The 72,089-nt window shown below is 44.0% G+C and overlaps 1 protein-coding gene and 1 pseudogene across 2 annotated transcripts; both read left to right on the forward strand.

The window, feature by feature from the left end:
• The first annotated feature begins 2,877 nt into the window (after positions 1-2,877).
• Positions 2,878-26,253, forward strand: CUNH20orf96 (chromosome unknown C20orf96 homolog). Of its 2 annotated transcripts, XM_023754498.1 has the most exons (11): positions 2,878-3,013; positions 3,293-3,341; positions 4,152-4,269; positions 14,849-14,952; positions 20,159-20,317; positions 22,775-22,874; positions 23,790-23,947; positions 24,028-24,129; positions 24,249-24,335; positions 24,993-25,111; positions 25,983-26,253. In XM_023754498.1, exons 1-11 carry the CDS (start codon positions 2,994-2,996, stop codon positions 26,041-26,043), a joined length of 1,077 nt encoding a protein of 358 aa, XP_023610266.1. In that variant the 5' UTR covers positions 2,878-2,993; the 3' UTR covers positions 26,044-26,253. The 2 variants fall into 2 exon arrangements, with proteins under 2 accessions (XP_023610266.1, XP_023610267.1); XM_023754499.1 differs by lacking the exons at positions 14,849-14,952; positions 22,775-22,874.
• A 32,517-nt stretch (positions 26,254-58,770) lies between these two features.
• On the forward strand, positions 58,771-61,389 carry LOC102440805 (annotated as a pseudogene).
• The last annotated feature ends 10,700 nt before the right edge of the window (positions 61,390-72,089 follow it).

Genomic DNA, 72,089 nt, shown 5'->3' on the forward strand with positions numbered 1-72,089 from the left:
ACGATTTTTAAAAAAATTTATTTTTATTGATTTCAGAGTGGAAGGGAGAGGGAGAGGGAGATAGAAACATCAATGATGAGAGAGAATCATTGATCGGCTGCCTCCTGCACGCCCCCCACTGGGGATCGAGCCCGCAACCCCGGGCATGTGTCCTTGACCGGAATCGAACCTGGGGCCTTTTAGTCCGGCCGATGCTCTATCCACTGAGCCAAACTGGCTAGGGCTTCCTATGACTTTTTAAAAAATATATTTTATTGATTTTTTACAGAGAGGAAGGGAGAGGGATAGAGAGTTAGAAACATCGATGAGAGAGAAACATGGATCAGCTGCCTCCTGCACACTCCCTACTGGGGATATGCCTGCAACCAAGGTACCTGCCCTTGACCGGAATCGAACCTGGGACCCATGAATCTGCAGGCCAACGCTCTATCCACTGAGCCAAACCGGCTAGGGCTTCCTATGATTTTTAAGAGGAGGAGAAAGTGTTGAGCTCTGGCCTAGTATTCTTTAGTAACATTCCCCTATTCAACTTTAGGTGATTTTAAATTATTTGCTCCCTCCAAATTATTTTTTAAACTGGAATGCACTTTTATTTTATTTTATTTATTTATTTAAAAATATTTTATGGACTGATTTGAGAGAGTGAGAGAGATTGATTTGTTGTTCCACTCATCCATGCATTCATTGGTTGATTCTTATATGTGCCCTAACCAGGGATCAAACTCACAACCTTGGCCCTAGCCCCGTGGTCGGCAAACTGCGGCTCGCAAGCCACATGTGGCTCTTTGGCCCCTTGAGTGTGGCTCTTCCTAAGCCTTAGGACCCTAATTAAGTTAATAACAATGTACCTATCTATATAGTTTAAGTTTAAAAATTTTGGCTCTCAAAAGAAATTTCAATGATTGTACTGTTGATATTTGGCTCTGTTGACTAATGAGTTTGCTGACCACTGCCCTAGCCGGTTTGCCTCAGTGGATAGAGCATCGGCCCATGGACCGAAGACTGAAGGGTCCTGGGTTCAATCCCTGTCAAGGGCACATACCTGGGTTGTGGGCTCTATCCCTGGCCCTGGTCAGGGTGCCAGGGTGCGTGCAGGAAGCACCCAGTTGATGTGTTTCTCTCACATGGATGTTTCTCTGTTTCTCCCCCTCCCTTCCACTGTCTCTAAAAATCAATGGAAAAATACCCTCAGGTGAAGATTAACAAACAAACAAACAAGGAAGACACACTTACAACCCTGGCTTATGGGGATGATGTTCTAACCAACCGAGCTACCTGGCCAGGGCCGGAATGCATTTTTTGTTTATGCTGTATAAGGCAAATCTGGAGTGTGGAGAGAGAACTGGAGTGGGGCTAGAGTGGGAGCTGATACTGGAGTCCAGGCATGAGAGGAAAGCAGGGTATGTGTGTGGGTGATGGTAGTAAGTGGCCTGATTCCAGATATATTTTAAAGGTACTGCTGACAGACTTGGATGTGGGATGAAAGATGAGTCAAGGACGACTTCAGGAAGAGCTGTCATTTTGAGAAGGGTGAAAATGTTTCTGGGGAAAGAATGCATGCTAGTTGCCTATTAGGTGTCCAAATGGAGATATTGAGTAGACAATTGGCTGTATGTGACAGGAATTCAGCGAAGAGGCTGAAGAGGTGAGGCTGGGAAGCATCTGGGTAGATATGGCATCTGCAGTCATAAGACTGGAAGGGCGCACATGGAGTGAAAGCAGATATTACTGGGGCAATCCAGTAATAAAGGGAGAAGGGGAGGGGCCAGCAAAAGAGAAGAAAAGGAGGTAGGAAGGAACCCCTGAGCGTGGTTTCCTGGATGCCAAGTTTAGAAAGTGTGTCAAGGAAGGAGTGACCCATTGTGCCAAGTGCTGCACATAGGCCAGGTAAGAGGAGGTTTAGCGAAGTGGAGGTCACTTGTGGTGTTGATTGACAAGGGGCGTTTCCCTCCAGAGGGGCAAAGTGAAAGCCTGGCCGAAGAGGCAGAAAGGAATGGCAAACAGTAGGCAAACCTCTGTAGGAGTTTTGCTGTGAAGTGATGAAGAAATGGGAGGGGAGCTGGATGGAAGTGGTCACTTTAAAAAAATATTTTTAAAAAATATATTTTTATTGATTTCAGAGAGGAAGGGAGAGGGAGAGATGGAAACATCAATGATGTAAGAGTATCATTGATCGGCTGCCTCCTGCATGTCCCACACTGAGGACTGAGCCCGAAACCGGGGCATATGCCCTGACTGGGAATTGAACCATGACCTCCTGCTATAAGTTGACACTCAACCACTGGGCCATGCTGGCGGGGCATATTCACTTTTTTTTTTCAATAGAAGAAATTAATATATGTTGGTGTGACAATGAGAATAATAAAGAGAAAAGAGTGATGGGAGAAAACGGGGTGAATTGCTGGGGAAATAGAAAAAGAATAGGATTCAGTGCATAATTGTAGGAGTTGGTCTCAGTAGGCGATTTATACATCGTCACAGGAGAGAGGCAAGTAGGTGGGTAAATAAGGTGATGTGAGCTTCTGAGTTTACTGATCCCAAGATTTTCTTAGTGAAATAGGAAGCAAATTCAAGAGTAAGATTTGTTCCTTCCTCCCTTTCTTCCCTTCCCTTCTCTTCCCTTCCGTTCCCTTAAAAAAAAAAAGTAAGGATGGGGAAGGAAGAAATGGAGGTTTGATGAGAGTAAAAATATGACATAATTCTTCAGGCTGTTGGGCGAAGCCAGCTGAGGGATATTTGAAACCAAGTTGAAAAGAATGTGTCCAGAGCTACATTTTGCCCTGAGATTGGTCCCTCTAGGCACTCCGTAGTCTGCGTCCGTTTCCTTGGAGACGCAGACCCAGCTGAAGCGTCTGGTCTCCAAGGGAAGTCTGAGTGGCCTGAGTTACCACGCGATCCGCGCTGAGACTAGGAAGTTGGAGAAGACGAATAAGTAGGCACCCCAAGAGATCGGTGCCCCACGGACTCCCCCGACTCTTCTTCCATTTCCCCCAATGGCGCATGTCTTTCCAAAGTAGGTAAAAGGAGTACCGCGAGGTGGTGAAGTGCGCATGCATCCGCCTCCCGCCCACGCGCGGGGGGTTCTCCGCGGGCTTTTGGCCCCCCTCCCCCCGCCCTTCGCCCACAGCTCCCGAGCCCCGCCTCTCCCTGGCGCTCTCTGGGTTCTGGCTTGGCTGCGTCCCTAGGAAACTGCGGTTTTGGATTGGAGACCCCACGCCTGTTTCATGTTTGCTGCTTGCACCCCCATGGGCTGGGAATGATGGAAGGTCTTTCCCGCCCTAACTCTTTTCAGACCTACCGACTCTAGGAGTCGCCCTACAGTCCCCAAGTCCCAGACTCCGGTGAGTGCGGGAGGGGATGGGGGCGGAGGGGAGAGGTTCGCTGATCCTGAGCCCGCAGTCCTCTGCTCTCCCTTCCCGCGGAAGCCACAGGCTTAGGTGGTAGAGTCCTGAGATGAATTCCAGGCCCTGCTGTGTCACACATTTGTTCTGGGACCGCGGCATGCCTTTGAACCTCAGTTTTCTTACCACCTTATCAGAATGTAAGGGTGTAGGTATATTGTGCTGCTCTCTTATTTACCTATGATTCTATTCTGGTTCTCTTTGGGTCTTTTTCATGCCTTCTGTTTCTCCCAGTTCTCAGCACCTCACAGCCTGGATGTGCTTAGGAAATTCAGGCTGGCTGATAAGAGTGATAGCTGACATTATGGAGCACTTACCACATGCTTTACAAATCTCTCTCAGAATTCTCACACCAACCTATGGAGGTAGGTTTATAATGAGATCCAGTTTGCAGATGAGAAAATTGAGGCTCAGAGAGGTAAAGTCACTTGCTCAAGGTCACTGATACCTATAAAGGGGGAAGCTGGAATTTTTATAAAAAGATATATATTTTTATTGATTTCAGAGAGGAAGGTAGAGGGAGAGAGAGAGAAACATCAATGTTAAGAGAGAATTACTGATCGGTCGCCTCCTGCATGCTCCCTACTGGGGATCGAGCCCACAACCCGGGCATGTACCCTTGACCAGAATCGAACCTGTTAACCCTTAAGTCTGCAGGCTGACTCTGTATCCACTGAGCCAAACCGGTTAGGGCTGAAGCTGGAATTTGAACCCACAAGGCTGTGTGACTGATTTTGTTTTGTCTGGTAGGATTATGTTTTAGGGCAGCGGTCCAAACATAAAATCAAGCCCTCCACTGCGCTTCCAGTCCTGCAAACCAGTGGCCATAAGAAAACCAAAATGAAGCCTTGGATTAGTGACCAGCCAGGTGAGCAGAGGCACTTTGGGCTGGTATGGGAGTTGGGGATCAGGTAGAGTGAATGCCCTTGGCCCTTGGTGACTCCATTTATTTTAGGGGAGGCTCACTGCTTTAATCAACAATCCCCAGATATCAAGTATTAATTCAGAAGCGTATATCTCATATATGTCAAAGGACATTTGTGCATCTGGGCAGGAGGAGGTAATCTTTTCTGCATGATTATTTAGGGACCTGGGCTCCTTTGCCTTGTGGCTATGACATTTTGTAAGGCCTTGACATTCTAAGCAAGGATATGAATGATTTTGTGGGCAGTTGTTTTTTTCCCCAGGGCCCAGATTTGAAGTGACACAATATCACTTCCAGTCAGTAGCCATAACTCAGTCATCTGACCACTCCTAACTACAAAGGAAGATGGGAAATGTAGCCCAGCTGTGTCCAGGAGGGAAAGAAAATAGGGTTTGGTGAATTCAGGATCATCTCTGCTACATCATTGTCATGCCTTTCCAGGGGAGTTCTGAGGCCTTGCCAGGCAGACACGGCTTCAGATCTTGGCTCTTCCTTTTACTCTCTTGGGAAAATCATTTATTCCTCTGTGCTTACCTGATAGATTGTTGTGAGAATTAAATGAGATTCTCTCTTTAAAGCATTGTTGCTCAACCTTGCCAGACCCAACACTCCTTTTAATAACAAATATTTTGTAATATTCCTATAGTATCCTGAAATAAACTTCATAGATAATATAACCTACCTACAGATATAACAAAGAAATAATATAATACCCTAACTGTAAAGAAAAAGTAAAAGTTTTTTATAGTTTAATAACGTATTTCAATATGTAAATGCTCAGGTTGGACTCCACTAGAAGATATGATAAAGTCATCAGAAGCTTACTCATAGATGTAGAGCAAGCATGTCAAACTCAAAGGCTAACACGGGCCAAATAAACAAGGTTTAAGTTTATGTGGGCTGCAAAAAAACAGAAGCTTCAGTTTTCATAGAAACGTAGGATTATTTCGATAGAGACATGCTGAATACAAAGGGCTGAAATAAATGAGTCATTGTTAACATAAAATAATAGAACATTTTAATAAAAATTAATATTTTTTCTTGAACATTAACCTACCAGACACTGAATAACTGCACAAATTAATAAGCGTAACGCAAATAAACCTATTCTTCTTGTTCTCCGAAAGCAAAATATTTCCTGTTGTGCACACCAAACAAGTTAGTCCAAGACTAATGACGTGGCAATCGGCTGCTAAAATATCCGCTGCTAGTATTAGTGGAGAGAAATGGCGCGCCTGCACGTAAGGCTTGTAAGAGAAATGAATGCAACACGATTATAGTAATCAGTCATTAGCGAACGTTGTAGTTCGTTATTAATAATTATGTATAACAGGGTATTATAAAAATTAAGTTACGAAACTTTTACTAAAACGTTTCTTACATACCGTTATATTGTCTGGGCTGCAAAAATATTCATTGTGGGCTGCATGTGGCCTGTGGGCCGCGAGTTTGACATGCTTGATGTAGAGAGTCCTGGTGGATGTAACAGTTGCAAAGGCAGACTGACATGTGGTAGGATCCTGGGACTCTAATACCAGGGGGATTTTTCATTGCTGCCATGATTTACAAAGTGGTACCCATCTTTTGGTAAATTCCAAACAAAACAAAGCATGATCTTTCTCTTGATTATAGCTGCTTCCTTGGAAAATTCAGCATTAGAGTAAACCTCTGCAAAATATCCTTTCTCTCTTTCTCTCTCTCTCTCTCTCTCTCTCTCTCTCTCTCTCTCTCTCTCTCTTTGTCAGTCCTCACCCAAAGATATTTTTCATTGATTTTTAGAGAAAGTGGAAGGGAAGGGGAGAGACAGAGAAACATCGATGTGAAAGAGACACATTGATTGGTTGCCTCCGGCATGTGCCCAGATCGGGGTTGGGGATCGAGCCTGCAACTGAGGTACGTGCCCTATACTGGAATTGAACCAGGGACCCTTCAGTCTGCAGGCCACTACTCTATCCACTGAGCCAAACCGGCCTGGGTGCAAAATATTCTTTGTGTTTATATGTGGCCCACAGTCAGGTTCTGGGATCAGACCATTATAAATAGCGTTTTCACCTACATCAGTATCTGAGAGGACTTTGGAAAGTCAGGTAGAACCTAGGAGAATTCTGTGTTCTGTGGGGCTGTCCTGTTCTGGGGGATGTCTAGCATCCCTGGCTCCCACCCACAGATGCCAGTTGGGCCCCCCAGTATTTGTGAAAACTCTGCCAAGGAACTTAAAACACGCCTTTTGAGAGTCATTGATGTAAAGTGATGATCTTAAGGCCTGGTGGTGGTGATAGGATTTTTGTCTAGAGCCCTAGACTCTATTCAGACAGCATCTATAATGAAACTCTTGCCCTTTTCTTTCACTGAGAAGCCAGAGAGATACATAACAGGCACAACCACAACAAGAACAAGAGTAGTTAACATATGCCAAGCACTTATTACAGGCCAGATACTGTTCTCAGCACTTTACAAGCATCACTTCATTTAATCTTCCAAACAAGCCTGTGCGGAGGGTGCTGTTATTACCACCTCCTCTACAGGTGAGGCACAGACAGGTGTCACTCCCAAGGTCATTCAGTTAGGAGGGGCATAGCCAGGCTGTGACATTTGACAATTTGGCTTTAGGACCCAGTCTTTTTTTCTTTTCTTTTTTTGTTGATCCTCACCCGAGGATATTTTTCCATTGATTTGTAGGGAGAGTGGAAAGGAGAGGGAAAGACAGAGAGAAACATCGATGTGAGAGAGACACATTGATTGGTTGCCTCCTGCATGTGCCCCGACCAGGGCTGGGGTTGGGGAGGAACCTGCAACCAAGGAACTTGCCCTTGACCAGAATCGAACCCGGGACCCTTCGATCTGCAATCTGACGCACTATCCACTGAGCCAAACCGGCCAGGGCAGGACCCACAGTCTTTTTTTTTTTTTAATAATATATTTTATTGATTTTTTACAGAGAGGAAGGGAGAGGAATAGAGAGTTAGAAACATCGATGAGAGAGAAACATCGACCAGCTGCTTCCTGCACACTCCCTACTGGGGATGTGCCCGCAACCCAGGTACATGCCCTTGACTGGAATCGAACCCGGGACCCTTCGGTCCGTAGGCCAACGCTCTATCCACTGCGCCAAACCGGTTAGGGCAGGACCCACAGTCTTAAACATACATATGTAGCTGGAGAGAGTGTGAGCGCTGGAGAAATATAGACCTGAGTTGGTGTTCCAGTTTCCCTTCTTGCTGGCAGTTCCATCTAAGTAACCTGTCACAACCTCAGTTTTCTTTCCTGTGGAAATGGGCACAAAGATTCCTGTCCTATGCAACTGTATAAATAATGCTAAAAATAGGTACCATTTGCTGAGGACTTACTTTGTGTCAGGCTCTGTAGTAGAGGCCTCATTCATTCATTCATTCATTCATATATTCATTCAGCAGCAGCTTTTCAGAGCCCCCATGTGCCTGGCATCGTTCTGAGTGTTGTTGACTCATAGTGAAGGAGACAGATTGGGTTTCTAGTCACAAAGAACTCACGGTTCCAGTCTCAAACGTGTAACTACACAACACTTTCCACTTGAGATAGAAGGAGATCATCATCTAGTTCACTCCTTACAATGACAGGAGATGATGTTATCACCATTTTACAGATGAGGAAACTGAAGCTTAGGTTGGTAACACGTTCTGAGCAAAGTCCTGTCCTTGAGGACAGTTTTGTGTATTCAAGAGAAATCGATCATCTCTACCAAGATGGAGTAGCCCTGTTCCTTTCTATTCCTCCCTTTTACAACTCAAACATGTTGGGTATAACACATAAACAGAAAGACTCTGAAAACTGGAAAGAAGAAGGTGGGCTGTTAGGGTGGTGAGTGAACACAATCATCTGGCGTCACAATGAATATGTGGAAACCAAATTTAAAACAATACATTTACAATCACTTTAAAGAAATGATTGGCCTGGCTGGCATAGGCATAGCTCAGTGGTTGAGCATTGACCTGTGAGCCAGGAGGTCACATTTTGATTCCCGGTCAGGCCATATGTCCGGGGTCACGAGCTCAATTCTTAGTGTGGGGCATGCGGAAGGCAGCTGAACAATGATCCTCTCTCATCATTGATGTTTCTATCTCTCCCTGTCTAAAATAAAAAAAAAAAAGAAAAAAAAGAAAATGATATTTAGGTATAAAATTAACAAAACATACAGGATCTGTATGCTGAAAATTACATAATGCTGGTGAAAGAAATCAAAGACCTAAGTGAATATAGAGACATACCATGTTCATGGATTGGAAGACTCAACATAGCAAAGATATAAATTTTCCCCAAATTGATATATATGTTTAATACAGTTCCTATCAAAATTCTAGCAATGTTTTGTTAGACAAAGACAGGTTTATTTTAAAATTTATATAGGAAAGCAAGACCCTAGAATAGATAAGACAATTTTGAAAAAAGAAGAATAGCATGGGAAGAAATCAGTTTACATGATTTTAAGGCCAACTATATAGCTATAATAATAAAGACAGCATATTATTGGCAGAGAGACACATAGGTCAATGGAACAGAATAGAGAAACCAGAAATAGAGGCATACAAATATGCCCAACTGATTTTTTTTTAAAAAAAATATATTTTATTGACTTTGTACAGAGAGGAGGGGAGAGGGATAGAGAGTTAGAAACATCGATGAGAAAGAAACATTGATCAGCTGCCTCCTGCACACCCCCTACTGGGGATGTGCCTGCAACCAAGGTACATGCCCTTGACTGGAATCGAACCCGGGACTCTTCAGTCCCCAGGCCGATGCTCTATCCAGTGAGCCAAACCGACTAGGGCCCAACTGATTTTTTTGTTTGTTTTGTTAATCCTCACCCGAGGATATTTTTTCCATTGATTATTAGAGAGAGTGGAAGGGAGGGAGCAAGTGGGAGAGATAGGGAGAGAGGGAGAGAGAGAAAGAGAAAAACATTGATGTGAGAGAGACACTTCAATTGTTGTTTCCACATGAGCCCTGACCGGCATCAGGGGTTGAACCTGCAACGCAGGTACTGCCCTTGACCAGGAACCCTTGACCTTTCAGTGCGTGGAGAGACACTCCAACCATTGAGCCACATTGGCCAGGACCCAACTGATTTTCGGCAAAGGTGCAAAAGCAATTCAGTGGAGGAAAGAAAGCTTTTTCCACAAATGGTGCTGGAGCAATTGGACATCCATAGACAAAAAAGGAACCTCAATTTAAGTCTCACAACTTACACAAAAATTAACTCGAAATGTGGAGAAATAAAAATTAAATGCAAAAGTGTAAATCTTTTAGAAAAAATCATAGTGGAGAAAAATCTTTGAGCCAAGGAAAGAGTCCTTAAACTGTACACAAACAGCTTGATCTATAAAAGAAAAATGAAATAATAAGTTCGGCTTCATAAAAAACACACCCTTTTGTTCTGTGAGAGACTTTGTTAAGAGGATGAAAAGACAAGCTTTAGACTTGGAGAAAATATTTGCAAACCACATATCTGACAAAGAACTGCTATGTAGACTATATCAAGAATTCTCAAATTCAACAGAAAAACAACTCAGAAAATGGGCCGAAACCGGTTTGGCTCAGTGGATAGGGCATCGGCCTGCGGACTGAAAGGTCCTAGGTTCGAGTCCGGTCAAGGGCATGTACCTTGGTTGTGGGCACATCCCCAGTGGGAGGTGTGCAGGAGGCAGCTGATTGATGTTTCTCTCTCATCGATGTTTCTAACTATCTCTCTCCCTTCCTCTCTGTAAAAAATCAATAAAATATATTAAAAAGAAAAAGAAAAAGAAAATGGGCAAAAGATATAAAGAGACATTTTACTGAAGAGGATATACAGATGATAAAACACATGAAAAGCTGCTCAATATCATTATCCATTAGGAATATGCAAATTAAACTACAAAGGGATGTCACTGCATACCTGTCAGAAGGGCTACAATGAAAAATGGTGATAACACTAAATGCTGGGAAAGGGGAGAAACTCTATCATGCATTCATTGCTGGCGGGACGGTAAAATGGTGCAGCCATTCTGGAAAAGAATATAGCAGTTTCTAATGAAACTAAACATGCAATTCCCATAATAATCCAGCAATTGCACTCTTGCACATTTATTCCAGAAATGAAAACTTACGGTGCATGAGTGTTTCATAGCGGCCTCATTTATAATACTCCCAAACTAGAAACAACCCAGATATCCTTCAGTGGGTGAATGGTTAAACAGTCTATGGTCCATCCATACCATAGAACAACAGTCAGCAATGAAAAGGAAAGAACTATTGATAACATTCAATGATTTGGCTGAATATCCAGAGAATTTTGCTGAGAAAAAATAAAAAAGAAGCTAATCCCAGATACATACCATGATTGCATTTATATGATGTTCTGGGAATGACAAAATTATGGAAATGCAGAAACGATTAGTGATTGCTAGCAGTTAGGGACAGAGGTGGGAAGAGGATGGTAAGGCGAGGGAAGTGGGCGTAGCTGTAAAAGGCAGCATGAGTGAACCTGTGGTTAGGGAACTATCTTGCCCTTTAAACAAAAAGTTTTCATTGATTTCAGAAAGGAAGGGAGAGGGAGATAGAAACATCAATGATGAGAGGGAATCACTGATTGGCTGCCTCCTACGCACCCCACACTGGGGATCAAGTCCACAACCTGGGCATGTGCCCTGACTGGGAATTGAACTGTGACCTCTTGGTTCATAGGTTGACACTCAACCACGGTGCCACGCTGGCTAGGCTATCTTGCCCTTCTTTTTTTTTTTCTTTTCTGTTTATTCTTGCCCTTCTTGATGTTAATATCCTGGTTGTGATATTGTACTTAGTTTTGCAAGATGCTACTATTGTGAGAAACTGAGTTAAGGGTACATAGGATTTATCTGTATTCTTAAAACTGCATGTAACCTGAACTTATCTCAAAATAAAAAGTTTAACTAAGCTCTAGTTGGTTATGCTCAGTGGATAGAACGTCAGACTGCGGACCAAAGGGTCCCAGGTTCGATTCTGGTCAAGGGCACATACCTCGGTTGCAGGTTCCTCCCCTGCCCGGGCCCTGGTCAGGGTGTGTGCAGGAGGCAACCAATCAATGTGTTTCTCTCACTTGGATATGTCTCTCTGTCTTTCCCTCTCTCTTCCACTCTCTCTAAAAATCAATGGAAAAATATCCTTGGGTGAGGATTAAAAAAAAAGTTTAATTAAAAAGAAAAGATAAATCAGGGCTGCTACCATTAATGAAAAGAAATACCTATTATTAAGGCTACAGATCTTTCTAAGTACTTAAGTTCAATTTACAAATCTTATTATTTTTATAAATACTATAAGAGGGATTTTGGAACTTGGTTAATTAAATTCCCCTATGTCCTTTAAGCCCCATTTAAAAATTTAGTATATTTATTTTCATTTCTAAATAGTTCACTTATCTGATTAACAAAAACCATTGGGTATTTAAACAGTTTTTGTACATCTAATAAAATAAACTTCTAAATATGGGTAATCTTATATTTTATATATATATATATATATTTTTATTGATTTTAGAGAGGAAGGGAGAGAGAGAGATAGAAACATCAATGATGAGAGAGAATTATTGATTGGCTGCCTGCGGCATGTCCCCTACTGGGGAGGATTGAGCCTGCAACCCAGGCATGTGCCCTTGGTCGGAATCGAACCTGGGACCCTTCAGTCTGCGGGCTGACGCTCTATCCACTGAGCCACATGAGCTAGGGCATCATCATTGATGTTTCTATCTCTCTTTTCCTCTCCTTTCCTCTCTGAAATCAATAAAAATATATTTAAAACAAAACAGTAATTACTACTAATAAAGTAGAAAAATCAGTGACCAGCAGCTACTATGGTGAGAGGCAGCTACCTGGCTGGGTATTATCATGACAAGCAACTACAAGTGCCAGAGTATGTAGCAAGCTAGACTGTGTCGCAACACAGCTACGCACATGGCCATTTCCATGATAGTTAATAATGAAGGACAAAACACAATATGGTCTTGAATGGAAAGAGCCTAATTATTATTTTTTAAATATATATTTGTATTTATTTTTATTTTATTTTCAGAGAGGAAGGGAGAGGGAGAGAGAGATGGAAATATCAATGATGAGAGAGAATCATGATCCGCTGCCTCTTGCACGCCGCACACTGGGGATCGAGCCCACAACCCGGGCATGTGCCCTGACCGGCAATCGAACCGTGACCTCTTGGTTCATAGGTTGATGCCCAATCACTGAGCCATGCTGGCTGGGCGAGCCTAATTGTTTTTTAACCCCATATTTATTTACTTATGTTATATTTACTATGTCAATGCATAGCAAAAAGTTTGTAGGAAAATGCAAAAAAAAAAGAACCCCTAAAATCTGGAGGAGTTGGAAGCAGAGTCAGAGGCCAAGGTGACCCCTGTCCACCCCGTCCCTGACAGGTGGACACTAGACCTGCATGGGAACTGCTGCAGGGATGGGAGCCTGCCACCCACCAGTGCCTGCCCTCCCGTGCGCAGCCCATTCTGGGAATAGACAGCCCTGTGGTTAGAAGGATCTTTGTTTTATTGAGACCAAAATATCATTCCCTGTAATTATGACCTTTGGGTCATGATTTGCCTTAAGAGTAGATACATATGTCTAATCCTAAGTGTATACATTCAGCTGGTCCTTACTTAGCCAAGGATTAGCCCCTGAGGGACCTGGACACTGGATTGGGTGATTTTCCTGAGAAACGCAGAGAATGACTGCTATGAAAAAAGAAAAACAAAGGAGAACAATCAAGCAATATACTGTATTAAAAGTTATGTGACTGTGGTCTCTCTCCAATTACTGACCCTTCTTCTTGTGATAATGTGAGATGATACAATGCTACGTGATGAGGTGTAGTGAGGTGAGTGAAGTAGGCTTTTTGAGGTAGCATTTGGCTACTACCGACCTGAGGATATGTCAGAGGGAGGATCATTGAGCCACGATGATGTCATGTCTTCCACCCCCAATTTAATGCCTTTTCCATCTTGACTAAGCGGTGACCATGCACGGTGGCTGTACCTTGTGCAGCCTGAGGTGCGACAGCAAAACCAGCACAGATTTATTTTTTCTTCTTCACAATTTCATGGGTAGAAGATTCGTCGTTATAGACCTTAGCGGCCTCAGCGTACGATTTTTTTTCTTTCCTTGATGAGAATTTTCATCTTTTCACCTAAAGGAAGCACTACATGGCTTCTCTTTGGCACATCTGCATCGGCAGCATCACTTCTAGTGCTTTGGGGCCATTGTGAAGTGAGGTGAGGATGACATGAACACCCACTGTGACACCCACAGTGGCCCTGGTCGCCCAGGTGGCTGCTCAGCGACTAACGGGCAGGGGGCATGTGCCGTGTGGAGATGCTGGACAGAAGGACGCTTCACGCCCTGGGCGGGATGGTCTGGATGGAGTGAGATTTCATCACGCCTCTCAGAACAGTGGGCACTGTATCACTTATCAGTTGTTTATTTCTGGAATTTTCCATTATATATTTTTGGACCCTTGTTGACTGTGGGTAACTAAAACTACAGAAAGTTAAACCGTGGATGGCGGTGGAGGGTAGGGGACCGGGTACTGTACAGATAATTCCTAACGTTCACACAAAATTATTTTAATTTTATCACTTTAATACTTAATATTAAACTTTCCCAGGGCTCAGGTATTGATTCATTAAAGAAGGAGTGTTTTTCTGAAGTGAACTGTGTCGCACGGAGGCAGGGGCTGTGGTAGGGGCTGCAGCGTTCCGGTGACCTGTCTCATGCCCTGCGTGCAGGACTTGCCGAGAGGACCCAGCGCCTCTCAGGACATGCCCTCCACATGTCCTATTTTGATCAGAATTATTCTCCTATCTTCCTTTTCTGGCAGGACCACACCGCTTTTATAGGTATTTCAGAGACAGCCAGTTGGAGTTCTGTGTAGCTTCTGTGCTGATGGCGTGGTCCTGATCCCAGTGCTCAGGTCATTATAACAGTGACAGCTGATACTGTGTATTCAGTACTCGATGCGTGTTAGGTGCTCTTCCAAACACTTTAAAATGTAGTAACTTCTTATTTAATTTCCATGACAACCTATCAGGTAGGCATGATGATGATTTCTATTTTGCAGATGGGGCAACTGAGGGACAGAGAGATCCTGATTCATGCCCAAGGTCACACAGCTGATACAAGGCAGAGCCTGGACTCAAACCCAGGCGGCCTGGCTCATTAGTTCTTGCTCTCGACCCTTACCCTGTTTGAACTTGCCTTTGGCCGGGTTGGTGGGAGAGATTGGGGGCACATGGCTGTTTCCTGTTCCTCTCTCCCCCCTCTGTTCGTACCCACAGTCACTGGGTATGTGGAAGCTGCCTGGGCTTTACTGAGGGATATGCATTTCATCCTTTGTCTCACTGTCACACACTGTAAAGTTGTCCGTGGCTAGGGCCGGGGCTTGGACCATCTCTCACGGATGGTGCATTCCTTGGGACCTGACCCAGGCCTGCTTATACCCCCTACTCTCTCTGCCCTGTACCATGCCCTAGGGCGTTCCAAGTCTCCCACGTTGCTGACATGCCAGCTGGGGAATCCACAAGACCCGTGCAGAGGGAAGTTGGACTCTGGGAAGATCAAGCTCCGGCTAATGAGGGTATTTGGAGCATCCTCCCCAGGTGCTGGGGCCCCCAGGGCAGGGGCATGGGGATGGCGGTAGCAAACATGCGCCGGGCACTTGTGGAAAAACCATCAGAATCCCTTTTCATTTCCGGGCATTAGGAACCAATCTGTGGCTTATTCATTTAAACATTCCCAGTAAATTCCTTTCATGGAATACACTGCATTTTGAAACAAGGCTTAGAAGCTTACGATTCATTTTTCTACATCAGCTGACACAATTTTGGATAATTAATTTTCTCATCGTCCATTGTTTTACATGGTTTGGGACAATGTTTCAAAATATTTGAAATGACTAAAAGAAGGAGGGGGCTTTCATGTCTACAGCAAGAAGTAAGATACTAAATACTGTAAGTACGATCCAATACTATAGAAGAATTCTTAACTTCTCCAGGAAAGTGTTCAATAGCTCAACGAGCAATGACTGCTATACAAAGAAATAGGGGGAAATGTATTTGCTTTGAAACCTTTTTACCCCTTTAACTTTCAGGTTTTTTTTTTTATTAGTTAAGGTATTACAAATGTGTCCTCATTCCCCCCTTAAACCCCAACCTCCCCCGCTAACCTTCAGTTTTGCAAAATGATTTAGTGGCCGCCCAGCATTCTTAAAGGAGAAACTCATATTTCCGATGTTATTTTTATCCTGACTTTAGAAGTGTTCATGTATTTTTGTTTGATAAAAAACGTGAACTTGGACAATTTGGCTCTAAAACCTGTGCTACCAATTTCTGATCCTGTCTCTTGTAGTCATTCATTTGTTCACTTAGTCAACACATATTTATGGAACACCCATGTGCCAAGCCCTGTTCTAAGTGTGGGGATTCACCCGTGATGTGGCCTCTGACATTAGGTAGCTCACATTCTACTGGGGGAGACAGACAGTAAACAAGACAAATATGTAATACTGAGGCCCAGTGCACGAAATTCGTGCACGGGTAGGGTCTCTAGTAGCTGCCGGCCGTGGCCTGCCTCCCCCAGTTGCTGGCTGCCGGCCATGGCCTCCCTTTGTTATGCACCGTCCTCTGGTGGTCAGCACAAGTCATAGTGAGCGATCAAACTCTGGGTCGGTCAAACTCCCGAGGGGACACTTTGCATATTAGGCTTTTGTATATATAGATGTGTGGTGATGCTAACTGCTATGAGGAGGCATAAAGATAAGGTTAGAGGGCTAGAGAGGCACCGAGGAGGGAGTGACTGTGACTGTTTTAGATGGGGTGGTCAGGGAAGGCTGCTGAGGTGGTAATAGCTGAGGGAGGAAGGTTTCAAGTAGAGGAACCTCAGTGCAGAGGCTCTGAGGTTGGTGTGAGGTCAGTGTGGCTGGAGCAGTTGATGAGGGGGAAAGATGTTGGGATGCGAGGATAAGGGGGAAAGCTTGTATACGGCCCTGTAGTCCATGATTACACTTTGTGTTTTTATGCTGAGTAAGACAGGAAGACCCTGGAGGCTTATGAGTAGAGCAGGGAAGTGATCTGACAGATTTTCACAGGAGTCCTTGGGGCGCTGCTGCTGTGGAGAATGGACTTGGGGAGACGAGGGGAAACAGGAAGGGAGCACAGACTACCCATTGGTTTGTCCTTGGAGATGGAGTAGGATCCTCCTCTGCCTCTTAGCCTCAGGACAATTATGTATTCAATCCACAATGCTTGAGAGAGTGCCTACTGTGTGCTAGGCACCACGGCTGGTGTTGGGGACCCAGCCATGAACATGGCACTAAGAATTTGTGCTGTTATGGGGCTTGCACTTTAGTGGGGAGAAACAATAAGTGGATTTTATTTATTTTTTAGTTTTGGTTAATCCTCACCTGAGAATATTTTTTCCATTGATTTTTAGAGAGAGTGGAAGGGAGAGGTAGAGACACAGAGAGAGACACATCGATTAGTTACCTTTTGCACTTGCCCAGACCGGGTGGAGGATTGAGCCTGCCACAGAGGCATGTGCCCTTGACCTGAATCAAACCCACAGCCCTTCAGTCTGTGGGCCAACGCTCTAACCACTGAACAAAACTGGCTAGGGTGATAAATGAATGTTAAAAACCCAGGGAATAGGTCCCCATCAGTGTATTCAACCCATACTTCTGGAGCTCTTGGTAATGTCCCATGTGCTGGCTGTCACATTTTATGTTATTTATTTTTATTATTTTTATTTTTTAAAATATACTTTTATTGATTTCAGAGAGGAAGGGAGAGAGAGATAGAAACATCAATGATGAGAAAGAATCATTGACCGGCTGCCTCCTGCACACCCCACACTGGGGATTGAGCCCTCAACCCGGGCATGTGCCCTTGACTGGAATCGAACCCGGGAACCCTTCAGACCGCAGGCCGACGCTCTATCCTCTGAGGCAAACAGCTAGGGCTGGCTGTGACATTTTAGTGGGGGACACAGGAAACAAGGTAATAAGAAAAATATCTGTTATGTTGATTGGTGATAATTCCTAGGACAAAAATACATTGGAAATGGGGAGACATAATTATAAACTATAATTAGCAATTACAGATTGGAGTAAGGGTCAGGAAGCGAAGAAGGGTTTCTGCTCTAGACCTGGTGGTCAGAGAAAATCCATTTCTAGGGCAGAGGTCTGTAGTGTATCTAAATCACTGGGAGCCCTGGCCGGTTTGGCTCAGTAGATAGAGCGTCGGCCTGAAGTGGGGTGTGTTCAAAGTGAGATTCCTGGTGTCAACCCCAGTGATGCTGGCTTAGTGGACCTGAGACTTGGAGACCGGCATCTTTCACAAGACGCTCTGGTCCCTGTGGGCCATAGTTGGGTATTTTGGTGTGGAGATGTGGCGGCAAGATAGTGGAGTGGGCCCTGGCTGGTGTTCTCAATGGTTAGAGATCGGTGCATGGGTTTGATTCCCGGTTAAGGGCACATAGTGAGGTTGCAGGATCATCCCCGGCCCTGGTCGTGGCATGTGCGGGAAGCAACCAATCGATGTGTCTCTCTCACATCAATGTGCTCTCTTCTTTCTCTCTCTCTGTCTCCCCATCCCTTCCTTCCACTCTAAAAATCAATGGAAGAAATCTCCTCGGGTGAGGAGTAAGAACAACAAAAAGACTGTGGAGTGGTTAGGAGCCAGACTTCAAGGGCAACAGCTCTGCTGTGTGTGACCTTGGAAAACTTACTGAACCTCTCTCTGTTTCCGCTTCTGTAAAGTGGGACGAATAATAGTGCCAACTGAGATAGTGTGTATAACGTGCTTAACACAGTGTTGGGCACATAATAGGTTTGCCCGATTACTCTTTTAAAAATAATATATATTTCATTGATTTTTTTCCCCCAGAGAGTAAGGGAGGGGGAGAGGGATAGAGAGTTAGAAACATCGATGAGAGAGAAATATCATCGATCAGCTGCCTCCTGCACACTCCCAACTGGGGATGTGCCTGCAAGCAAGGTACATGCCCTTGACCGGAATCAAACATGGGACCTTTCAGTCCACAGGCTGATGCTCTATCCACTGAGCCAAACCGGTTAGGGCTGCCCTATTACTCTTATTATTATCTGAGGAATATGAAAGCTGAGGACTAGTAAGGGAGGGGGGTTTTAGCAAAGGACAGAGAAATAAGGAAAAAGAAGGAACGAAGAAGAGGGCACATAGGTATGGCAGAGGGGTAGGGGGAGAGCCAGTGAGAGTAGCATCAGCTCCTGTTCACTGAGTGCACGCTGAGTGTGAGAGACTTGCTACTAAGTGGCTTGGTTGTGAATATGATCTCACTGATTTTTTTTACAGCAGCTCTCTGAGTGGGTAGCAGTTATCTGTTTGAAATCAGTATAGTGGGGCTCTGGGAGTCTAATTTGCCCAGTTTCCCGTAGGTGGTAAGTGCCAGAGTGGGATTTTTGTTGTTGTTGTTAATCCTCACTTGAGGATATTTTCCATTGATTTTTAGAGAGAGTGGAAGGGAAGGGAGAGAGAGAGAAAAACATTGATGTGAGAGTCACATTGCTTGGTTGCCTCCTGCAGGAGCTCTGACTGGGGGGCCTGGAATAGAATCTGCAACCCAAGTATGTGCCCTTGACCAGGAATCGAACCCAAGACCCTCAGTGTGTGGGCTGTTACTCTAACCACTGAGAAACACTGGCTAGGGCCAGAGCTGGGATTTGAAGCAAGGTATGTCTTGGCCTAACGTACATGTCTTAATCACTTTGAGGTTCAGCCATGCCTTGCAGCTTTAAGCCCATTCAGTTCCTTGTCTTAGTGTAGAGAAAAGACAGGCATAGTCAGAAGTCTGCCTTTCCAGTTGTGGTGACCCACGTCCTGGCTGTGTGACTTTGGGCAAGTCACTTAACCTGTCTGAGCTTACACCTATCAATAAAATAGAGTCGTGAACATAGGGCTGTTAGAGGATGAACTGATACCATGTGCCATGTACCAAATGAGGCACACTGTGCAACCCGTAGTAGGTCCTCAACAATTGTTACTGCTGTTATTATTGTAGATGATTGTACTTGCTGGGGGTGACTTAAGCCCTTAGTAAGGGTTCACGACCCCTGAAAATACATCTGCATATCAGATATTTACATTACGATTCATAACAGTAGCAAAATTACAGTTATGAAGTAGCAAGGAAAATAATTTTATGGTTGGGGGTCACCACAACATGAGGAACTGTATTATAGGGTCGCGGCATTAGGAAGGTTGAGAACCACTGCCTTAGACCCTCACTGTTTCCCCAGGGGCCTTGTATGAAATGAGAGATTACTCGATTCAGCTGCCTGGTGAAAAATGTTAGCGATCATCATCCACTCTGCCTCCCTGCCTCTCCAGACATGGCCCATTACCTCTGCCACCTCTTTACCTACCTGGGGCATTTTCTATTATAATAATTATTACTACTATATTTCATTGATTTTAGGCAGCTTTTGATAATAAGTCGCACCTTTATTTTATTTATTCACTAATAAAATATTTGTCAATTAGATTGAGACAGGCATCAACTGTAAGATGCATCCCTACTTTAGAGAAGTAAAATTATGGGAAAATGGGCATTTCAGAATGATGAAATAGTTGGCGGTGCTGTGACCCGCTGACAATGGGGAACCGCCTCCCAGCATGGGTTGCATTTACCAGTCGAGGCCACTAGGGGGCGAGCGTGCGGCCGGAGGGAATTGGTCCCTGGGCTCCGGGATGCGCAGGCTGCCGCGCCCTGCGCAGCACCACCTCACATCCTCCTCCCTCCGCCCACAGTCGTTGCTCAGGAGCCGGCGAACCGCACTCCAGGAGCTCTGCAAGCAGGAGGGCTTTCTCATCAAGCTCAATCAAGACCTGATCACGGCCATCAAGGACATGGAAGACAGCTCAGCCCTGAAAACACGCGGGATGCTGCAGCAGCAGGACATCTTTGGGGTGAGGCTCCACCTTGGCCCTGCAGCCCCGCCTCTGCCCTCTGCGCCTCGGTCCCGCCCACCATGCCGCCCTCCTGAGCGCTTTGGCGCCCTCTCCTGGTCTCCTGGCCGGTTGCACAGCTGCTGCTTCCATCTGGAAGATACATCTCTTACACACTTGGCCCCACCTACCAGGGCTTTGGAATCAGACCTGGATTGGGGGGCTCATCCTAACGTCAGTACTTATTAGCTGAGAGACTTTGCGTTAACCTCTGAGTGGTGTAAAATGGCTCAATAGCACCCACTCCAAGGGGTGGTTGTGGTGTACTTGGTACACACCCAGTAGATGTGCAAGAGAAGGTAGCTGCTGTCATCACCAGCAGCAAATACTTACACAGTGCAATACTAAGCGCTTTGTCTATTCTCAAGCAACCTTACAACAACCCTGTGGGCTGGGAATTATTATTATCTTTATTTTACATATGAAGAAACAGAAACATAGGCTAGGTGACTTGGTCAAGGTCAGTTTAAGGTCACCCAGCTGGCAGGGTCTGTGTTCCTTTCACCAGCTGTGATACCACTCTCATCCAGTGGTGTCACTTCCGGCCCATGGGTTAAGAGGGAGTGACTTTGCAGAGAGCCCAGGGAATGTCCTCAGCCTCCTTAGGAGAGGCTAGGTGAGCTGTGGTGAGAGGCTGAACGTTCACAGGAGACCCAGGAATTCAGGATGAAGAAGAGTCGGAGACAATGGTTTAATGGGGAAGTGATTCTCCTTTGACTGCCCTCTGCCCAGGGTGAAGAGGGAATGAGCTCACCTGAGCCTGTGAGATGAAGAGAAAATTGAGTCTTGTGAACTCGGTTGGTCTGCTCAGGCTGCTGTAACAAAATTCCACAGACCAGGTGGCTTAAACAGCCAAAATGTGTTTTCTCATAGTTCTAGCCCAGTGGTTCTCAACCTTCTGGCCCTTTAAATACAGGTCCTCATGTTGTGACCCAACCATAAAATTATTTTCGTTGCTACTTCATAACTGTAATGTTGCTACTGTTATGAATCGTAATGTAAATATCTGATATGCAGGATGGTCTTAGGTGACCCCTGTAAAAGGGTCGTTCGACCGCCAAAGGGGTCGCGACCCACAGGTTGAGAACCGCTGTTCTAGAGGCTGGACGTGTAAGATCAAGATGCCAGCGGGGCTGATGTCTGGTGAAGTCTGTCTCCTGGGGGTGTAGACGGCTGTCCTGCTGTGTTCTCACATGGCCTTTTCTCTGTGCTTACATGGAGCGAGAGAGCTCTCTGGCGTCTTTTCCTCTTCTTATAAGGACACTAGTCCCCCACCCTTTTGTTCATTTATCCTTAATTACTTTCCTAAAGGTCTTATCTCCAAATACAGTCACATTAGGGGTTAGGGCTTCACTATATGAATTTGGGGTGGGGTGGGAACACACAATTCAATCTATAACAGAGACCAAGGAATACGCAGTTATTCGGCCCGAGGAAACTTAGTAGAATATTCTCCAGACCTAAAGTCATTGTCCCTCTCCTATGTCATGGATTAATTAATAAATTTTTTTTAAAATATATTTTTATTGATTTTTTACAGAGAGGAAGGGAGAGGGATAGAGAGTCAGAAACATCGATGAGAGAGAAACATTTGTGGGTACTGATGGGGATGAGGGACTCAGAGCTTATGGATCTCTCTAACCCAGACATGGGAGGATCGGGAAGGCTTCCTGGAGGAAGTGGTGCTGGGGTTGAAACCTGCAGACATAGGTGTTAACTGTAGAGAGCAGAGAAGTGTCCCAGGCAGAGGAAATGGGCGTAAAAGGCCTGGGTGAGAAGGAGCATGGCCAACTCAAGGAGCCCCATGTTGCTTAGTGTGGCCAGACAGTAAGACCCGAGGAAGGGATCAGGGAGAGAGGAGGTTGGCCCAGGCCGGGGGGAGGGGGCTTTGCCAGACAAGGTAAGGGGTTCGGACCTTGTTTACAGGGCAGAGGGGAGCCGTTGGAAAGTTCTAAATAGGAGAGGGACAAGGTCAGTGTTTTTTAAAGAAAGGTCCTTCTGACTGCTGTGTGGAGCATCACTCAGTTTAGGGGTAGCTGTTGTCATATTCAGACAGGAGATGGAGAAAACCTGAGTAAGATAGTGGCAGCAGGGATGGAGAGAAGGGCATGGCTGGGAGTGCTGTTTGGGGTATAACAGCCATACCACTTGGTGACATTTTGAGTGAGAGAGGGGAGTAGAGGCTGCTGCCTGGGTTTGGGCCCGTGTGCCTGTGTGTGGGGGGGCTGATTGGGTGGTAGGAAAGGGGAACGTTGGGAGCGGTTAGGGTAGTAGGTGACTGCTTTCTAGCCGTGGAAAGGTGCCCGGGCCTGGGAGTGGGACTGGGTTTGAGGACTCCTCGGAGGCAGTGCTGAATTCCCTGAGAGGCCATGCTCTTGGGGGGCGGGGGGGGGCGAGCTCACCCCACCACTCCCACAGACCATCATCAACAGCTTGGGGTACTCCAACAAGAAGAAGCTGCAGCAGATGACGCGTGAGCTGCAGGAGTGGAAGAAGAAGGAGGAATTCAAGATGAGCTGTAAGACTCCACGAGGCAAACTCCTCGATCCTCCCCTGGCCCGCTGGGGAGGTCAGCTGCAGGGCCCTCACCTTGTACCCACTGTTCTGGAACCAGCAGGCCCATCTTCTCCCTGCTGAGGCAGATGGGATTGTTAACATCCGGAGCTAATAGCTTGCTTATGGAGTGTTTAGCACGTCCAGGTCCCATGTGTCTTCATTTTTATGAGCACACTCTCAGTCGTTGCAACTATCTGTGAGGGAGGGAATAGTTTCCCATTTTACAGATGAGGAAACGGAGGCTGAGAGAATTGAAGTAGCCTGCCGAAGGTTATACAGCTAGCAGCCGAGATCCAGCCCAAGCCTGCCTCTGCTTCCTGCCAAGTTCGCTGTGGGCGTTGGGGCCCGGGCCAGGTCCCAGGTCTCCCGCTGTCTCTCCTTGAGCCTGTGGCTTCATTCCCCTGAGCAGACTAGAAGCCTTTTGAGCAGAGGGACGGTGTGGTGAGTCAGAAAGCATCAGCTAGCGGGGGTCCCCGCCAAGGAGGATGGCAGGATAGACTTTGTCTTAATCCTACTGTGGCTGTGTCTCGGGAGCCAGTGTTGCCCCATCTCCCTGGGCTTGTGTTGCAGGTGTGAGTACGAGGAGGCTGAAGTCCAGGGAGGGAGGTCTTGGTGAGGGTCACATAGCAAGTTGTCGACAGAGCTGGGACTAGCCTCGGGATCGTGCACCAGTTTAGTTTCCCTTTCCTACCCCGTGTTGCTTCTTCAGTGGGTGGAAGACTCTCGGGGGCCTTAGCTTGTCACCACCTCCCGGCCTCGTGTGAGCTCGCGTCAGCCCAGAACCCGATCCATTGGCTAAGGAGAGCTTTGCCTCCTGGAACCCTGGCAGGGGTCCTTGAGGGAGGATCCTGCCTCCTGTTCCCCCTGACTTCTCCAGACCTGAAGCAGCAGGTGGAGCAGCTGAATGACAAGATCAAGAAGACCCAGGAGGAAGTGAATTTCCTGAGCACTTACATGGACCATGAGTATCCTGTCAAGTTGGTCCAGATTGCCAACCTTTTGCACCAGCTGGAGCAGGTGAAGGACAACCAGCAGGTCAGTGAGCCCCTGGCTTTGCCCTGTCGGCCCCGGGGGGAGGCAGGGCCGGTGGCCAACATGTGCCTGCTGCCCCCCAGGATGAGTTGGATGACTTCAATAAGATATGCCGGATGGTCCTGGGGTCTCTGTCTGATCAGATTCAGATGAAGAGGAAAAAGCGGCTGGGCTCTCTGGTGGTGGTGAGTAGCCAGCGCCGGCACCCAACCCTGCTTGCCTTCCCAGCCTCGGCCTCCAGGCCCCCTGCATGCACTGCTTCCCAGGAAGAGGCATGTGGGGCCAGACTCTCCTTCGTTCACAGAAAATCCAGCATCCCATTCAGGGCGTTCTCCTGCAGAAGACCCGGGAAAACCAGAGCATTGTGAAGCACACGGACAAGTACAGAAGAGTGAGTGGCCAGGGCGGCGATGGTCCCCCCCCACCCCCGAGGGAGCAGAGGAGTGGGGAGTCCCCGGGACCTGCGCGAGACAAGCTTGTCCTGACCTGGTGCTCAGGAGTCTTGGACTCCGGTGTTGGCCTCTCTCCTTGCAGTGCCATCACTGTCACTTGCTCCTCATCTGAGAAGGGGATTGGTGACGGCTTAGGCCTTGCCTCAGAAACCCACATCGCTGGGCATGACCCATTAGCAACATCACCAAGCATTGCCTACGCAACCACATTTTACGGTCACCAGCCACCCCCTATCTTCACCCCGTAATTCTTGTCATTGACCACCTCTCATTACCAGTGTTAATGAGCGTCACCATCACCACCCGGTTGTGTTAATTTCCATGACCTTCATCAGTTACCTTCACCATCTCCATCAGCCTCATTAACCCTCATCACCAAGCACTGCCCTCTGCTCTGCAGCCTGTATGCGTTCTCCGGGGCCCCCTCACCTTTCTCAGGACCATCAGGCCTTGTCACTGATCTGTGAGCCAGCCCTGCTGCCAGAGCAGCCCCTCTCCGGAGTCCCGCAAGTCCCTACTCCGCGCCCATTTTGCCCTTCCCTACCTTTGGTTGGGGTCATATGGATTCTCAGTTTCCCCTGCTGTCCCTCTCTCAGTTTGTCAACGAGTTTGAGGAGGAAATACCCGATTTAAGGGCCGAGGTGGAACGGCTCCGAGTCCAGACCCAGGAACCCCGAGAGATCGCGTTTGCAGATGTTCTGCTTCGGAGACCCAAGTATGTGATCATTCTGCTACTTCCCGGGCGTCTCCCCTGCCTCTTGCTGCTGTGTGGGAAGAATAATGCCCGTCCCTTACGAGCATTTATTGCATGCCAGCCTGGTCTCATTTGTTCCTACCAGTGGCTGAGGTCGGAATTATTACCCCTCCCCCTTAAAAAAAAAATATTGGTGAAAGATGAATGAATGGACTAGTTTATTTTATTTTAATATATTTTATTGATTTTTTTACAGAGAGGAAGGGAGAGGGATAGAGAGTTAGAAACATCGATGAGAGAGAAACATCCATCAGCTGCCTCCTGCACACTCTCTACTGGGGATGTGCCCGCAACCAAGGTACATGCCCTTGACCGGAATCGAACCTGGGACCCTTGAGTCCGCAGGCTGACGCTCTATCCACCGAGCCAAACCGGTCAGGGCATTACCCCCCTTTGATTGAGGAAACTCAGGCCCACCTGGTGTCTGTCACATAGTGAGTGCTTGTTCCATAGGCACCGACAGGAGCACCGAGGGTCTGAGAGGGCAAGTGGGAGACACAGGTGACACAGAGCCAGGTTTCCAAAGGAGTCATCAGACCTCAAAGAGAGCGCTCGCCTGAGGGGCCCCAGCGTCTTAGAGCTGAGTTCCTGCTCCCCTTGACCTTAGGCCTCTGTAGGGGAACAGCAGTCCTGTCGGACCCATTCCTTTTTCATTTTTGAGTGTTTGTGTGTGTGCATTCGTACGCGGTTGGGCTGTGAGGCTGCAGATGGGGCTCCCCAAATAAGTACCAGTGTTCTCGAGAGCAGGGCTCCCCTGAGGACATGCTTCCCCACCTACAGCCCTGGCACCCCTACTTGGCCTCTCACACCTCTCGTTGCTCTTCCTTACCAGGTGCACCCCAGACATGGATGTCACCCTCAACATCCCCGTGGAAGAGCTGCTACCCTTCTAGATGGCAGGGCCATGGCCACCCCTCCCTCCCTGCTCTCTTCCCCACACCCGGAGCCTGAGTCGTCTCCTTCCAAGACCATATTCCCGTTGGTACCCTCCTCGTCTGCCTCTCCTTTCCTCCCTCCGTCCTTTTGGTTTGGGGCTACCACTTGGGCCAGGTGGGAATTTCCAGCCAAGTCCACCACTTCCTTTTACCAATAAAGCTGGATCTTCATTTGCTCTTTGCCAGTGCCTGGGGGAATGGACTTTGTCTTAATATGAGGGCAGCTATGCTGGCTGCACCTGGGGCTCAAAACTTCTCGAGAAATGCCAGACTGACCCCCAGCCTGAATCTCCGTGGCTCTGTGGCTCCAGGCTGCCCCCTTCCTGGTTCAGTGGAAGCCCAGGTTCCGTCCCAATTTGTGCCCAGTCCTGTTAGGACCAGTGTCAGGGTGAGTTTAATACACTTGGGAATTTGCTGGGCCTTCATTGACAAATGAGCCTCAATAAAGCTAAGCATGACAAAAAGGCCATACAGTGACAGTTCGTGGTCATGGCCATTGTGGCTGAATCCCACCATTGTAGGTGTGTGGGAAGGGGGCAGGGGGGAGGGAGTTGCCCATGGGTTAGCAGGAGTGTAGGTCTGGGTGACAGCACTTGGTGGGGAGGGACCAGCCCACATACATTTGAGGATATTTCTCATGTGTGTCCATTTTAAGTTCCTCTGCCCCTGATTCACTATCCACACCATATTGTCTGCTAGCCTGGGTATAGTTACCCCCACTTCCTGTGAAAGTTCATCATTATTAGCTACCAGTCGGCTCTTGTATCCGTGGAATTTTGGCAAAGTTTCTGCCTTAGGCAAATTAGGATTATCAGGATTCCAAATCAGCATATTTGGGGTCATGCAGGGTGGGGGGGCACTAGATAATGAAAGGATCCCACCTGGTTATCTGTCCTTAGTCTGTCCACCATCCTTTATTGGAGCGTTGGAGGGCGGCAGGAGTGAGAACGGGTGTATGGGGATGTGGAGGAGGAGGGGGAAATTGGTGTGCTGTTGCCTTTACTGGCAAGAACAGGTGTCTTCAGAGCATTTTGCAAAGGTGTAGAATGCCCCATAGGTGGAAAATGTAGCAAAATAAAGGTTGTGGGCAGGCATGACCCAGGCGTTATTTTTAAGTTTTAGTAGGGGATGTTTGAAAAACCTATTCTGGTATCAGGGCCAGCTGATCGAGTAAATGTACGTTTCTCGTTCTAAGGCCAATTTCTGTGTACCTTGTGAGGTTCCTTGACCTAAGTCTAGTTTAGGACACCAGTAGGAATTAGGAGGGCTTTGGTCTGGTCCTGGGCAGCGGAGTCACACAGTGTATGTCCATGTTAAGTGTCGACTTTGGTGTGGGCATACCGAGTATAACCAGAAGATGGCAGTAAAGGGCTAATAAAATTAACCTGTCAACAACTTGAAGGCCTGGCCCCTGGGGAATGGCTCCCCCGATTTTAAATCTCCAGTGGTCTATTTTATTATAGGGTTCACAATTGGAGACGATCATTTTGGCCATTAGTGTGTGAATGGGAGGCCGTTGTTTTGCTCCTATTGCTATTCCTTGCTCCCTGTCCACCTGAGCTGGCCAGCCTCCAGCCTCATCTCACCATTCTCCTCCTGTTCCTATTTCTTAGTCCCGTGGTTGGCAAACTGTGGCTTGCGAGCCACATGCGGCTCTTTGGCCCCTTGAGTGTGGCTCTTCCTAAGCCTTAGGAGTACCCTAATTAAGTTAATAACAATGTACCTACCTATATAGTTTAAGTTTAAAAAATTTGGCTCTCAAAAGAAATTTCAATCGTTGTACTGTTGATATTTGGCTCTGTTGACTAATGAGTTTGCTGACCATTGTCTTAGTCCAAGGAGCCCTCCTTACTCTGCCGAACCAGCTCCTCTCCTGCTCAGCCTTTGCAGTGGCTGGTCCCCTGCTCTGAAGACTGTTCTCCAGGTCTTCGTGCAGCCGAGTCACCATGCCCTTAGTGCAAGGTTCCTTTCTCAGGGAGGTCTTGCTTGACCATTTCTTAAAAATAGATTTTTATTGATTTCAGAGAGGAAGGGAGAAGGAGAGAGAGAAAAACATCAATGATGAGAGAGAATCATTGATTGACTGCCTCCTGCATGTCCTCTACTGGGGATTGAACCCCAACCTGGGCATATGCCCTGACTGGGAACCTCCTGGTTCATAGGTCAACCCTCAGCCATAGCTGGCTGGGCTGTCTTTTCATTTTGTTGATGGTTTCTTTTGCTGTGCAAAAAACCTTTTAGTTTGATGTAGTCCCATTTGTTTATTTTTTCGTTTGATTCCCTTGCCTGAGGAGGTATATCAGAAAAAATATCGCGCCCTCGCCAGTTTGGCTCAGTGGAGAGAGCATCAGCCTGTGGACTGAAAGGCCCTGGGTTCAATTCCGGTCAAGGGCACATACCTTGGTTGCAGGCTTCTCCCTGGTCTGGGTTCTGGTCAGGGTCTGTGTAGGAGGCAACCAATCAATGTGTTTCTCTCACATCGATATTTCTCACTGTGTTTCCCTCTCTCTTCCACTCTCTCTGAAAAATCAATGGAAAAATATCCTCACATGAGGATTAAAAAGAAAAAAAATATTGCTATGAGAAATGTCTGAATGTCTGAAATTTTACTGCCTGTGTTTTCTTCTAGGAGTTTTATGGTTTTGAGTCTTACATTTAATAATTTAATTCATTATGAGTTTATTCTTGCATATGGTGGAAGAGTGTGGTCTAGTTTTATTTTTTTCACATATGTTTCCAGTTTCCCCAACCATGTATTGAATAGAGCCTTTTCACAGAGGTGTGTCCCCTGTTACCCATTACATCATTTTGTGCAGCTTTTTTCCTGGTTGGATTGAACCTGCAAATTGTCTCCTGAGAAGACAGCAGCAGCGAGTGTCCCATCTCCTTCCCCTTCCTGCTTCCCACCCCCCACCTGAGCAGGTTCAGTTACTTCCATTTCCTCTGAAAGTTCATCATTGTTATTAGCTATGAGTTGACCCTAATACCCATGAAATTTAAGAAAAGTTCCTACCTTAGGCAAGTGAAAATTTGCATAGGGGAGATAAATAAGGGGGGATAATGCAAGAAGGTCAAAAGATACAAGCTCTCACCTTCAGAGGGTGGTTTGGTTATTAGGTGACACCTTGGGACTGGGGAGAATTTTTGTTAGTACAGACATATTCAATTACAAGTTAAAATGTTTAGGTAACTATGTTAAACTTACGCAGATGTGTGTAGTTATGGGCAGAGTCATTTTGAACAAGCCAATGAGAACACTGCTATAACAGTGACTAAACATTTTTTTCTTTAAAATGTTTACTGTAAAAGCAATTCTAAATTAAAAACCAATCTGAGCACATGGTGCTCATGGTCCTGAGTCATTCCTGAGGGCGGAGGGTGTACTCCATCGCGGTGCATCAGTGCGACTCTAGACTCATTCTCTAAGGCAGGCTTTCAGCTTTGTTTTTTAAAAATATCTTTTTATTGATTTCACAGAAAGGAAGGGAGAGGGAGAGAGAGAGAGAAACATCAATGATGAAAATCATTGATTGGCTGCCTCCTGCACGCCCCCTACTGGGGATTGAGCCCGCAACCAAGGTACATGCCCTTGCCCGGAATCAAACCTGGGACCCTTCAGTCAGCAGGCCGACGCTCTATCCACTGAGCTAAACCAGCTAGGGCTAGACAATTTTTTTTTTCTACAAATGGTCCAAGTGAGGCAGCCAGTCAAGAAAAATAACCGATAGTATTTTTGGCAACGATAAAATAAAATTCAAAGTGTATCCATCACTGAGTTTGAAGCTTCTCAGGTTTTAAAGACTTTTCTGATAAATGGTGATATTAATGAACATGATATTTTGATATTGTATAATGAAACGTCAAATTCTGGAAGATCTGTATAACTCTGAATCAATACTTTTTAAGGAATCAGTGCAGGAAGTGACTAAGTCATGGATGGGTAATAGATTTATTTAAAGAACAATATATGCCAATGCATTTTAATGTAACAGAGTACAAGACAGTCCTTTGACATGGTTTCAAATTCCTTGTTACAATTAACCTTTAAGGAACTACCACATGTTTGAGTTTTGGTGTAATATCAAAGAAGACTATCTACAAATATCTGAAAAGGCTATTAAAATACTCCTCCCTCTACACACATTTCAACCATAACAACATATGGCAGCAAGATGAATACAGAAACAAATATGAGAACACTGATGTCCTCCATTAAATCTATGAGATTTGCAGAAATTAAAATAGCTATGTTTCTTATTCAGTTTTTTCAAAATATACTTATTTTTCATAATATATTTATGTTTGCATGTAATGAGTTTATTACTGCTATTTGAAAATCAATTAATAGCCCTAGCTGCTGTGGCTCAGTTGGTTGAGCATCGTCCAGTGCACCGAAAGGTCACTGGTTTGAGTCTCAGTCAGGGCACATACCCAGATTGCAGGTTTGGTCCCTGTTTGGGGCATGTACAGAAGGCACCTATCAATGTTTCCTCCTCTCCCTTTCTTTCTCAAATCAATAAAAAACATTTAAAATCAAATAAATATTTACAATTTCTTAGTTTTAATTTCAAATGTAGTAATTATTGATAGATATAACCTACATAAACAGGCTCTCTAAGGTCCCCAATAATTTTTAAGAGGATAAAAGGGTCCAGAGACCAAAAATATTTGAGACCAGCTGTCCTAGCTTATTCTAACTGTAAGTTTCAGCTACATTGTTTAAGCATTCTTTTATTTGATCATTTATGTATTAATTCAACAAATATTCATGGAGCACCGCTACATGCCAGTTATTCCAGGCCCTGGGATTACAGCAGTGAATTAAAGACACAAGACCATTCACAAAGGAAGCTTACATTCTAGTGTGTCGGGAGGAACAAAAAAACCCCCAAATAGACATGTAACATTTGTAACATGTTAGATAGCATTGAACCTGTGGAAAAGAGAAGAGGGAAATCCTGGGATGAGGGTATTCGATTTTAAATATAAGCAGTCAGGGAAGGCCTCACCTAGTGCCATTTGATGGAAGACCCGAACAAAGCGAGGAAGGGAACCATGTGGATGTGCAAGAAAAGGTCACTTTAGTAACAAGGAATTGTTACTGTGCAAAGGCCCTGAGCAGGAGCGCATGCGGGGTATATTCAAGGAACATCCAGGGACACGGTGCGGCTGTTTTGGTGTTTTGCAATCAGCACTATAGGGTAGACGTGGATCCTAACTTTTTATCTGGCATAATCGAATGGATATAGGCTATTTTGCTGGATAATTTTGGTTGGTATCATCTTCAGAATGTGACCTATAATGTTTGTTTATTGCTCATATTTTAAATTATTACTCATATTATCTCAGACAGCAGGTATGTCCTAGTGAGCATCTATCCCTAACTATTTGCAAGGCCCTGTTCTAGGCTCTTGAGGTATGTCTGTGAACAAAACAAAGATTCCTGTCCTGGGGAAGTTGGATTATTAAGTAAGGGGAGGTAGAGGATAAGCAGTAAATGTCACAAGTAAGTGAATTATATGCTATATTTGAAGGTAATATGTTGGAGAAACTTTTTGTTATTGTTAATCCTCACCTGAGGATATTTTTCCATGGATTTTTAGGGAGAGTGGAAGAGAGAGGGAAAGATAGAGAGAAACATTGATGTGAGAGAAACACATCGATTGGTTGCCTCCTGCACTAGCTCCCACCCGGGCCTGGGTCGGGGAGGAGCCTGCAACCAAGGTACGTGCCCTTGACCAGAATCGAACCTGGGACCCTTTAGTCCGCGGGCTGATGCTCTCTCCATTGAGCCAAACCAGCTAGGGCTATGTTGGAGAAAATTATGGCTTTGATTGTGGTGATGGTTTCACGGGTGTGTACTTATCGCCAAACCCATCAAGTTGTATATATTAAACACCTACAGCTTTTTGTATGTCAATTATACCTCAATACAGTGATTTTAAGAAAAGGGAACTGATAAATGCTATGGGGAAAAAGCAGAGTAGGGGTCCTGACTTAAGTCTTTGTAATTTTTACACATAAGTTCATAATGAATCAATTTTTAAAAATTTTGTGGCAAATGCTCTTTTACTTTTAAATTTAGACTCACATAATCTACCTAGGTAGTAACCTATGAGGGTGGATGTGGCCACTGATGGTTATCAGGCTAATTTTTTTTCTCTGTGTCTAGAAAATTTTAGTGCCTGTTATTTAACTCTCTTCTTCGATGAAGGAGAGGTTAGGGTTGTAAATAATTGTCTCTATTTCTTGTCTATTTATTGGTAGTAGGTCATATAACAAACAAACGTTCCAACTCAGCTGTTCAGCCTAATAGTTTACTTCTCACATACATTCCAATCCATAATGTGAGGTGTGGTTCGCTCCTCCGTGAAATTAGTCAGAGACCCTTGCTGATGGAGGCCCTGGCATCTTCTACATGTGTCTTCCAGGATCACACTGGGTATTACTGACCCCCTGAAGGATGTTCAGTGACGGAGAACGGGATATCCTGCAGGAGGATTTTCTAGGTCACCAAGAAGAGGCATAATCATTTCCACCTCCATTCTGTTGGCCAGAAAGAACTCAGTCACATGACCCCTTAACTGCAAGTAAGTCCATGAGATGTAGGGTAGCAGTGTATTCAGGAGGGAAAGAAATTAGTTTTGGGGACCAGCTACCCTGGTTCTATTACTTGCCCTATGGAGAAAGGTCATTGTTGTATCTTCAGTAGGGAAAGAAGGGCAGTGTGTTTTTTCTGCTCTAGAAGCTGTAGTCTCACATTCAGCTGCCCGGTGGCCAAGACCATGCTAGTAACTGGAGAAACAGATATGGAGGTGACGACATTTCATATGGTCAGAAGCTGCAGGTGGCTCTAGTTGTTCCATGTAAAAAGGTTTGCCATTTTTACCTTGGAAAAAAAGAGTACCCAAACTATTGGTTACAGTTTTAAAAATTATCCAAATATTAAAGCTTATCAATTACTTTTTTCCCTTTTCTGATTTTTCTCAGTCTTCCTCTCACTTATAATTGGTATGATGATCTTAAACCTTAGTTACTACACTACACATAATAATATTAAGATAATCTTAATATTACCTATATTGTCATATCAAAGTATGTTTAAATTGTAACATTATTTAAAACAAAGACAATCTTAATTAAAAACACAATTAAATCTAACAAGTATATTATTAAGATCTTTCGGTATACATGGGAACTTACCATTATATTAAAGTCTCAAAAGGCATTTTTAAAATATCAGAAAATATAACATGCCAATGCAAAGAATATCAATGTTAAGAATTACTAGAGAAATATTATTCTGTTAAATCCACGCAGAAAATTTTAGTGGATTTTAGTTCACAAATTTTTATAATATAGTCTGGGTATAACCAGTTTGTAAGTCATTAGTTCATAAAATCAAAACACATTTTAGTTGGAAATCTGTATTAGGTTCCCAGTGTTGCATAACAAATGCCCACAGAGCTAGCAACTTACACACCACATATATTTATTAGCTCACAGCTCTTGGGTCAGAAGTCCTGGTGGGCTCGGCTGAGTTCTATGCTTAGGGTGTCACAAGTCTGAAATCAGAGTGTCAGCTGGGTTGGGCTCTGGGACAGTCAGCTTCCAAGCTCATTCAGGTTGTGGACAGAATTCAGTTCCTCAGGTAGGACTGAAGCCCCCGTTTCCTTGCTGCACTGCTTTCAGCTTCTAGAAGCCACCCACATTCTCGGTCCTGGGTCCCCTCCATCTTCAAGCCAGCAAGGGGGCATCAGGTCTTTGTCATGCTTCAAATCTCTCTGACTCCTTCTACCAACCAGAGAAACCCTGCTTCTAACGAGCTCCCCTGATGGGGGCAGACCCATATGGATAATCCCTGTATATTAAGGCCAATTGACCTGAGACTTTAATGATATATCTGCATAATCCCTTCACAGCAGTACTTGGATTAGTGTTTGATTGACTAACCAGGGATAGGAATGGTGAGGATGGGGCAACGTTAGAACTATTCCTACCACAAAACACATGTTTACATTATACTTCTATGTCCTCAAAGTAATGGAAGATTAATGCTTTCTAGAAAGGCAAAGGAAGTTAAAATGTTTATAGACAGATTTGCTTTGGTTTAAAAAGCTCATTAAACAAATAAAGTATGTCATGTCTGTATTTTCAAAATTTGCTACATTATGTAATCAATGCATTATTATAAAAGAAATGAAGCAGGTCTATATTCATTCTCTCAAAACAATTATATTTACAACTGTGTACCAATAGATATTCTTATTTCTGCTAATGGGTAATTTCAAGTATTGAAATTCCCAAACTGAGTGTTAGGAACAGAAAGTTTCTGTCTCCCCCAAACTCACATGTGTTGGTTCACAGACTTAAGAGTTCCCAGGGTGAAACCTGAAACTGGCCTCCTGAACATGGAGGGCCAGGAGAGATGGAAGAAAGACACAGACCACTTTAGGTTGGTGGGTGGCAGTTTACTTTGTTTTTAATATATTTGTATTGATTTCAGAGAGGAAGGGAGAGGGAGAGAGAAATAAAAACATCAATGATGAGAGAGAATCACGGACCGGCTGCCTCCTGCACGCCCCACACTGAGGATCCAGCCCACAGCCCGGGCATGTGCCCTGACCCAGAATTGAACGGCAGCCTCCTGGTTCATAGGTCGATGCTCAGCCACCCAGCCACACCGGCCAGGCGGTGGGTGCTAACGATGCTTGTCGTGGGGGGGGGGTCACAAGATGAGGCCCCTTCACCCAGCCGCCAGGATCTTAAACCGTTAAGATTCTGTTTAATAAATAAAAAATAAATAGGCGTTTAATAAATAGGGACCTTGCCCAGCTGGTGTGGCTTGGGGGTTGAGCATCAACCTATGATCCAGGAGGTTGCAGTTCAATTCTGGCAGGGCACATGCCGGAGCTGGGGGCTTGATCCCCAGTGTGGGGCGTGCAGGAGGCAGCTGATCACTGATTCTCTCTCATCATTGATGTTTCTCTCTCTCTCTCCTGCTCCCTTCCTCTCTGAAATCAATAAAAATTTTTTTTTAAAAAATAGGGTCCTTAATGGGTTCAGTCACCCAGTTTTCAGATGGTCTGCACAACATATTACTCTTCCAAGGCTGTGTTCTTGAAAATGACTCCCGCTATGGTACCGGTGGGCGGAACGTAAATCCCAAGGAACATATATTCCGAGGACCGGCAGGGAGTGAGGAGCCTCTGATTGCGGGGGTCCAGCGTCCGGGTCAAGCTGGGGTCACGTCCTCGGGCGAGGAGCCGCGCGCTCTCCACCATTTGAGGACCCACCAGCCAGGGAGCGAGCTCTCACCATAAACCCACCCTGCCGACTCCTTGACCCAGGACCTCCAGCCCCCAGACTGTGAGCAAATATATTTCTGTTGTTTACGCCCCCAGTCCATGGCGTTTTGTTAGCCTGAGCAGACTGAGGCACCGAGAAATATTAAAATTTACAGTATGATTATTTTATGCATTTTATCGTTCGCCTTTAAACTTGGAAATAAGATCACTGTTAAAATTTAAAAATCAATCCTCATATAAGCTATACTAGAAGAGTGGTGGTTTTATTCGTTTTAGCTTAATAATGAGGGCCATCAGATTTACTTTCAAAAAAGGAAAAGAAACATTTTATTTTAAAAAGCCCCAGGGTTTCAGCCTTGGAAAAGAATGTCTTGACAGAAGCCACTGTGCCATTTTTCTGGGCATAATGCCATGGTACAGACACTATTTTATCAATTTCATCACTGTCGGCCAGTTTGCAGTTTTGGTAACTCACAAGTTCACTTTCCCCGGTGAATACGATTATACTTAAAGATAGAATATTAAGGACAATTTAATTTCATAATAGCATTTGGTTTTATTGGTTAAAATTCCTGTTGGAGTGGGCTGATAGTACAGCCTGTTAGCATATTTCTCCCCCTGTCTCCCCCTCCTCCCTCCTTTCCTTCTTGGCCAAGAATACAATCATCAGAAAATTAGCTTTGAAAGAACAAGATCCAGAATTGTTTTTCTTTTTCTTCTTTGTAAGGAAAACAACTAGTTAAGAAACAGGAGCAAGTTAAGCACAAAACTATTAAAATAGTAATTGAGACTGAGCGTGTTTACAGCTCTGCGTTCATTTTTTCCAGCTGCACCTGCTCCTCACAGTCCCTGTTTCAGTTAAGCTTTAGGAAAAACGAGAATGGGAGAGGAAGAGAGAAGGAAAGAGTCGTTCTTCTCGTGGAGAGCTGTTTACTTAAGTTATATGATGGAGTTTGTCATAGTTCTTGAAAGTTTAGATTTTAATATTTTATATTAACATTTTATTTTATGAGAGCCAAGTTTGTATAAATTAAAAGTTCTCTATTATCTTGATATAGTGAAGAATTTTTTCCTGTGATAATGAGATTTTTGTGTTTGTATCTTTTTAACTTCTAAAATACAGTAAAATGGACTATATTTTGGGTGGACAGTTGCATGAGGTTTTTTTTGACTCTTGTCAAAAAGGTTTATTAACATGGAATTACTTCAAATACAGATAAATTCTGTTCAAGTTTGAATATTTTCAATATACAGGAATTTAAAAGAAAAAATTCTGAGTCTTCATGTTGCAGTTTTATTTCATTTTAATTTTTACCTTTTAAAAAGTATTGGCACCGCCCGGCCGGCATGGCTCAGTGGTTGAGCATTTATTTACCTTTGAACCAGGAGGTCACCGTTCGATTCCCGGTCAGGGCACATGCCCGGGGTTGGGTCTCAATCCCCAGTGGGGGGCATGCAGGAGGCAGCCGATCAATGATTCTCTCTCATCATTGATGTTTCTCCCTCTCTCTTCCTCTCTGAAATCAATAAAAACATATTTTAAAAAAAGTATTGCCACTACAAGGTTCTATAAAGAATAGAAGTGACAAATTTAAAACACATGAAAATCTTTTTTTAGATGAGTTTTAACTACCACGGAAATCAGGATGCAGAAGAGTTCTATCACCTCCCCCAATTCCCTTGGCATCCCTGACTACCACAGAAAGGAATTCTTTCATCTCCTGCCCAGGAAATCTAAGCCTGGCTGGCAGCCTATTTAAAGCTGAGAAGGGGAAGGAACCAGCCGTCTTATAGTTCAATAGATGTGTCCTTTTTTTCTTCTTTTTTTTAAAAATTGAATTGATTGGGGTGACATTGGTTCACAAACCCATACAGGTTTCAAGCGTACAACTCAACAAAACATCACCTTCACACGGCATCTTGTGCTCATCGCCCAAAGCAGTCTCTTTCCGGCCCCAATTGTCCCCCTTTGCCCACTCCTCTTACCCCACCCCCTTTCCCTCTGGCTATCACTACACTGTTGTCTGTGTCTGTTTGTGAGATATATAATTTTTTTTGCTTAATCCCTTCACCCCTCTTCTCTGACAGCTGTCAGTCTGTTTCATGCCTCTGTTTCTAGTTTGTTGGTTTATTTTGTTCATTTGATTCCATATACATGTGACAGCATATGGTATTTGTCTTTCTCTGACAGGCGTATTTCACTAAGCATAGTAATCTCCAGGTTCACCCGTGCTGTCACAGAAGGTGTGTTTGTATGACTCTCATTTGACCTGGTGTCCTTGAGTCCAGCAGCTCCTTTTCATACTTTCAACGGAGAAGACATTTGCTTTTCTTTTTATAATAATTTCTCTTATTTTGCTCTGAGTAAAGACTGTGTAGTATTGAATTTATGCTTTTAATTTTTAAAATTTAATTAATTAATTAATTTATTGTTAATCCTCATCCGCGGATATTTTTCCATTGATTTTTAGAGAGAGTGGAAGGGAGAGGGACAGACAGAGAGAAACATCAATGAGAGAGAGAGACATCGATTGAGTGCCTCCCATGTGCTCCCAACCCTGGTATGTGCCCTTGACCAGAATTGAACCTGGGACCCTTCAGTCCACAGGCTGATGCTCTGTCCACTGAGCCAGACTGACGAGGGTTTAATTTTACTTTTAAACAATTTGATTCCTACCTGAAACTTTGCTAATTTTTGTGACTCTTCCATAGGTTTTTCAAAGAAATGCTTATTTTTTCTAATCATGCAGAATGTTCTTTCTCTGGATTGATTACTTCAAGTTTGTTGATTGTTTAGTAGAAGTTCTCTGTGTTCTTATTTTTCCCTCCTTGTACTTGATTTATTGATTTCTAATAAAAGTGGAGGTCATTTACTGGATGAAATTTTAGGAGAGACATTCTGGCTGGGAAAACTTTATAAGAATAAATATTACAGCACCTTTTTAGTATCCTCTCAATTCTGTCTTTCTACCTTCTCTGTGGATGAAGGGGATAAAAGTGAGGTGTGGTATTGTATCTTTTCCAAGGGTTCTGTTTCATCCTTTGATGGTTCACCATTGATAGCACCACAAATAATTTTGGGATTGTGCCTTGAAGAAACTATTTACCTAAATTTATGTATTAATGGAACTGTTTCTTTTTCTTTTTTTTTTAAGTTATTTTTTAAAATCTTTATTGTTCAGGTTATTACAGTTGTTCCTCTTTTTTCCCCCCATAGCTCCCCTCCACCTGGTTCCCACCCCACCCTCTGCCCTTATTCCCCTCCCCGCCACTGTCCTCATCTATAGGTGTACGATTTTTGTCCAGTCTCTTCCCGCACCCCCCACACCCCTCTCCCCCTGAGAATTGTCAGTCCACTCCCTTTCTATGCCCCTGATTTATTATATTCACCAGTTTATTCTGTTAATCAGATTTTTTATTCACTTGATTTTTAGATTCACTTGTTGATAGATATGTATTTGTTGTTCATAATTTTTATCTTTACCTTTTTCTTCTTCTTCCTCTTCTTAAAGAATACCTTTCAGCATTTCATATAATACTGGTTTGGTGGTGATGAACTCCTTTAACTTTTTCTTTTTTTTTTTTTAAATATATTTTATTGATTTTTTACAGAGAGGAGGGAGAGAGATAGAGAGTTAGAAACATCGATGAGAGAGAAACATCGATCAGCTGCCTCCCGCACATCTGCCACTGGGGATGTGCCCGCAACCAGGTACATGCCTTGACTGGAACGAACCTGGGACCCTTCAGTCCGCAGGCCGACGCTCTATCCACTGAGCCAAACCGGTTTCGGCATTTTCGCTTTTTCTTATCTGTGAAGCTCTTTATCTCACCTTCAATTCGGAATGATAGCTTTGCTGGGTAAAGTAATCTTGGTTGTAGGTTCTTGCTATTCATCACTTTGAATATTTCTTGCCACTCCCTTCTGGCCTGCATAGTTTCTATTGAGAAATCAGCTGACAATCGTATGGGTACTCTCTTGTAGGTAACTAACTGTTTTTCTCTTGCTGCTTTTAAGATTCTCTCTTTGTCTTTTGCTCTTGGCATTTAATTATGATGTGTCTTGGTGTGGTCCTCTTTGGATTCCTTTTGTTTGGGGTTCTCTGCGCTTCCTGGACTTGTAAGTCTATTTCTTTCACCAGGTAGGGGAAGTTTTCTGTCATTATTTCTTCAAATAGGTTTTCAATATCTTGCTCTCTCTCTTCTTCTGGCACCCCCATAATTCGGATGTTGGTTTGCTTGAACTTGTCCCAGAGGCTCCTTACACTATCTTCGTATTTTTGGATTCTTTTTTCTTTTTGCTTTTCCAGTTGGGTGTTTTTTACTTCTTCGTACTTCAAATCTTTGACTTGATTCTTGGGATCCTCTAGTCTGCTGTTGGATCTCTGTATAATATTCTTTATTTCAGTCAGTGTATGCTTAATTTCTAGTTGGTCCTTTTTCATATCCCTAAGGGTCTCACTAGACTTATTGAGGGTCTTACTAAATTTATTGGCGGTTTCTAGAAAATTCTTGAAAAACCTTATAACTGTGGTTTTAAACTCTATATCCAGTAGTTTGCTTTCCTCCATTTCTGTCATTTGTGACCTGTTTCTTTGTCTCCCCATTTTGGCTGCTTCCCTGTGTTGATAGAGTGGCTTTGTGTGCTAGGTGTCCTATAGGGCCCAGTGGCTCAGCCTCCCCAATTACCTGAGGTGGACACTCTTGGTGCACCCTTTTGTGGGCTTTGTGCACAGTCTTGTTGTAGTTAAGCCTTGATTGTTGTAGGTATCACTGGGAGGAATTGAACTCCAGGCCAATTGTCTGTGAGAATCAGCTGTGTCTGCAGTGGGAGAACTTCTGTGCTGGAGACACCCTTATGGGGCAAGACTTGCTTCAGTAGGGGCTTTGGTGCTCACTGAGTCTGCCCCCTGAGTGTGTCCCTTATGGATCTGAGGAGTTGTAATCTGGATGGTCCCACTCTGACCACTGGGTACACAGGCTCTTGGATCTCTAAGGAGGTGCTAATTTAGCCTCTGCCTGAGGCTACCCAGCAGAAGCTATGGAGAGATCTGCAGATTCCTCTTTGTTTGGGATTTGGAGGTGCCCAGATGAGGCCCAGCTGTAAAGCAGTACAAGCTGCTATAGGGCCTTGGGCCTTCTTTTGGATGTTCTGGGTCTCTCTGATCCAGCTGCAGTTTGTTAGGTAATTTTAGATTGCAAAGGGCCGGGTCATTCATATGCAAAAGCCTCTGCATACAGCTTGGGTGGGGCGGGGTTCAGGGAATCAACAGGGTGGAGCAAACAGCTATGGCTGATCCTCAGTCCTGCCCTAAGAGGTCCCTGGTCTCAGTTTCCTGGTAATCGCTGCAAGCACCTCTGAGAGAAAGCCGCCCTTGAGTTCCTCCCGCTGCCAGACAGTCCAGTTTCTCCCGTATGAGTCTGGATCCCCAGAGACTCGCCTGGAACGGAGTTCAGGGCCGTTGGGAGCTTAAGACTCCCTCCCGATTGAAAAAGACAACTGTGTCCTCAGTTGCCAGCTCTTTCCACGTGTGCCTCCGTACCTCTGCACTTTACTTTTGCACCTCCTCTGAGTCTCAGTGTGCTTTTCTCTTTCCTTCTAGTTGTAGAATTTCCACTCAGCCAGCCTTCCTGTGGTTCTGGATGATGTCCGTTTTGTCTTTTAGTTGTATTTTTGAAGTGGTTGTGCGAGGCAGCAATTTCAGGTGTTTACCTGTGCTGCCATCTTGGTTTCTCTGGAACTGTTTCTTTTTATAGTTATATTCTTTAATAAATTATCTATATATATAAAAGGCTAAGAGACTGTCTGACCAGCCAGTAGCTATGATGTGCATTGACCACTAGGGGGAAGATGCTCAACGCAGTAGCTGCCAAGCTGTGGTCACTTGGTAGTGGCGGTTCTTGGGTGACCCACCCCCGGAACCAGAGAGGAGGGAGCCTGATTCCTTGCAATTCCTCTTGCACTCTGGGACCTCTCAGGGGATGTCAGAGAGCCGGTTTCGGCCTGTTCCCCACAGGCCAGGCTGAGGGGCCCCACCTGCTGGAGGGAACCCACTCACTCCACAGATGCCCTTTGAGTTGTTGTGCTGGCCCAGGTGTGGCCAGCTGGGGAAGGGACCGCAGGAGGTTGGCTCCAGGGCATGTCCGGCCCTTCTCACCCAGTCCCGCTCCACCAGCCACCACCTGGGACAGACCACCTGCATTAGTCTCTGCACTGGAGAGACTAATTAATTTCCTTTCAATGTGCACAGATCCGTGCACCAGGACACTAGTTTGGAATAATAGGACAACAAACAAATCATGATATATAACAAATTTTTGGGCCATTTATAGCTGTTCTGCCCTAGGGATCCTTGTGAGTCCTTGAGCAAGAGTGGAGGAAGGAGTAGAAAACTAGAAAATGTTTTCCCAGTTTGAGTTGCAATATGCTAATTAATTATCATGTCTCTATTAGAGAATTACTTTTTCTTGGTAATCTGTTTAATGTAGAAACTTAGAAATATAAATAATTAAGAAAAAACATTGTCCATAATCCCATATCCTATCTTTAGAACCTCTTGCTATCAGAAATGTGTTTATGATGATGAAGAAATAATTTATTTGCAATGTCATGTTATTTTCTAGAGAGTAAATACTAAGAAAGGTTATCATACCTGTTGACCTGGTTCTGGATGTAAGGATGTGAATAGGAGAAGCAGAGAGAGGACAAAATGACCTTCATATCACAAAGGGGAGAATTGGAGGTGGATAGGGGGCCAATGGAGAGGAGTGACTGCGAGACCCAGGGTCTGTGAACTGAGCTGTCCGTGGCTGAAAAAGAACTTGAAACAAACACACACACACACACACACACACACGAATTTTGAAAGGGCATTATTATGAAGATTTGCTGTGTAGTGGTGATGCAAACCTTCTTCCCTGTCTTCCCATATCTTTGGTAAAACATTTATTTCTCATGACTGCATTGTGGAGTTGACTCTATTTTGGGATGCATTGCATTTCTTCTTTGAGAAGGCCATGGAGCAAAAAGAGTACATGTAGATAGGGCCCCAGCATTTTGGGTATCTGACTATGTGTGTGCATGTATTTTTATTATAAAATGAGATTAACCACCATGATTCTAAAATTATTTTTTGAATTGATAAACATGACTAGATTTATTCTATATGATTGAAGAAACTCTAAACTTATATTTTTTAAAGGAATGCATAGAGTTCCGCTTTATGAATATATTTATTTAACAGTCCCCTCATATCTGGACATTTAGGTAGTTCTTAGTTTTAAACTATGTTGTTAGGATTATGTTTGTGCATTATTTTTTATATGGGTTCTGCTTATTTCCACAGAATATATTTATTCCTAAAATTAGAGTCTCTGAGCAAAGACAATCAACATTTTTAAGGTTTTTTGAAAAGTGTCTTCCAGAATTTACCCATTTACTCCTAATTAGGAGTGTTTGATGACAAGACTTGTTTCTGTTTATACCCTGTTAAACTTAGGTTTGCAAATCTTTTGACTTTTTGAAAGTCTAATAGATAAAAAATGAGATCTCATAATAGTTTTAATTTGAATTTATTTAATTACAAGTAAGACAGATTTTATTTTTTTGCCCATGTTTTTTGGGCATTTTAGTGGTTAAGTTGCTACTTCATGTCACATTCATTTTCTACTAGAGGTTTTGTGTTTTCCTTGTTACTTTATGTTAACTTGTTAACTTGTTATGTTTTTAGGGTATTAATACTTCATTTTTTTAAAATTAATACTTCATTTTAAGATTTAAAAAAAATGATTTCAGAGAGGAAGGGAGAGGGAGAGAGAAATAGAAACGTCAATGATGAGAGAGAATCATCAATTGGCTGCCTCCTGCACTCTCCCAGGGCATGTGCCCTGACTGGGAATCAAATCATGACCTCCTGGTTCATAGGGTGATGCTCAACCACTGAGCCATGCTGGCTGGGCCCATTTGTTTTTTAACTATGACACTTTAAATTTTCTGTTTCACTTTGAGGTTTATTTTATTTTATTTTATTTTATTTTATTTTTTTTTTAAATATATTTTATTGATTTTTTACAGAGAGGAAGGGAGAGAGATAGAGAGTTAGAAACATCGATGAGAGAGAAACATCGATCAGCCGCCTCCTGCACATCTCCCACTGGGGATGTGCCCGCAACCCAGGTACATGCCCTTGACCGGAATCGAACCTGGGACCTTTCAGTCCGCAGGCCGACGCTCTATCCACTGAGCCAAACCGGTTTCGGCATGAGGTTTATTTTAGTATATGTGCTGCCGAAGCAAGCACATTTGAGGTTTATTTTAATAGCTTTTATTGAGATACTAGAGGCCTGGTGTATAAAATTTGTGCACAGGTAGGGTCCCTAGGCCTGGTCGGTGATCAGGTTCCCCGCCTCCTCCTTCCCTCACCACACGCCGCCACCGCGTGGTCCGTCCGTCCCCCCCCTGCCTCCCCACCTCCCTAACCCCTCCTTCCTTCACCACTGCATGGTTCCCCCTGCCTCCCTACCACCAGGCCTCCTCCTTCCCTTGCTCGCTCAGCGCTCCGCCACCTGCCGTGTTCTGAGCCGTCCCTTGGTGGTCAGCTCATGTCATAGTGAGTGATCGAATTCCTGGTCGAACTCCCGAGGGGACACTTTGCATATTAGCCTTTTATATATATACTAGAGGCCTGTTGCACAAAGAGATTCGTGCAATAGGCCTTCCCTTCTCCTGGCTGCCGGCACCGGTTTTCCTCCGGCACCCGGGACCCAGGCCTTCGCTCCGACCGGAGCTGCCTTCCGTCCTCCATCTTCGCGGCCCCAGCCAGAGCCGCCTTCCGTCCTCCGTCTTCGAGGCCCCGGCCGAAGCTGCCTTCCGTCTTCCATCTTCGCGGCTCCAGCTCACCTTCAGTCTTCGCTCCACCGCTTGGAGCCTACGTATGCAAATTAACCACCATCTTTGTTGGCGGTTAATTTGCATATCATCCTGATTAGCCAATGGGAGGCGTAGCGAAGGTATGGTCAATTACCCTGTTTGTCTATTATTAGATAGGCTATAGATAATTGACATACCATAAACTGCACACATTTAAAATTTGGTAAATTTTTTACTTACTAGTACGTATATCCATGCTAAGCCATCACCACAATCAAGACAATGAACATATCTGTCATCTCTCAAGGTGTCCTGATGCCCCTTTGCAGTTCCTCCCGCCAGTTGTCCCTACCCACCCTCATATCCACAGGCAATCTGCTTTCTGTCACTAGAGCTTACTTTGAATTTTCTAGAATTTTATATGAATGGAATCACACAGAATACACTGTTTTGGGTAGTTAATTATTAAAGAAATGCAAATTAAAAAATCACAATGAGATACCATTACACACCTATTAGAAAGGTTAAAATGAAAAAAACTGATTGTACCAAATATTGGTGAGGGTGAGAAGCAACTGGAATTTTCATATGCTGCTGGCGGGAATGTATAGTGATACAACCATCTTGGAAAACAGTTGGGTATTTTCTTAAAAAGTTAAATATTCACCTACCATATGATCTAATCATTCCACACCTAGGTATTTACCTAAGAGAAATGAAAACATGGACCCATACAAAGACCTGTATATGAACATTCATAGACACATTGTTTGTAATAGCTCCAAACTGGGACCAACCAAAATGTCTATCACCAAATCAGTGGATAATAAAATTGTGGTATATTTATACAATGGAATAGTATTCACCAATTAAAAAAAGGACTATTGATACATGCAAAAATATGGATACATTTAAAAATGGTATCTTCAGACAGATAGAAATTTATGCTATGTAATCAGTTTATTCTTACATGAGTTTTGCCTTTTTTGCCATACCTACTTAGAACTTCCTTGCTCCCAAATTAATTATTTAAGTATGTAATCTTTTAATACTTTATTTTTCACCTTTTCATTTTAAAACTACCTGGAATTAATTTTGGTCTTGTAGGGAATTGGTATTTAAATTCTTTTTGGTATGGTTAGAATGTTTGCAGGATTGCTTGAAATTGTTTAGGCTCAGGTGTTCTGATTTGTTCTCAGGTTGAATTTGGTACCTGTGACACAAATGTTATACAACATTAATGGATATCAAACTTTAAGAGGAAATTTATACATGATCTTGCTTGCCCACTAAATAAGAAAGTCATAATTTTCATGAGTTTTGTTGTATTGCTTGAAGAGACAATTTTGCCATAATAGCAACCATATTATAAATGCCATTTTGAATAATGTTATTAGTGTGTATCATTATTCTATAAGCATTTCTTTTCCATTTGTCCATAATTATACATGTTACTTATATATAATATTTCATCATTCAGAATGTTCTAATTTTCTTGCCATTTAAATAACATTGCACTGAACCCTCTTGTGCCCATAACTTTTTGCTTCTTTGGAATAACTTATGATGCATAGAGCCAGAAGTACTGTTGTTAACTGGACTGAACAAATAGAAGTTCTGTTTCTTTGTCCTTATTTCCACTCTGCTTTCCAACAGGGTTACGCCAACTTTGCGGGTGGGCACATAGGAGTCACCAGCATCTTTCAGCCTTGCTTTCAGAGTGTTACTAATGTTAGTTCTATGTACAGTGTGGGGCAAAAGTAGATCTACAGTTGTTCGTATGGAAAATAATACAATAATTAATAAATAGTAATACAAGAATAAACTGTGTTTTGTATACTCACAACTGTAAGCCTACTTTTGCCCCATCCTGTATTTTGTCCAGTTTATTACATGAATGAGTAAATGAATACCTCATCAGTCCATCCACTGGTCATGCATACACTTGCAGCTCTTTTTTTTTTTTAAATATATTTTATTGATTTTTTACAGAAAGGAAGGGAGAGGGATAGAGAGTTAGAAACATCGACGAGTGAGAAACATCGACCAACTGCCTCCTGCACACCCGCCACTGGGGATGTGCCCGCAACCAAGATACATGCCCTTGACCGGAATTGAACCTGGGACCTTTCAGTCCGCAGGCCGACGCTCTATCCACTGAGCCAAACCGGTTAGGGCCGCAGCTCTTTTCTCTCTCTACTAATGCTCTGTGGCAGCCATGAGGGTATACCACTCAGGTCTCCTTTCAAGAGAACCTGTTGCCAGGATGTAATTGGTGGACAGCCTCTAGTTGCCAGAACTCCAGAATTCCGGTAGCATTCACGCCAAGGCCATGCTCTCCCTGAGCTGCTCCCAGCCGGTGACAGTGGGATGCTGGGGTCTGGACATTCCTTCCCCTTGGTGGGGCTCCTCTGAGGGACAGTTCTTGCTTTGGGCCTCCCCACCCCGTCTCATGACTGAGACTTCCTTAGATCTGCAGCCTCAGGCTCCTCTTTCCAAGGCCTCCTCCTGTCCTCTCTCCTTGTACAAGTATCAGACCAGCATTGCAGTCTGCAGACTCTCCTTGCCTACTGTTGCCTCTCACCTTTGTCCATCACAGGCGTCTCTCCTCAGTCAATCTTTCCAGGTCTAATTCTGTCTTGGCATCACTCTCAGGGGACTCAAACTGGCATACCCTGTGGATGAATCCACATGGCGTAATTCCTGTAGGGCCGATACGAACTCCAAATTCTTTTCTAAGTGAATGACAGACTGATGTCGAAGATAGGAGCTTTGAGGTTGGTCATAAGTTGAAGCCCCAGAGGAGGTAGCCCCAACAATTTACTGGTAGGTGATCTGATGATGTATAGTTCTCTGAGTCATTGGAGAGGTTTTGGTCTTATACTCATTCCTGGCCCTGCTTTTTGCTTTTTGTGGTTCGTCTGCATGGGTACCTATAGGCAGGTGGTGGCTTAATGGGCTCTGGCACCAAGCCGTTCATGACACAACATAGTTTGTACCTGTCACACATGAACATAGATCTTTCAGAGGAGTGACAGCGTAGCCTGCAGTGTCCGGCGACCTTACGCCCACATCTTGTTCCGCCCCCACTGGCTGCAGGGAGAGAAAAAGACCAGAGAAGTCAAAGTTAGAAGCAGCATAGGAACTACCAAGGGATGGGGGCCAGATGGGGACATTTGGATTTTTATTTGGAGACGTATGCTCGAGATATCCGGTGAATGAGACTTGGGAAGGGCAGTGAAGAGCAGACACAATCTCCCTTGATTGATGGCCTCTGGGAACTCTGAGGAGCTTTTTCTTTTTGCCAGTATCTGCATCTTTGCAGCTTATGAAGCCCTAGCTGGTGCTGCAGAATGTGTGGGTGAAAACGGGGAGGTGGGGAGAGCCAGGTCATCATTGTCAGGGAGGCGCACGGACACAAATAAGGGAGAACTGGAGCTATTCTTACCCACCCACTGTCTCCCCTTTTATGGTGTTTCTGCTTCATTTGTTCTCAAGGAATATAAAGCTATAAATATCGGTCAATCCAGGCCAAAAAAACACACAACTCATATCATTCTCCAAGAGCATTAAAGGGCAACTGATGGTTGCTACCAACAGTTTTTGTGTGTTTGCATTCAGACACTGCCCAGCACCAGAGACCACCTTCTGGTTAAACCTGGGGCTTTATCTCGGCGGTGCCTGCCATCAGCTCACAGCACTGGCATCTTCTGAACAGCCCCCGTCCTCCGGCTGACTTCACACCCATTGCCTGGCTCTCTGACCTCTTTCTCTCTTTGAGTCTTCATTCTCTCCTTGTCCCAGGGTTTGAGCTGAGCACCTTGTTTGCCATCCCGTGTGGAACTTGCCCTCTGAGGTTTCCTCACCCTGCCTGCCCGCCCGTGGAAGGGACCCCAAGTCTCTTCCTCCCAGGCGCATTCTCACCTCTGAGCACTAACCAGGGTTGGTCTCAAAGAATGAAAATTGTGAAGAAAAATGCCTTCTCAGTGTCTTGGGAGATAAAGGGAGGGTGCGAAAAGTGAGGAAAGATATTTTGGATGAGGTTGAGGCCGACCCTTGCTTTAGAACAGGAAAAATGTTTTGGGAATTGTGGTTTTTTTGTTTTTGTTTCTGTTTTTGTACAGGTTGTATAGGATGGTGGCTGGGTATGGGGTATGAGGCCAGTGGTGGATGTGGGGAGATCCTTAGCTTAAGTTGGAACTGAGTGGGGTGAGCCCTGCCCCCTTCCACCCTCACTTGTCTGTTACCAGAGCCACCACATCTAGTGTTTCTGGCCCCCAGCTCTCCTTTTCCCTCCTCCACCCAGTTTACCTGGAGTCACCAGGAATCCGAGGGCTGCAAAGACCAGGAGCAGGAGCTTCATGGCTGAAGGGATGGCCTGGAGAGCAGGTGGAGTTTTAATGGAGTCGGGGACCTTTGTGTAATGTGCTTGGAGCTGCTGCCTTTATAGGATCCACACGCTGCCAGGATACTTGGCAGTGAACCAGAGGGACGGGTCTCTGCCACCCAGATCAATCCGATTAGATCAGATTGTCTACTAGTGTGCAGCCTGGATTGATTTATTGGGCACCTGTATTCTTGGCTGTTAGGAGGGAGAGAGGCAGACAAAGACATCAGTTCATAGTGCCCCCTCTTTAAAACTGTGCTTCCAAGCCGGTGATGGTGAGGCTGTGGGGAAACTCGTATTCTCTTGCACTGGAGCTGGGGGTGTTAATTGGTAACAGTTTTAATTCTGGAGAGCAATTTGACAATATACATCAGAAGTAAAAAGTGCCTGCCTTTTTATTCAGAAACTCTATTCCTTGGGCTTTTGTCTAATGGAAATAATTGAACAAGTACACAAAGAGGATTATCTCAACATTGCTTGCACTAGCAGAAAACCAAAGCTACCTAAATGATGCTATAACATAGATACAATAGACTATAACAGAACACTATACAGTCATTAAAAATGATCAAAATGTAAAAATACAGGCTACAAGATATACATCTAGCATGATTTAATCTCTGAAAAAGAAACATCTGTGCTTCTGGTCAAGATGGCGGAGTAGGTAAATGTGGTACTTTCATCCTTCCACAACCACATAAAAATTACAACTAAATTATAAAACAACCATCATTCAGAACCTCTGAAGTCTAGCTTAACAGAAGTCCTTTAACAGGGATATAAAGAAGCCACATAGAGACTGGTAAGAGGTGGAGATTGGAATGGGCTGGTCACACGCCCACGTGTGGCTGTTAACAATCAGGAGGGATATCTCAGCTGCAGAGACCCCTCCACCCACCTGAGGAGTGAGGACTCCCAGCTCCACACCAGGTCCCCCAGCCCAGGGTTCCAGTGCTGAGAAGAGAAGTCCCCGTAACTTCTGGCAATGAAAACCAGCAGAGATTGTGGCTGAGTGAGACAGAGGGCTGTCCCAGGCTTTCCCCTTAAATGGCCCATGCAAGGGCTTACTTGCTCTGAGCCTTGGTGCTGGGGTAGCAGCTCAAAAGGCACCAGGGACATATGGGGAGAGACTTGATTGTCTGGAATCAGGGTGAGGGCTTGAGGGGCAGCTTTCTCCCAGGCAGAAGTGCTGGCAGAGGCCATTGTTGCTTTGCTGAGCCCTCCCCTCACAGAACCAGCTGGCAGGCGCCATATCTGAGTCTCCATCAACCTGGCTAACACCATTTGCCCCACCCTGGTGATTCCCTGAGACCCTACCTCACCAAACTTGCAGGCCACTGAAGCCTTTCCAGTGGGTTTTTCATACAAGTGGCCTATCTTGGCTCAAGCTGTGGACTTTTCCTAAAATTTCTCAAACAAGCAACATCTGGCCTTGGTGTGCCCTGTACCTCTTGCTAAGTGGCCCCAGGACTGGCGGCAGCCAGTCTTGGTTTGCAGCTTGGCCTCTCTAGGGCACCTGTAAGCCTAGCACAAGTATCAGCCATTTGCAGATTGCTCTATAGCTCATGCTGGGTGGCCCTCGGCATGGCACAGGTGGCTGCTGAACTTGGCCTGCAGCTCCTGGGAGGCCCCAGAGCCAACGTACCTGGTGGACAGCTTCAGACCACTGTCAGGCATCACCCAACCACTTCCATGAGTGACACATTCATGGAGTGACCTCAGAGGGCATTAGAGCTCTATCTAACACCTGGGAAGGAGCGCAGGGAGGCAGCCAAAATGAGGAGACAAAGAAACACGGACAAATGAAAGAACAGAACAAACTCCAGAAAAAGAACTAAACAAAATGGAGGCAAGCAATATACCAGATACAGAGTTCAAAACACTGGTTATAACTTAAGGGAGGAATAGATGAACTTAGAACTTCAACAAAGATATAGGAAACAAAAAATGGAGATAGAAAACATAAAAAAGAACTAGTCAGAAATGGAGAGTACATTAAATGAAGAATATATTCCATGGACTCAACAGTAGAGTAGATAAAGTAGAGGATCAAATCAGAGATTTGGAAGATAAAGAAGCAGAAAACACCCAATCAGAACAGCAAAAAGAAAAAAGAATAAAAAAATGAGGATAGTTTAAGGAGCCTCTGGGACAATTTTAAGCATACCAACATTCACATCACGGGGGTGCCAGGAGAAGAGAGAGGGCAAGAAATTGAAAACCTATTTGAAAAAGTAATGACAGGAAACTTCCCTAACCTGGTGAAAGAATTAGTCATTCAAGTCCAGGAAGTGCAGAGAGTCCCAAAAAGATGAACCCAAAGAGGCCCACACCAAGACACATCATAATTAAAATGCCAAAGGTTAAAAAAAATGCCAAAGGTTAAAGACAAAGAATTTTTAAAGCAGCAAGATGTAACAGGTAAAAAGTGAACACAGCTTTTTAACATAATACTTGCTTAAACATTCCAATTTTCACAATCCTATTAACCATTACACTTTCACATTCTTTTGATCTAATTGTAGCCTGAGTTAGGGCTTCACCAACGGATTTTTGGTACCATAGTTCATGGGATTTCTGTATCAAGGAGTTCTAGAAATTTCTCCACCTCTCAACCATTTTACCCATTCTTGTGCAAAACAAGAGGTGGAACCAAGGGACCCTGTCCCCCATTTTGTCAGTAGAAAAAATTGCTATTGTGGTTGTCTTTTTTTTTTTGAGGGTTTGCTATTATTTTTATTTTTTTATAATTTTTTATTTTTCAACTACAGTTGACATACAATATTATATTAGTTTCAGGTGTATAGCATAATGATTAGACATTTATATAACTAGAGGCCTGGTGCACGAAATCTGTGCACTGGTAGGGTCCCTAGGCCTGGCCAGCAATCAGGGCCGATCTGTGGGGTGACCGGTGGGGTGATCGGGGCGGGGCCCCTGCTGGCAACCACTTTGGTCAGCCTGGCACTGCCCGTTCACCAGCTCCGCCCCTGCCACTGCCTCTGGTAGCCTCTCTCTGCGGGGCAACTAGCAGGGCAATTGGGGGGGCCCCTGCTGGCACCTGCCTTGGAGGTGGCCGGCGGGGCGACTGGGGGGTGGCACCGGCCCGCTTGCTGGCCGGCGCCCCTCCCCCGCTGCTGCCGCTGGTCACCTCCCTCTGCAGGTGCGAGCGGGGCCGGCACTGGCAGTGGGTGCGAGGGGTAATCACTGGCAGTGGGTGCGAGAGGCAGCTGCTGGCCCCAATCTCCCCTCAGGAGCAGGGGGAGGTGGAGAAGCCCTGAGGGGCAATCCGGGCCGGCAGCCACTGCTCTCACCCATTGATGGCACCGAGTGATCGGGGCTGGTGCCGGGCGCCAGCAGTGGGTGCAAGCTGTGGCTCCGGTGCCGGCAGTGGGTGCGAGTGGGGCCAGTGCGGGTGGCAGTTGTGAGTGCTGGGCGGGACTGCGACGTGCGGGAGCAAAGAATTTTCAGTAACCATCACAGGCTTGCCCCGATGACAGCAGCCGTGCCCCGTCTTGGTCTGGTGCCCCTGCTCACCTGCTCCACCATCCCGCCATGTTCCGTGCACGCCCCCTGGTAGTCAGTGCATGTCATAGCCACTGGTTGTTTGGTTGTTCCAGTTTTTCTACTGTTCAGTCTATTTGCATATTAGCCTTTTATTATATAGGATGTAAGACCCCAGAGGGGAAGTTGTGACAGCAAATTTGATTTTTAGTTTTTTAGTTTTGCAACAATAAGATTATATGGGGTGTCCATGTGAAAGGGGCCCTCTTAACAGCATTTACCGTGACCTGGATAAAGGGCATTTTCAGCAGGTGACTATCCTGGTTATCATAAAGCTAGTCCCACATGGCTTGCATACAAAGCATAGCAGCTGCTTCATCTGGGTGTTCCATCTGGCATTCACAGGGGGAGAGGAATAGTCCACGTTCTCAGGGTAAACATACCTACTTTTGTCCAGTGCGTTAGGCTGGCTGTTCTCTCAGGAATAACCTCCTGTGTGTTTGAGGCATATATAGTCATCTGTGATTTTTCCATAGTGAGCTGTGGACCCTGAACAAACCCAGCATGCTTTTCCACTCCGCAGCATTCAAAACCAAAGAAACAGCCCCCAAATTAGTTACTCCCACAATCCATGTTAGTAAAGGTTCTTCAGGAAGCTCATGATACTAATCCAAAGTGAAACAACTCCCTCTCACTGATAACCAGGTTTCTTTTCTCTTTCCGCATGTTGATTACCTTCTTGTTCCTTCATAATCGGGAGTCAGTTTTGAGGCTAGTGGTGGAAGGTCAGACTCACCGAAATCTAAGCTTGGTCTAGCATGAAGGTCTAATGCAACTTTTTTTTTTTTTTTTGAGAGAGAGAGAGATATGAGAGAGAAACATCGATTCGTTGCCTTCTGTATCCGCCCTGCTCAGGGATCAAACCCACAACCCAGTTATAAGCCCTGGCTGGGAATTGAACCCAGTAACCTTTTGGTATACGGGATGACGCTCCAACTAACTATGCCACCCAGCCAGGGTTTTTCAACTTTTAGTTTAGCTATTACAGATAACAATAACCAAGGGATTGAATATTTTGCTTTTTTCTAACTTGTTTGCATTTCTTTATGCATCCAGTGAGACCAACTTCCCAGGAGTTGGAATCTTCTCTAAATTCCATTGGTAACTTTTACCTTGACTGATTGCAGCACAGCTGCTGCTCCATACCATGGGGGACCACATGGCCACCCAGGAATCAAAGGTTCCTCATCCCATGCCCTTTCGTCCATTTTCTTCCCAAACTACATGTTTCCCTGAGCTAGGATAATTTGAGCATATCCCAATTCTGACACTGATTTGACTGTGTGTTTTCCAACACCAATAAGCAATCAATTCAATCTGACACTATCTCCTCGGAGATAGCATCAGTTTAAGAGCTCGGTCTAAAAGACTGGCCCTCCACCCCCATCAGGCATCAATCACAAGTCTAGGTTGTCACCAGTGCTTCTGACAAACTGGCTAGACATCAGAGGTTTCCACAACCTCCTCCTTTGGTTCAGTTTGCTAAAGTGGCCCACAGAACTCAGAGAAACATTTTGCTTACTAGATTACCAGTTTATTATAAAAGGATATAACTCAGAAACAGCCACGTGGAAGAGATGAATAGGGCAAGGTATGGGGGAAAAGGGTGCAGAGTTTCCATGCCCTCTCTAGCCATGCTCGTCTCTCTGAATCTTTAAGTGTTCACCTCCCGGAAGCTCTCTGTTTCTAATCTTCTCACAATGCTGGAGGCTGGCAATCCAGGGTCAGGTGTCAGCAAGGTCAGTTTCTGATTAGAGTTCTCTTCTCGGCTGTTTAAATAGTTGCCTTCTCACTGTGTCCTTACATGGCCTTACTTGGTGTGTATGCATGGAGAGTGAGTGAGCTCTCTGGTTTCTCTTCTTATGAGGAGACTAATGCTATCAGATCAGGGATCTATATTTATGACGTCATTTACCCTTAATTACTTTGAGATCTCATTTCCAAATATATTCACATTGGGGATAGGACTTCAAAATATGAGTTTTTGGGAGATACATATATTTAGTTCATGACACCCAGTAAGACCTATTTCGTTTTGTCTCTTTTACTTCCTTTAATTTGGAATATTTATACATCATTTCTTTGTCTTTATGACATTGTAATTTTTTGAATAATATAGTCCTTCCTATTTTGCTTTAATAAAATGTTCCTCATTTGTTTTTATCTGTTGTTTCCTTGTGATTAGATTGCGCTTATGCATTTTCAGTTGGCATTTAGCATAGATGATATTGTACCCTTCTCAGATATCAATCTAATGTCCATCTGTCCCTTCTAGGCAATGTTAACTTTGATCAGATGTTGAAGGTGTTGCCCAATTTCCCCACTACTTTATATGTATAGTACTGTGATGTTTCTCTCATACTCTAAGACCTTGCAAATCTCTGCCCATGATAAAAATTTCATTTTAGATTTGGCAACCATTGGAAATTCTTGCCTGATATAATCTCTACCCTGATGGTTGCAAAATCACCCTATCTACTTTTGAATGTGCTCAGTCTTTATGACTTATGATCAGAACCTTCATTTCCTTAGATTTCTTCACTCACATGTGAACATTAGAAGTTCATTTTTTAAAATTGATTGATTTGAGAGAGAGAGAGAGAGAGAGACAGAGACAGGTCAATCTGTTGCTCCACCTATCCATGCATTAATTGGTTGCTTCCTGCCATGTGCCCTGACTGGAGACAGAACCTGAAATCCCAGCACATCGGGACAATGCTCCAACCAACTGAGCTACCTGGCCCAGGCCAGAAGTTCATTGTTCTTTGAAGTTATGTTTCATGAAGAAACACAATTTATTATTTATTTATTTATTTATTTATTTATAATATAAAGAGAGTTAGAAACATCGATGAGAGAGAGACATCGATCAGCTGCCTCCTGCACACCTCCTACTGGGGATGTGCCCGCAACCAAGGTACATGCCCTTGACCGGACCGGAATCAAACGTCGTCCGCAGGCCGACGCTCTATCCACTGAGCCAAACCGGTTTTGGCAAGAAACACAATTTAAAAGTCAGTTCACAAGAGTTATCATGTTTGTGTAAGCAGAGAATAATAAAGCCACTATCAACTGAGGGCATCAGTAGTTGCCTGGATTTCTCCTATATTGGTAACCTAAATATGTGCCTCAGAAAAATAAATAAAAGCATAAATTTCAGTGGCCTGCAGGGTTGCCCACAAATTATGGAAGGACAGCTTTAATGTATGAATTTGAAGAGTAAAGTGTCTCTGTACTCTTATTAGTATAACCTAAAACTTCACTTCCTTTTTACTGGCTACTCCTTGTTCATAAAAACTCTAAACATTTTGCAAATGGGCTACTAATTGAAGTCTCCTTGTCTTTGTGTGGATTATTTTTAGATCAAAGGCCATGGACATTTCAATTATTCTCTTAATTTTGTTGGGTTCAGTCCATTGCTATAGCTAGTTGAAATTTCCAACTCTGTCTTCTTGTGTATTTACTGTTCTTTCCAGCTCCATGTCATCATCAAATTTTGTAACCATGCTATTTTTGCTTCTCCCAAAAAACTAATTAAAAGTGAAATATATAGGTATTTCAGGCAGTTCTGAATGATGGTTGTTCAGTATTTTAGTTGTAATTTTGATGTGGTTGTAGGAGGTGGCAAGTACTGGGGTTTACCTACTCTGTTGTCTTGGTTCTCCTTTCATTTATTTTAATATATATTTTTAATTTCTCAGTTTTAAATTCTAAAAAATACTTTTGGGATCTCAATATATAAGTTTTCTTTCTCTCTTTCCCCCCCGTACATCAAGACTGGTAGGAGGGGTGGAGGTGCGGGACAGGCTGGTCCGAAAACCAAGTGTAGTGTTTTCTTAATTGGGAGGGATATGTCTGCTGCAGAGGCCTCTTGTGAGAAGCAAGGGGTCCCAGCCCCACATCAGCCCCAGAGCCCAAGGTTTCAGAGCTGGGAAGAGAAGTCCTCATAACTTTAGGCTGTAAAAACCAGCAGCAGTTGTCTCAGGCAATTCCTCTTAAAGGGCCAGTGCATGAACTTACATGGATGGTCCTGCTCTGTCTGAGCTCCAGTGCTGGGCAGTGGCTTTGGGGAATCTAGGGCCATATAGGGAGGAACTGGATTGTCTGGCATTGGAGCAAGAAGTTGGAGGCAGCTTTCTACCAGACAGGGGTGCTTGCAGGGGTCATTGTTCCAATGCTGAGTCTTCCCCCATTGTAGAGCTGACTGGCAGCCATATATGAGTTTCCTTCAGCGTGGCTCACACTGTTTGCTCTGCCCAGGTGATTCCTCGAGACCAAGTCCCATCCATTTTGCAGCCTCAACCAAACTGTTGGCAGCAGCTTTTCCATAAGAATGGCCTATTCTGGCTCAGGTTTCAGACTCCTAAAATCTCTCAAACAAGCAGCAGCTGGCATCAGTGTGCCCCATACCTATCAATAAGAGGCCCAAGACCTGGCACTAGCACCAGCCTGCCTAGATTCACAGCTTGACCTCACATGGGGACTTCCAGATTACAACTCTACACATCCACAAGTGACACATTCAAGGGGCAGACTCAGTGAGCACCAAAGCCTCACTGAAACAAGTACTGCTCCATAGGGTTGTCTCCTGCACAACAGTTCTTCCACTGTAGTCACAGCTGGTTCTCACAGCCAATTGGCCTGGAGGTCAATTCCTCCCAGTGATACCAACAGCAATCAAGGTTCAACTACAACAAGACTATGCACACAGCCCACACAGGGGCTCAGCTAGAGTACCCAGCTCAGGTGACTAGAGAGGCTGAGTCACTGGGCCCTACAGGACACCTACTACACAAGGTCACTCTACCAATTCCAGGAGATGTAGCAGCTCTGCCTAATATATAGAAACAAACACAGGGAAGCAGCCAAAATGTGGAGACAAAGAAACGTCACAAATGAAAGAACAGAAGAAATCTCCAGGAAAAACAAAACAAAAACTAAATGAAATGGAAGCAAGCAAACTACTGGATACAGAGTTCAAAACAATGGTCATAAGGTTGCTCAGGGATCTAATGAAAGCTTCAAGGGACTTAGTGAAACTTTCAAGGATCTTAGTGAGACCTTCAAAGACATGAAAAAGGACCAGTCAGCATATACCTACTGAAATAAAGAATACTTTACAGGGATTCAACAGTAGAGTAGAGGATTCTGAGAATAAAATCAATAATTTGGAATATGAGGAAGCAAAAAACACCCAATCAGAAGAGCAAAAAGAAAACAGAATAAAAAAATATGAAGATAGTGTAAGGAGCCTCTAGGACTGTGGTTCTCAACCTTCTGGCCCTTTAAATACAGTTCTTCATGTTGTGGAACAACCATAAAATTATTTTCGTTGCTACTTCTTAACTATAATGTTGCTACTGTTATAAATCGTAATGTAAATATCTGATATGCAGGATGGTCTTAGGTGACCCCTGTGAAAGGGTCATTCGACCGCCAAAGGGGTCGCGACCCACAGGTTGAGAACTGCTGCTCTAGGACAACTTCAAGTACCAACATTTGCATAATGGGGGTACCAGAAGGAGAAGAAAGAGAGCAAGATATTGAAAACCTATTTGAAAAAATAATGATAGAAAACTTCCCCTACCTGGTGAAAGAAATAGACTTACAAGTTCAGGAAGCACAGAGAGTCTCAAACAAGAGGAACCCAAAGAGGCTCACACCAAGGCACATCATAATTAAAATTCCAATGGTTAAAGACAAAGAGACAGTCTTAAAAGCAGCAAGAGAAAAGCAGCTAGTTACCTACAAGGGAGCGCCCATATGGCTGTCAGCTGATTTCTCAACAGAAACTATGCAGGCCAGAAGGGAATGGCAAGAAATATTAAAAGTGATGAATAGCAAGGACCTACAAACAAAATTACTTTACTCAGCAAAGCTATCATTTAGAATTGAAGGTCAGATAAAGAGCTTCATAGACAAGAAAAAGCTAAAGGAGTTCATTACCACTCAACCAGTATTACATGAGATGTTGAAGGTTATCCTATATAATAAAAGCCTAATATGCTAAGTGTCCCGTCATCCGTTCAACCAATCAAAGTGTAATATGTTAATGATATGCTAAGGCCGCTCAACCGCTTGCTATGATGTGCACTGACCACCAGGCGGCAGCCAGTCAACAGGATGACCAGTTGCTATGATGTGCACTGACCACCAGGGGACAGATGCTCCGATCAGTAGGTTAGCTTGGTGCTGGGGTCTGGCCGATCAGGACTGAGTGAGATGGGCCGGACACACCCTGGAGCCCTCCCACGGTCCCTCCCTGGCTAGCCAACCTCCCTCATCCCTCCCCAGCCCCAATAGTGCACTGGTGGGGTCCCTCGGCCTGGCCTGCTCCCTCTCGCAATCTGGGACCCCTTGGGTGATGTCGGAGAGCTGGTTTTGGCCTGATCCTGGATCTTGCAATATGGGACCCTACTGGTGCACAAATTCATGCACCAGACCTCTAGTTCTTTAAGAAGAGAAAGAAGAAAGGGAAGGGGAAGGGGAAGGAGAAGGAGAAGAAGAAGGAGGGCAGAAAGGGTCTTTATCTGACTGCAGCCATAAGGTAATCCAAGATGGGTGCTTACAAGTACATCCAGGAGCTATGGAGGAAGAAGCAGTCTGATGTAATGCGTTTCCTTCTCAGGTGCATTGCTAGCAGTATTGCCAGCTCTCTGTGCTCCATAGGACCCCCGCCCAACTCAGCCTGAAAAAGTGTGCAGGCTGGGATACAAGGCTCAGCAAGGTTACATTACATATCAGATTCATGTGCGCTGTGGTGGCTGCAAAGCTCTGTTCCTAAGTGTGCGACCTACAGCAAGTCTGTCCATGTAGTGTTAACCAGCTAAAGTTTGCTCAAAGCCTTTAGTGTGTTGCCAAGGAGTGAGCTGGACGCCACTGTGGGGCTCTGAGAGTCCGGAATTCTTATGGGTTGGTGAAGATGCTACGTACAAATTCTTTGAGGTTATCCTCATTGATCCATTCCATAACGCTATGAGAAGGAATCCTGACACCCAGTGGATCACCACACCAGTCCACAAGCACAGGGAGATGTGAGGGTTGACATCTGCAGGCCGCTTGGAAAAGGCCTCAGGTTCCGCTACACTACTGGTGGTTCTCATCGTGCAGCAGGGAGAAGGCACAGTGCTCTCCAGCTCCACTTTACCACTAATATAAGTAATGCTTGTAAAATTCTTTCCTACAGAATGGCAATAAATACATATCTATCAACAATTGAATTTAAAAATAAAAATAAACGAACAAGGGATCTAAGGAACAAAATAAACTGATTACTAAAATAGAACCATGCCCGGCTGGTGTTGCTCAGTGGTTGAGCATCTACCTATGGACCAGGAGGTTACAGTTCCAATCCCGGTCAGGGCACATGCCCTGGTTGCAGGCTCAATCCCCAGGGTGGGGTGTGCAGGAGGCAGGCGATCAATGATTCTCTCTCATCACTGATGTTTCTATCTCTCCCTCTCCCTTCCTCTCTGAAATCAATAAAAATATATTAAAAAATAAATAAAACCAGAGGCATGGAAACATGGAACAGACTGACAAATATCAGAGGGGAAGGGGGTGGGAAGAGATTAACGAAAGATCTTATATGCATTACCTATGGACACAAACAATAGGGTGGTGAAGGCCTGGGGCGAGGTGGGAACTGAGTGGAGGGGCCAATGCGGGGAGATAAGGGGGATACCTGTAATACTCCCAACAATAATAAAAAATAACTGAAAGATTATTGTGAACTAGTCATTTCTTAGACATGCATGAGGCATGGTCACTGTTTATTTACAAATTCAGGACAATACAAACTCCACCCAATATGCAGCCATTAAATAGCAATTGTAAGCTTAGTGCACAAAACATTAGAATTTGAATTTAAGTAGGGAAAGAAATTTCTCAAAGAAGAAAGTTCTAAAGAAAGATTAAACTTGTCCAGAATTAAGAAAATATATGAGACCATTACATGGGTAAGATCAATAACATAATTTTGGTGAAAATAGCTATTTTTCAAAACAGAAAGTTTAGTGAGAATAGTGGCATTATTTTACATTTTCTCTAATCTCTTTAAAAACCTGGCTAAATAGCTCTGGCTCAGTTGGTTGGAGTGTCGTCCCATACACCAAAAGGTGGGTTTGATTCTCAGTTAGGATACATAACCAGGTTGCAGATTCAATCCCTGAGGTGTAGGCAGGAGGTAACCCATTAATATTTCTCTCACATAGATATTTCTCTCTCTCTCTCTCTCTCTCTCTCTCTCTCTCTCTCCCTCTCCCTCTCCCTCCCTCCCTCCCTCTCTCCCTCCCTCCCTTCCTTCCTCCCTCCCTCCATCCTTCCCTCTCTCAAATCAATAAAAACATATCCTCAGGTGAGGGTTAAAAAACAAAACAAAACACCTGGCTAAATAAAAGACATCCAGATTCTCATATCCACTTCTGCATTATAATTGGTTGTGACATCATATGCCATGCAGCCCCTGGAAAATGCACAGGCAGAGGATGAGAGTGAAAATGACAAGTAATGTTTTAATATTCTTATGAAAATAGTTTTATTTTTTTTTTTTATTTTATTTTATTTTTTTTTTAAATATATTTTATTGATTTTTTACAGAGAGGAAGGGAGAGAGATAGAGAGTCAGAAACATCGATGAGAAAGAAACATCGACCAGCTGCCTCCTGCACACTCCCCACTGGTGCATTATAAATGGTTGTGACATACATGCCCTTGACCGGAATCGAACCTGGGACCCTTCAGTCCGCAGGCCGACGCTCTATCAAGTAATGTTTTAGTATTCTTATGAAAATAGTTTTAATTTCATGGGCCCCTTGAAAGTGTTTTTGGAACTCCCAGGAGTTTCCAAACTAGACTTAGAAGAGAATTTTTTATTCATAAAGAAGAGAGGTCTGTCTTAAAAAGTATTACAGACATGTGTTTTGGATCATGATATCCATGCTAGTCAGATTCATGCAAGGTCCACCAAGTTTTAAAGGTAATTGTACAAGCAAAAAACATCAACTATGAGGAAAAGAGACGAGACAGTACAAAATGAAAAGATTCCTCTAGCACTCCAACGCCCTATAGGCAGAAAGCAAGATAAGCAGCTGCAAACACTGGCCATTCTTCTGTCTCAAGGGGTGGAGTCACGTGCCCAGGGTAAATCCAAGAGCCGAAGTGAAAAAGTGAATTAGGGAATCATTCCTAGGGCATGGAAGTGCTTACTAATCAGAGAACATTCTCTGTCCCCAGAGCACAGGGAACTGTCAGTGTAGGCCTGACTGGATTTAAGAATTATTTTTGACCAGTGACTGTTATGTATGTCCCCGCCTGTTCCCCATCTTCCTCTTTTGAACAGGAGTGTTAATTGTTGCTATTCCATCCCTGTGTCTCCATTGTACTTTGGGTGAGATGTGTGTGTGGGGTGGGCAGATAACTTACTCACAGGTCTCTGGCTCAAGAGGATCAAGTTGAAGGCGTTTCATCTATATTTGGACCCAATTTAGATGATGGGACCTTAGTCTTCAAACCTAAGCCCGAGGTCATGATATGATACGAGTTGGGAGTCATGGGAGGGAGGGAGTATATTTTGTATGAGAGAAAGGTATGAATTATTTGGGGCTAGAAGAAAGAATGTAGACTGTTGGATGATCTCCACTGAATCCTGTCTCCCAGTGTTCCCATCCTTGTGTTGTCACTCCAACATTGAGATCAAGTTCTGGCCCTGATGCCACAGACTCCCACAATCTCAATGAGATATAGTAGATTTTCTCAAATAAATGCTTCTTGTATTTGCTGTATATATTTAGGTCTGTTTCCAGAGACTTTAAATGGTTGTTTATAATTCTCCCCCTGCTATAGATGTCCATTAAAATTTTTCCCTTCATTTAAAAATAGATGTATCTAATGCTTTTGTTTCTGTCTCCCTTCCTCTCCATCACTCTCTTCTCAATATGGAGAATTTCAAGTTACTTAAGGTCATTGAAGCCAGGAATAGGAGAGCAGCAAAAGCCAGAGGCAAGAACTTCATGCCTGAAGGACAGGGACATGCCTGGGGAGATGCAGTGGGTGGATGGGACAGAGCTACTTGTGTCACTTGCCCGGAGCTCTAACTTAGACTTTAAATGAGATCAAAAGTTGGGCAGTGAGCCAGTGATAAAGCAGAAATTCCCCCCATCAGGCAAACAGATTTGGTCAGAGTATCTAATTGGCTATTGCACAGATTTACTGAGTACTTACAGAATACCTGAAAGTCTAGCCCCCCTTCTTTGGAAATAAGCTTTCTAGCTACTGTTAGCAAGGGTGAGGCAAAACAGGAACAACTGTGCCTGTGATTTTAGTATTTTGGCACAATATATTTTGTCAATATATATTCAAAGTCTAAAACAAAATTAAACAAAACTATGCTTGCCCTTTGACCCAGAATTAGCACATTGAATAAATGGATAAGTTCACAAGGATATAAGTACTATATCCCCTTCTTAGCGTTACTTATAACGAGGGTTTGAAAATCTCAATGTCCATCAATACTTTGCTAATTTATGGTACATTAATTAGAATTTCATGCAGCTTGAAATGATAATAACTGAGGATTTAATGACATAAAAAGCCATCAATGATGTATTAAGTTAAAAGGAGAGGAAGTATGCATTGTATGATTTAGTCTTTGTTATTTATATATACATATAAAATTTTTTAAAAATTTGGTAGCATAGATACCAAAAATTTTAAGGGTTTTCATCTTTGGGAAAGATTATTTGTGATTTAAAAAATTATATATATATATTTTATCCTTACCCAAGGTATGTTTTTACTTATTTTTATCTTTTTGAGAGGGAGAGATCGATGCGAGAGAGAAACATCCTTTGGTTTCCTCCTGTACGCGCCCTGACCAGGGATTGAACCCGCAACCTAGGTATGTGCCCTTGATAGGGAAAGGGCACATAATAAGAATTGAACCACAGTTGTTTTTGTTTTTTAAAAAAATGTATTTTTATTGACTTCAGAGAGGAAGGGAGAGGAAGAGAGAGATCGAAACATCAATGATGAGAGAGAATCATTGATCGGCTGCCTCCTGCATGCCTCCTACTGGGGATTGAGCCTGCAACTGGGGCATGTGCCCTTCAGTCCACAGGCCAATGCTCTATCCACTGAGCTAAACCAGCTAGGGCTGAACCACAGCTTTTTAATATTTATTTGCCTTACTAAGTATAGATAACAGGTTTTCTTACAGACCCTGGGAAACTGGAGGATGTGCTGCAAGAAGAAAAACAGGACTGTAAAAAGATTAGACGCCTTGGAGCCCAGATGGGTCTATTACTTAGGAGAAAAAAACCCATATTTTAAAAGTAGACCAAGGACAGGACATGCTTTGACTTGGTTGCTGTGCCCGGACTCTGACCCCCTCCGGGAGTTTGCCTCAGGAATGCTGACCGTTCTCCAGCCCCAGGAACAGGCTGAGCTCTTTGTAACATCATAGAAGATTAGCCACCTTGTTATCAGACTTGGAGCTCCTGGGAGGCCAGACTGCAGACCTTCCCTCCCCTTTCCCTGTTACACTCGCAGCTTGCAGCTGCACGCAGCTATCTTCCCTATGTAATCAGCCAGCTGGCAGAAAAAGGCAGAGCAGAATTTTCAGGATAATCTGAGGCTCTCCCCATACTGCCGGCATGACTGGAATAAACATTCATATATGATTCAGTCCTGTCTCTGCTTATTTGACTTAAGTAGTGTCAGGCAGCCTCAGACCCGTTTAATGTCCCATGTCACCCTGACTGGAAATTGAACCTGCAGCCTTTTGGTGTATGGGACGACGCTCCAGCCAACTGAGCCACCGTGCCAGGGCTGTGGTTTTTATTTTATCGAATAATTTTGTTTAATCTGAATGTTATAAAATGACTATATGTAACTTCATAATCAAAAAAGTCAATTAAGCTATCATGTAGGAAGAACATCTTGTTTAAAAGTTTTGAGATGAATATATGCACAGAGGAATATTTGATTTCTTTTTCTGATGAACACAAAAGATTGATCAGATTCACAGGAATCAGAGATCTAGCCCATATTTAGCTTTAGTAATAATTTCAAAGCTATAAGTAATAATGAAGCACAGGTAGAACATGCACCAGGGTGGGTGTCCATACTACTTCCTGGGTCCTTCCTTACCTCATCAAAATGAGCTGTGGGTTGGAATTAGTGTTAGATCCCTAAGTAATGTCCCAGTGATACGCACATCACTTACAAAGATGGGCTATTTCAGTGAGAAACTCCTCTATTTTATTATCTGAAAATTACATAGCTTGATAAACACACGACATCTCCCAAGGAAGCATGGCCTGGAAATCCGTAGTTTCTAGGTTTGTTTATCAGGAACAATTCCGGAGGGAGCAGATGCATCTTGCGAGGAAAAGGCTATGATGCTGGTGACATTAGTGAGTTCTCCAGCTCACTCATGTTTATAAAGGGGATCTGATGGTGTCAACTTTGTTCTTTTCTTTCCTTTTAGAACAGTGGTTCTCAACCTTCTGGCCCTTTAAATACAGTTCCTCATGTTGTGACCCAACCATAAAATTATTTTCGTTGCTACTTCATAACTGTAATGTTGCTACTGTTATGAATCGTAATGTAAATATCTGATATGCAGGATGGTCTTAGGCGACCCCTGTGAAAGGGTCGTTCGTCCGCCAAAGGGGTCACGACCCACAGGTTGAGAACCACTGTTTTAGAAGCAATGCTGGTAAAGGGAGAAAATTAAGTATAGGGACTGTTGTCAACCTTTTCTTTCCTTAAAATGAAAGCATTGAGAGGTATTATCACTGAATTTATGACTTATAAAGAGTGCATGTGTTTTCTCTTTTCTTTTTAAATATGTTTTTATTGACTTTAGAGAGAGAGGAAGGCAGAGGGGAGAGAGAGAGAAAATCATCGATCAGCTGCTTCCTGCACACACTCTGCTGAGGACTGAACCTGTAGCCTGGGACCAGGAATCAAACCGGCAACCTCTCTGTACACGGGACAATGCCCAACCAACTGAGCCACACGGGCCAGGGCGTGTGTGTAAGTGTGTGTGTGTTTCTTAATTGGAATTTTTTAGTATTTTCATTATCATGGCTCCTACTCTGTACTCTAATTCCATCTGTCCTAAATTCCTTTTACAATGTGGTGGTCAGAAGCAAAGGCAATAATTCTAATGTGAGTAACCAGGTCACTTAACTTTGGCAATTGCAGGAGTTGTGGAAGCCTGTCAGGATAGGCATGCTCACTCCTCCTTCTCCTTACAGTGTCACCAGCAGATGCAATAATCAAGTCTTCTAGAGCTTCTTCCAAGCCATTGCTAAGATTCTAAGATGAGGTTATCCACATAGATGGCCTTAGTTTATATCTGGCACTGGGTACGTGCTCCAAAGCTGTTGCCACTGGGAGTCAAGGTGGCATGGCAACTAAGGGGCTCTGGTGTTAGACAGGCATGGATTTAAGTCCTGGTTCTACTTATCTGTGACCTTCAGCAGTTCAACTTAAACTTCAGTTGTATTAGTTATATAATGTGTATAGGGTTATTATAAGGACTAAATGAGATAATATATTTAAAGCCCTCAGTGCTACACTTAGCACTTAAAAAGTGCTCTATCACTCTTAAATTTTTGCATTATATAGCTTTTATATAGATCCTCATCAAAGTTGCTATTTTTTTCTTTAACACCCCTTGGTAACGTCATGCATCACTTATTAATTCATTGGGTTGCTTTTGAATTGAATTTCTATTTACTGATCTTGTTCACCAGGATCAATGTTCAATTCCCAGATTCTCTGAGAGTTAGAAGGCATCAGTGGTAAGCCTTGGATATGTGAAATCCAGAGCTATAAGAGATGCTTTGTCATAGATGCATAGAATCTCTAAACCCAAGGTCCTTTTCCGATTAGCATCAAATGGTACTTTCATTATGATTATTTGTTAGTTTTGGGGATTGTGCTCAAAAGGTGAAATCTGCGGTGGAGGACAGAGAGCAGAAAGCAAAGTGAGTCTTGTTTCCTTTCTTTGCCCAGATTCACTGAAGAGAGGAAGCAGCAGCCCACGGTATCAATTACCCATCATGTAGTTCTTAAGCAAATTGTTCTCACCTAGTAGACATTGCAGTATACTCTCATCATCTTGTCTAATGTTGCTTCCATAATTTGGATCCACAGGGAGCTTGACAATTTTATCAGCCCACAGAATATTACACAGGTTCACAGTGAAGACCTGGTGAAGAGAAAGTTGTTGTACGCTAGTGACTGCTAGTTATAAGCCAGAGGATGCCGCAAGAACTCCAGGAAAATAGTGGAATCTTCCATTTCAGCGGAGTTGTTGTAGATCCAAAGTCTGGGGTTCAGAGAAATAATGGCCTTATCCTGTACACTTAGATGCCAGCTGTGTCTTTTTGAATTTTTGAGGCATATGAGAGTGTTCTCTGGCCTGTGCCTTCAAGATTTTACTGGGGCCAAGAGCAGGCAAAGCTTTTCAGCTGGTCCAGGCCACAGTCCAAGCTACTCTCTCACTCCCACTATTTTTTTGATCTGAGCTATTGAATTGATCATTCTCCCCCATTTGTGACAAACCAGCTAGGGCTCCCCTCCCTCTTGTTCTAAAGAGTTTAATGACTTTATTTTATATGTTCCTTTAAATGTATACTTTCTGCATATATTTTTAGTTATATAAATGGCATTGTAGGTCTGTGTTTTCTTTTTCACTCAGAGCTGTAGTAGTTAAGATCCACTTGCATAGCTATGTGTACGTTGAATCTGTTGCTCCTAACTTATGCGTGGTATTCTAAAATGTGCATCCATATACTTTTACTATCCATTACTCCAGAATGGCTATCTAGATTGCCTTGGATTGATATTGGTCTTACCAATTGGGTAAGAATATCTGAGATATATTTATAAGTAGAGTTCTTGGGTCATAAAGATAAGTATCTAATGAATTTGACTAAGTAGTAGCAGATTGTTCGCAAGAAATAGGAACTGTCCATACTTCTATAAGCAGTATTAGAAAGGTTCCTGTATTCTTACATCTTCCCTAATATGTGCCATTGTGCAGCTTTTATTATTATTATTTTTGAGATTTTACTGAATATATTGGGATGACATTGGTTAATAAAATTATATAGTTTTATAATAATCATTTGTATGTTGTATCGTGTGTTCATCACCCCAACTCAATCACCATTTATTCCCCCTTACCCTCTTCTGCCTCCCTTCACCCCCTTTCCTTCTGGTAATCACCATACTGTTGTCTGGGTCTATGTGGTGTGTTTTTGTCTTTGCTTAATCCCTTCATGTTTTTTACCCAGCCCCTCAACCGCCCGTGCAGCTTTCTAATTTTACCAATACCATTGTTGTTTTGATTTGCTTTTCTCTGATACCAGTGAATCTGAGCATCCCTTCTTATATTTTTTTGCCTATAAGGGTCAACACAATCCCTATCAAAATTTGAGCAGAACTTTTCAGCAGAAACTGACTAGCTTATCATTTATGTAACAAGACAAAACATAATACAAACATTATTTATTTATTTATTTAAAATATATTTTTATTGATTTCAGAGAGGAAGGGAGAGGGAGAGAGATTGGCTGCCTCCTGCACGCCCTCTACTGGGGATTGAGCCCACAACGTTTGCTAATGACTGATTACTATAACGTTCGCTAATGACTGATTACTATAATCGTGTTGCATTCATTTCCCTTATGCACCTATGTGCAGGCGCACCATTTCTCTCCACTGATACTAGCAGCGAATATTTTAGCAGCCAATTGCCACGTCATTAGTCTTGGACTGACTTGTTTGGTGTGCGCAACAGGAAATATTTTGTTTTCGGAGAACAAGAAGAATAGGTTTATTTGCGTTACGCTTATTAATTTGTGCAGTTATTCAGTGTCTGGTAAGTTAATGTTCAAGACAAAATATCACTTCTTGTGAAACCAAGATGGCGGCATAGGTAAACACCTGGAATTGCTGCCTCGCACAACCACTTCAAAAACACAACTAAAAGACAAAACGGACATCATCCAGAACCACAGGAAGGCTGGCTGAGTGGAAATTCTACAACTAGAAGGAAAGAGAAAAGCACACTGAGACTCAGAGGAGGTGTGGAAGTAAAGTGCTGAGGTACGGAGGCTCGAGCGCGCGCGGAAAGGGGCTGGCAACGGTTGTCTTTTTCAACTGGGAGGGAGTCTCAAGCTCCTGACTGCTCTGAACTCCAGTTCCGGGCAAGTCTCTGGGGACCTAGACTCATATGGGGAGAAACTGGACTGTCTGGCAGCAGGTGGAACTCGAGGGCGGCTTTCTCTCAGAGGTGCTTGCAGCGATTACCAGGACACTGAGACGCAGGACATCTTAGGGTAGAACTGAGGATCTGCCATAGCTGTTTGCTCCACCCTGTTGATTCTCTGAGACCCCGCCCCACCCAAGCTGCTAGCAGAGGCTTTTGCATATGAATGGGCTGGCCCTTTGAGATCTAAAATTACCTAACAAACTGCAACTGAGTCAGAAAGACCCAGAACATCCAAAAGAAGGCCCAAGGCCCCACAGCAGCTTGCATTGCTTCACAGTTGGGCCTCATCTGGGCACCTCCAAACCCCAAACAAAGAAGAGGAATCTGCAGATCTCTCCATAGCTCCTGCTGGGTAGCCTCAGGCAGAGGCTAAATTAGCACCTCCTTAGAGATCCAAGAGCCTGTGTACCCAGTGGTCAGATTGGGACCATCCAGATTACAACTCCTCAGATCCATAAGGGACACACTCAGGGGGCAGACTCAGTGAGCACCAAAGCCCCACTGAAGCAAGTCTTGCCCCATAAGGGTGTCTTCAGCACAGAAGTTCTCCCACTGTAGACACAGCTGATTCTCACAGCCAATTGGCCTGGAGGTCAATTCCTCCCAGTGATACCTACAACAATCAAGGCTTAACTACAACAAGACTGTGCACACAGCCCACAAAGGGGTGGGCCAAGAGTGTCCACCCCAGTGGCCCAGTCAGAGCCACTGGGCCCTATAGGACACCTAGCACAGAAAGCCACTCTATCAACACAGGGAAGCATAAAAAATGCGGAGACAAAGAAACAGATCACAAATGACAGAAATGGAGGAAAGCAAACTACTGGATATTGAGTTCAAAACTACGGTTATAAGGTTTTTCAAGAATTTTCTAGAAACTGCCGATAAATTTAGTGAGACCCTCGAGGTTATGAAAAAGGACCAACTAGAAATTAAGCATACACTGACTGAAATAAAGAATAATATACAGAGATCCAACAGCAGACTAGAGGATCCCAAGAATCAAGTCAAAGATTTGAAGTACGAAGAAGTAAAAAACACCCAACCAGAAAAGCAAAATGAAAAAAGAATCCAAAAATACGAAGATAGTGTAAGGAGCCTCTGGGACAGCTTCAAGCGTACCAACATCCGAATTATGGGGGTGCCAGAAGAAGAGAGAGAGCAAGATATTGAAAACCTATTTGAAGAAATAATGACAGAAAACTTCCCCTACCTGGTGAAAGAAATAGACTTACAAGTCCAGGAAGCGCAGAGAACCCCAAACAAAACGAATCCAAAGAGGACCACACCAAGACACATCATAATTAAAATGCCAAGAGCAAAAGACAAAGAGAGAATCTTAAAAGCAGCAAGAGAAAAACAGCTAGTTACCTACAAGGGAGTACCCATACGATTGTCAGCTGATTTCTCAATAGAAACTATGCAGGCCAGAAGGGAGTGGCAAGAAATATTCAAAGTGATGAATGCCAAGAACCTACAACCAAGATTACTTTATCCAGCAAAGCTATCATTCAGAATTGAAGGTCAGATAAAGAGCTTCACAGATAAGAAAAAGCTAAAGGAGTTCATCACCACCAAACCAGTATTATATGAAATGCTGAAAGGTATTCTTTAAGAAGAGGAAGAAGAAAAAGGTAAAGATAAAAATTATGAACAACAAATATCTATCAACAAGTGAATCTAAAAATCAAGTGAATAAAAAATCTGATGAACAGAATAAACTGGTGAATATAATAGAATCAGGGGCATAGAAAGGGAGTGGACTGACAATTCTCGGCGGGGGAGAAAGGAGTGTGGGGGATGTGGGAAGAGACTGGACAAAAATCATACACCTATGGATGAGGACAGTGGGGGGGGGTAAGGGCAGAGGGTGGGGTGGGAACTGGGTGGAGGGGAGCTATGGGGGGAAAAAAGAGGAACAACTGTAATCTGAACAATAAAGATTTATTTAAAAAAAAGAAAAAAATCAATTTTTACTAAAATATTCTATTATGTTAATGATTACTCATTTACTAGTATTTCAGCTCTTTGTACTCAGCATGTCTCTATAGTAGTAAACCTGCGTTTCTATGAAAATTGAAGCTTTTTGTTTTTTTGCGGCCCACATGAACTTAAACCTTGTTTATTTGGCCCGTGTTTGAATTTGACATGCTTGCTGTAGAGGCAGTGATAGTGGGATGTGCATGGGTGTGTAATTTGATTATTCTGGTTTCGAATATTAGCTCTGAGATTTGAAAAATTCAGTCACACAGCTTCTGAATGGTGCTGTGTGGGGGCAACACTGGATGTGCCAGCGTGAATCCCAATCTCATAGACCCTGAGTAGCAGAGTCTGGGGGTTGCACTAGGATGTGCTAGGGAGAATCCCAAGGGAGAACTTACAGTCACTGTGGGGCTCTCAACGCTTAGAAAAAGTCCCCTCTTTGTCCCTCAGAGGGAAGGCAGGGGTGGGTGGGAAGAGATCAACCAAAGAACTTGTATGCATATACACATCACCCATGGACACAGACAATAGGGTGGTGAAGGCCTGGGGTGAGGGGTGAGGGTGGACTAAAGGGGTCAATGGGGAAAATAAGGGGACATATGCAATACTTTCAACAATAAACATTAAAAAATAAAATGAAATAAGACTCTTCGAAAAAAATAAAAAGGAAACTCTGTGTTCATCAATAATATTAATGCATAATTTCGAGAGTGGCCAGTTCTGGACTTTGCATAAAAGTATGGCTGTTCCACCTGGTGAATGTAGCTTTTACTCTGGCTGGCTTTGGGCCAAGCTGACATTAGGAGGATTCTACTGAAGTGAAAGGAGAGAGCAGATATCGGAGATATTTGTCACATATTTGTTATGTGACATTTCCCTGAAGGAAGGTATTCCCCAGTATCAATCATCCTGAGAAGAGTTGATGGGTGAGTTCTCTGACAGGAAATGAGGATTCAAAAGGAAGCCTTAAACTTAGGTGAGATAGGCACTTTCTTTTCTTTCTGTAGGTAGACCATGAAGAAAGCACTCCAACTGTGGGAAGGTAGGCTGGACTTTCAAGAGTTTGGCTCGGTTGGAGCATCATCCCTACACTTAAAGGTTGCGGGTTCAGTTCTCATCAGGGTACAAACCTAGGTTGCTGGTTCGATCCCTGGTTGGGGTGCATATGGGAGGCAACTGATGGATGTTTCTCTCTCACATTGATGTTCTCTCTCTCTCTTTCTGTGTATCCCTCTCTCCCTTTTCCTCCCACTCTCTGTGAAATCAATAAAAACATATCCTCGGTGACGATTAAAATAAAAAAGGAGTGTGGCAAATAGCTGGAGCAGGGAGGAAACCTAATGTCCATAAGATATACTTGAGTTCTTCAGGGAACACATAAGTAGCTGGAGTTGAAGTTATTCTCTGCATAGCAACTTTTTTCCTGTTGTACAAAAACGTCCAGGCACATAATTTAAAAAGTTGCACTCTAGTATCACTGTAGGGCATTGTGGGAAAATCTTTGCCTTTCTTGGGGTGACAGTATTGTAAAGAACCAGTAGGTTAAGGAAAGATGGCCTTTAAATTGATGGAGGTAATATGTAGCAGAGAATAATATGTTAA

This window comes from Myotis lucifugus, unplaced genomic scaffold, assembly GCF_000147115.1.
Source record: "Myotis lucifugus unplaced genomic scaffold, Myoluc2.0 scaffold_60, whole genome shotgun sequence".
Taxonomy (NCBI): domain Eukaryota; kingdom Metazoa; phylum Chordata; class Mammalia; order Chiroptera; family Vespertilionidae; genus Myotis; species Myotis lucifugus.

Excerpts from the sequence above, each read along its gene's own strand:
- CUNH20orf96 (XM_023754498.1), top strand. The coding sequence starts at position 2,994 with ATGGCGCATGTCTTTCCAAA. Across the intron at positions 4,270-14,848 it reads TTGGATTAGTGACCAGCCAG|GGCGTTCCAAGTCTCCCACG; the intron begins GTGAGCAGAGGC and ends ACCATGCCCTAG. Across the intron at positions 25,112-25,982 it reads GTTCTGCTTCGGAGACCCAA|GTGCACCCCAGACATGGATG; the intron begins GTATGTGATCAT and ends CTTCCTTACCAG.